General features: G+C 43.3%; 3 protein-coding genes across 5 annotated transcripts; 2 read left to right on the forward strand and 1 right to left on the reverse strand.

The window, feature by feature from the left end:
* Window positions 1-8,128: 8,128 nt before the first annotated feature.
* On the forward strand, window positions 8,129-19,298 carry DMC1 (DNA meiotic recombinase 1). 2 transcript variants are annotated; one of them, XM_026072565.1, is made up of 13 exons: window positions 8,129-8,212; window positions 8,830-8,874; window positions 11,854-12,000; window positions 12,303-12,385; window positions 12,937-12,989; window positions 13,896-13,937; window positions 15,171-15,243; window positions 15,951-16,042; window positions 16,922-16,995; window positions 17,094-17,208; window positions 17,720-17,780; window positions 18,358-18,474; window positions 19,176-19,298. In XM_026072565.1, exons 1-13 carry the CDS (start codon window positions 8,153-8,155, stop codon window positions 19,243-19,245), a joined length of 1,032 nt encoding a protein of 343 aa, XP_025928350.1. In that variant the 5' UTR covers window positions 8,129-8,152; the 3' UTR covers window positions 19,246-19,298. The 2 variants fall into 2 exon arrangements, with proteins under 2 accessions (XP_025928350.1, XP_025928349.1); XM_026072564.1 differs by lacking the exons at window positions 15,171-15,243; window positions 15,951-16,042 and having other exon boundaries at window positions 8,156-8,212; window positions 19,176-19,245.
* A 3,146-nt stretch (window positions 19,299-22,444) lies between these two features.
* Window positions 22,445-43,530, forward strand: DDX17 (DEAD-box helicase 17). The gene is made up of 13 exons (XM_026072460.1): window positions 22,445-22,917; window positions 27,164-27,314; window positions 29,525-29,624; window positions 29,786-29,919; window positions 30,723-30,788; window positions 31,084-31,225; window positions 33,343-33,503; window positions 33,591-33,763; window positions 34,078-34,188; window positions 34,685-34,746; window positions 35,138-35,197; window positions 39,394-39,633; window positions 40,342-43,530. The coding sequence occupies exons 1-13, from the start codon at window positions 22,874-22,876 to the stop codon at window positions 40,863-40,865; spliced, it is 1,968 nt and encodes a 655-aa protein (XP_025928245.1). The 5' UTR covers window positions 22,445-22,873; the 3' UTR covers window positions 40,866-43,530.
* On the reverse strand, window positions 42,806-53,209 carry KDELR3 (KDEL endoplasmic reticulum protein retention receptor 3). 2 transcript variants are annotated; one of them, XM_026072462.1, is made up of 5 exons: window positions 51,075-53,209; window positions 49,000-49,100; window positions 48,150-48,308; window positions 47,613-47,865; window positions 42,806-44,363 (listed from the first exon to the last, which is right to left on the reverse strand). In XM_026072462.1, exons 1-5 carry the CDS (start codon window positions 51,163-51,165, stop codon window positions 44,323-44,325), a joined length of 645 nt encoding a protein of 214 aa, XP_025928247.1. In that variant the 5' UTR covers window positions 51,166-53,209; the 3' UTR covers window positions 42,806-44,322. The 2 variants fall into 2 exon arrangements, with proteins under 2 accessions (XP_025928247.1, XP_025928246.1); XM_026072461.1 differs by lacking the exon at window positions 51,075-53,209 and having other exon boundaries at window positions 49,000-49,292.
* Window positions 53,210-70,354: the final 17,145 nt, after the last annotated feature.

The following is a 70,354-nucleotide window of genomic DNA, read 5'->3' on the forward strand; positions in this document are numbered from 1 at the left end:
GGCTGCAAGCAACGAAGAATTATTATCTTAAAAATGAAAAAAGTTACTTTTTGAAATGCTACAGATAGAAAAATTTTAAATGTATTAGCATAGATCAGAAATGTGCTGAGTGATAGATTTTAAAGGACTGAATTTTAGCTACAGCCAGCATATATGCTTAATCCATGTCTATCTGTCCTTGTACTGGTCTTCCTTTGAGCTGAGACGGTCCTTGTGCTTGTTCTAATTTGTCAGCTACCAGTGAAATCAAGAAGTGGGTATGTCAGCCTCTAGTTAGTGAAACATGTTGTTATGCTCAAAATTCTATTTATGAGCAAAGAGGAAGCACACCCTATATGTAAGTAAAGCCAATAACTTACTGTTAGTGTACTGTAATTGAAATCTTAAGAGTCTCATCATTATTAATCCAGATCTGTCACAGAAGTATAATAATGCAGTTAGAGTACTTCTATAAAATTGTTAACACACATTCTTCTAAGTTTCTACCCCTTTTTGTGGTGTTATGCTCCCCCTTTCACTGCTGCTCTTGGTCCTGAGGTCAGTGGTTTCATTCTGGTGATGGCGTTGGGGGGATGTTGCAGAGGGTTGTCAAGCATCTGGAGTCCTTTGCTGTGAAGCATATGATGTTCATGTTTATGGTTTCTTCTTCCTTACTCTAGGATCTGTTTGGGGTCTTTCTCATATGTTTGCAAACATACATTTAAACTTTTCTTCATTGGTCTGCAGCTCCACATTACATCCAAATTGACTATATATGGTGCCTTTTATGCATGGTAGATACTATTTCTTTGTTCTCTTTGTTACCCCTAAAACAAGTTTTGTTCAGCTTCATTTCTTTGACCATTAGTGAGCTGTTTATAGCCGCGGGGGTCTCCAGTGCCAAGTCTATGTCCCGTTTGTTATCATCACATAGCGTATTCCTGTACACCGTATTCTGTGTGTTCACTTCTCAAGGCCTCTGCTATCATGCCAGGCCTGTAATGCTCTTGTATTGCATCATTGTGTTATTGTGTTATTTGCCCTTTTAAAACTAGAAGTTAGCTCAAAGTATATTGCATATTTTTATTTAAAAAAATGTATTATGTAGTGAATGATGGAAAACAAGGGTAATGGCAAGGATGCACTGAAATTGTCTGGTTCTTTCTCAAAGATCTCTGGTAAAAGAAAATCTAGTCTCCCCAGGCAAACAAACATCTGTCAGGTTAGTTGATTCTGCTTTGAACTAGATAATCTCTTGATGTCCCTGGCAGCCCTATTGTTCTCTATTATTAGTTTGTTTTTCTTATCTTAAAAAAATGCATTGTGCATTCTGAAAAGGGAAAGCCTTTCTTATCTCCTTTGTCTGTTTGATGGTCTCTGCATATGATATATTGATGCATATTTCCAGAAAGGCTGCAACTGGGTTTAGGTTTTGCAAAGCTTAAAAGCTGCCTTATTTATTCCAGTCTGCATTTTTATATTTTTTATCATGTCATCATTTATTATATATGAAGAATTACTTATTTCACAATAATCTATTAAAATGATCACAAAGCAAATGAAGTTCATGATGAATGGACTGCTATTTCTTACTGAATTTGCATAGGTTACATATTACAGATTATTTTCTTTTTTGACTGAGAAAACCATGCCTGAATTCTCTAGTTTTTTTAGGAGGGGGAAAGGGGGCTGGTGGGAGGGAGGGATATATAGTTACTAAGTTCTCTTTTGCGTCTTCTCCAGTCACATCCAGCTTGTCATGGTCCTGACTTCACCTGGCGTCTCTTTAATATCAATGAACACAGCCCTCTAATTCATCATTTTCTTCAGAGATGCAATGCTGAACCACGGTCTGGAGAGGACATCTTGATACACAGAAGGGAGACCTCTAATCCTATAACATATCCTTAATGATTAAATCAAGATAAACTAGCGTTGGCAAAATCTTTCCAGTCAATTTTTATTTATTTATTTTTAATGCAGGATTACTTGCAACAGCATACTATTGAATATTTTGTCCAGGCCTTGCCTAAAGATCTGCAAACTTGGACAGGGACTTCACACAGTCCCACAGTGTGATCCCTCTTCCTTCCATGTAGCTCCAATTTAACAATGTAGCCCTCCTGTTACTCCAGTCTGGACTACGAAGCTTGGCTGATTTTACTTTGTTATTCCCATCCTGGGACCCATCGTACATGTACAGCTTTTGCAGTTCATTTTAGTTCTGACCAAAGAGAAGGAAAACATGGGCAAGATTTTCCTTTATGTAAAACTTACAGCGTCTACCCCAACATATGCAGACCTGATCYGAGAGGGTTTTAGGCATATTCACATAATGGATGCTGCATTCAAAGAAGTATACCAGAGACACTGCAGAGAAATTAGGAATTTCGACCAGAGGCAGCAGAAAGAGAAGCAAGAATTCCTTAGGTACAAAAAGACTGTATGGTCTCATCCTACTGTGTTCTGATAATGTGAATTCAATTCTGCTATCCTTTTTCTTTTGCTGGAGGTATAACCTGTTAGCTAACAACAATATTTAGAAGAGCTTTCAGACATGGAGAAAGAGGAGATGTGATGTATGCAGTTAGTTAGACACAGTATAAATTCCTTGGGGTATATTAAAGCAATATGGCCTTTCCCTGAGACTGACTTAGATGGCATCTGCCTAGTACTCCCTCAAGGAAATGTTTTCAGCAGATTTTGTTTTGGAAGTGGTTAATTCTGATGAAGTCATTGCAGGAGTAGCTAAAGTGAGACATTAAATACAAGGCTATCAAGATTTGAAGATCTAGGTAATTTGGGGGATACATTAGCTAACATAACTTCCAAAGCGGTGCAGGACTCTTATTCTATATATTACTTTGATTGCTTTAGGAGATATAAAAAAAGTTTTGTCCTTGTTAATATTTGGATTGCCTTCAAACTATTTAATATTCCTTCTTTCTCTCTTCCCTTCTTTCTCTTCCCACCATGTGTTTTCAACTTTACAGAAAAAAAAAGCAATTACTGCAAGAGAACAGAGAACTGAAGAATCTGAAACAATTGCTGCATCTTCACCCAAAAGTATTCTGCAATTCTGAGAAGATTTCAGGTGTGTCAGAAAAATATTTTTGTCTGGAACCAACTTTAGGTGAAATGTTATCCTACAGAAACCTGAAGGCATAGTACCTCCAAAATAGTTCAGACATAAATGTCCACTCATATCCCAGGCTGAATCTTCATGGGATATACTCCGATAGCCAACCATCAGATTTTTCTGTCCTGATTAGGAATAGGCAAAGTGCCAGCATGAAAGTTCGGAGAAGAAATCAGTTTATATATTTGATTCTAGTCCCTTTGATCCACATAAACCTGAATTCCCCCCCCMCACACACACACAAATCATGATTTCCCTACTGTAAGAATGGATTAAAATGGCTTGTGAGGATGAAAATATCAATATTTTTATAGTAAGGGTTTGCATTGGGTCTTACCTGAATTGAGGTAGTCTCAAATGAAAGGAAATGCAGCTCACAATGATGTATCTCATTGCCAACACCTCCACCGGCAGCTGGAAGTGCACTGAACAGCAGCAGAACCTTTGAGAGGGAAGGAGTAAATCAGGGATGCCTTGACACTTTTAGCTATTGTGTAATATGAGGTAGTATATGGACTTACTACATAATGTCTGTTGGAAGCTTAATGATTAGTTAATGATCACACAACATTTTGAACACGCAGAATGTAACTTACTGTCCAAAGTAGCACTCTGAGGTATGATATTATTTTCAAATTCTATGCATTCATTAATTCTCTAAGAACTATTTTATGAACTAGAAGAATGGATGGAGGATTGTTTACATGGTTATTAGCTGTTGCAGAACAGTAAAGCTATACCAGAAGGCTTAGACTCTGCATATGCACTCTGTTCTGGAATAAAAGCATACTTTGTGAAGGAACTCATATTTAGTCTAAGTGAGTGTCTACCTAAGTGCTGTTCTGTAATAGCTCTTGCAGAACAATGTAGTTTTCAAAAGCTCTGCCAGCCAGTTCCTCCATATAGACAAAGACACCCAACAGTAGTATTTAGGTACTTGCATAAATAGCTTTATTGTGTGCTGATTATGCTTAGGGGTTGTAGGGTTTTTGTTTGTTTGTTTCCTGATTTGGCAAGTACTAAAGATACCTACATATATTCTTAATTCCCAAGAGCAGAACATGGGGGATTTTTCAAAAGTACCTTGAAACACATTGATATTTTGCTCCAATCACTTCTGTCATTTGAAAGTCTACCATAAACAAGGCCCACAACACTGGCATACAGCCAGTTCTTGTGATCATAAGAATACATTAACATWTTGTTTCCATACAATTATGTATCAGCTGTGCTACCAAAGGTGAACTAAAACAGATAAATTTCTTTTCAAATATTACATCCAAGAGGATGAGACTACAGAGCTGTAGAAGTTTTTATATTCTAAAATGCACCTTTTACATCCTTTTAAAATGTCAGATTAAGTTATGTGAATGACTCAGTCTGATTTTTTTTCTCCTGTGACTTTAGGCAAGTCACTTTTCTCCTAGCTTTCAGAAATGGATGTTATCTGACAGTTTTTCGACCGTCCAATCTGAAAATATCTTGTTCCTTGTTTAGAAAGATGTGTATATATTACCCTAGAAAAAATAAGTGAACTGTGTTAAACTGAATGCTTGCAACCCAAAGCCACTCCARATTTTTAATTAATTCTTCACCAACTGTAAAATAAGAGTAATGCAACATACCTTGCAGATGGTAAATATAATAGTTGATAAATTTTAGAAGATAAAATGATTAAAGAGAAAGATCAACCATAGTTCAGCATTAAACATAGATATCAGGGAATATATGGATTTATGTCAGTCACTATAGATGCAGCCCTTGGGTTCCAGTGAAGTTGCCAGTGCAGACCTTTGCCATGACAAATCTTGCAGTGCCATCTTTTTGTGTCTTATGTCCCCCAAAAGAAATGCCAGTTTTATTCCTGAGCAGCGTTATCATACACTGTCAGTGCAACCTTTGTTGAAAGTAACCCATGTTTTTTGTCTTTACCAGAGTGGGAGGAAGGAAAGATCACAAATAAGAGCGGATGTGGACGGAAGGGAAGGAGAGCACAAGAGCCCTAATTCAGGATGGACAGCAGGGCCCGTCTTACCGCTGAAGTGGAAAACGCGCTGCCTTGGCTTGGCATCACCTACTCAAGGCGCTGCGAGGGGCGAAAGAGCCCTCAGGCCCCTGCCCCTGGGCCGTGTGTGTGAGCGAATAAAGTGCCATAGCGCGAACCTGCACCGCCTGGGCACTGCCAGAGCCCTCCTTCTCCCCTCCCTGCGGCGGGGCGGGCAGAGCCGCGACGGCGGGTCCCGGTACCCCGCCCCGCGGGGTAAGAATGGAGCAGTCCGCCCGCCCCGCCAGCAGGAGCCGYTGGGGAAAAGGGCGGGGGGGGAAGAGGGGTGCGCGCGCAGCCGCTGCGGCCCCGGCGGGCCCGTTAAGCGCCTGCCCCGCGGCGCTCTGGCGGGCGTGGGCGTTCCAGCGCGCGCCGTCAGTTAACGGCCCGCTCGTTTTGGCGGGAGCGCCCTCCCCCCTCGCCCCGCCCCTCGCCCCGCCCCTCGCTCCGCCGGAAAAAGCGCCTGGTTTGTTCCCGAAGGAGGAGGCGGAGAGGCTCTGGCAGCCTGAACTGGTTTAGGGAGTTCAGATCCCTACACGCCGGGGTACTGTAATCACTCACTGCCCTGCTCTGCCAGAGGTGCCCGTGCATGAACAATGCTTTAATTCACGTAATTTTGACGAGGAATTTTGGTGCTCCACAGGGCAGCGAGATTCTGTGGTGTCTGACCCTTTTCGGAACATAAATTTACATCCCCTGAAAAGGCACCTGGCAAGGAAAAGCCATATAGGGTGTTGATATATGATTAATCATTTATTTTCCTCCAAATCAATACATGTGAAATTCCAACACAGCACACCTCAGGGAAGGTCAAGAGGAGGAGAGAACAGATCACTCTTCTAACTATAGCACAAGGGACTCAAACTCACCTCCAGTGAAGCTGGCAGCAAAGTTTCTGTCAGTTCAAAAGCAGTTTATTAACTCCAAGACTGTGTTTGGGCCAAGTCCCTGTCATATCAACAGCGGTGTATCTGTCTAAAGGAGTGCAGCAAGCAGGTCTTGCTCATGCATCCCAATGAATAGCTCCTGGGGCGGTAACAGCAGGGTCAGGGCAACTGAGGTGATGGAGATGTATTTGTGTTTCTTCATAAAGAAACTCACTTCTTATGTACTTGCTCTGTTGTCTCAGACTTTCATCTTCTTACCTGGCTCATTGCAGTCAGTGATGCTTGGAGTCATCTAGATCTTCAGTGCGCTGAGGCACTAGTAACAGGAAGACTCTCCATAAAACAGAAGAATTTTGTTCATCTCTAAAGCTTTTAGCAGGGTGTGGTATAATTTCTCCTTTTTCCCTCCTAGCCAGTGGGAAGGCACAGGTCTGGGTCTGTCTAGTTTTTCTGCTGTGAGATGCCAATTGCCTAAGGATGGGGAGCGGGAGAATAGTCCCGTGACCTGTTTAGCTGTGCTTGGAGTGCTGGATTATGTGCCATTCGGGAGGGTTTTTAAATGGAGAAGGGAATTGTAATATAATTGTAATGCCTTTTGTATTACTTGTTTTTCTTCCTTGAGTATCTGAAGCTAAGGGGTTGTTAAAATCACATCAGTGAGTATTATTATATTCATTAACATTTTAAAGCAATTATTTTTCCCACTGATACAAGGCATGATATGAAGGCTTGATTTCTCATTTCCTAATTGTCAGGGTTCTGAAAAAGAAAAAAATACAACCTGACACTATCAGAAAAAAAGTGATTTTATAGGAATATTTTCATGAAGTACTAAAAGGAGGGACTCCATTGGATTTTCACTGCAGAAACCAAATAAGCTTATTTTAAAATTATAGCATTCTCTCTGTTTTCCCCTCTTCTGTATACACAACATTCTTACAAGCAAGTTATGCTAGCCTTAAGTATCCATTTGAAAGCCAAGCAAAGCTATTCGCAAATATTTATTCTAAATTACCCATGTCCTCTGTTAGACATAGCCCATCTTGTAGTTTCAAAATAAACCAGTCTTATATACTTTTCATGGATTTTTATTAACAAGGATGAGCAAGCAAACATATACATAAATCTAGGTCAGCTAATTTACAAAACTTCTGGTGAGCCATAGCTAGAAGAGTGAAGGCAAGCTCACAATTAAGACTGAAGCAACCAGTCTACAAAATCAAAACTAATACAACAGGTGATAAAATCCTATTTATAAGGAACTACTTAGTGTTCATTTTTCTTGCTTTTGTAAAATCTAAGGAGGTTATAATTTGCTTTTTATTTGGCCATGCCAGCAGTAAGTACCTATTCTGGTTCTAGGCCTTGCTTATAGACAGTGACACAAAGAGGGCAGTGAAGCTGTATTGGCATACTGTCATGGCAAGTTAACCATGAAAAAACAAGAAATAAGCTCCCTGTATATGTATTTTTGCATAATTAAATCCCCRGATTTTTATTACCCTTCATTTATTCTTTTCATTATTACAGGCATTACTTGCATATCTTCAGCATCTATTAAGTRTTGTGAACTCCAGCAAAGAACTTGAAAACAAATACAGCTTTATAGTCTGCTCTCAAGATATATGACAAAGGAGTTGTCTTCTCAAGAGCACTGTTTTGTGGGCTTTGTGTCCCAGAGAGAGAGGGAAGCTGAGATGTTGTAACTGACTTTTGTTATAAAAACACAGTCTGCCTTTAACTTTCTTACCAGAATAAATGCCCCTAATGATAAATCCTTTAAAGTGTTCCTACCTTCAGACTCATACTTGGATGCAAGATTCTCACAATGGAATGAGATCTCTTTTCCTAATACCTGTTAAACTCTTTCTAGCCAAATTGGTTGACCTGAGAGTAACATAATGGATTTTCTCCTTTCATTCTGGTAGGTCAGATAATGAAGAGCTGGAAATAGAATCTGAGTTTAAATCTGTATGTGATGGCATACAGAGAAGGTTGAAAGACTTTTCTAAAAGTACATTCATTTAGTCATGTATTGCCACCCCAACACTATCTTTGTTTGCATTTCTCAGTACTGATCAATACTTTATTGCCTGCTCTTTCATGATGAAGGCCTTGGAGGATCAAGTAGTCCAAGAAGAACCAGGATACCAAGATGATGAGGTATATTTATGGTTCACTGAAAAATATGTGCAGCAAATGTTATCCAAAGATATTTTTATCATGTTATGAAATCACAGAGAGGCAGGAGGTCCCCAAAGACTGTCAGGGAGTTCAATGCATTTAAAATTTTGTTATGGTCCAATACAAAGAAAATCTCATGCTCCTGTTCCCTATACGGTCTTGCTCTTCAAGTTTAAGTACTTTTCATTAACCTCTCAAAAACTATGTACAGCTTTTCCTGGATTATTATTACTGCTTTATACTCTACACCTTTATATTAAATGCAAGGAGACTATCGGTTAATTTTATGCTTCCTGGAAAGGCTGAGAAACTGTGGAGGAAAGAATCAAGAAGATACTCATAACACAGATTTTATTAGCATAGTAGAGGATTGCTTGGTGGTGAAGATGCATTTTATGAAGAAGGTGATAGGAAATGTGTAGGCTTTCTTGGCTCACGGTGGCTTTGCTTATTTTAGTAGTTCAATAGACTATGTACTATTAGGGAAAAAATCATTTCAAGGCTTAAGAATTTAAAATGGACACGTAATGAAATAGAGGAAGTTATAAGAAAAAGCAAAATCTGTTTTTTCTGTTCTTTTTTTTTTTTTTTTTTAGGAATCCTTTTTTCAGGATATTGATTTGCTACAAAAGCATGGAATTGTAAGTATAAGCAATGCCTTTTCCACACAGAATTGTCCATGCAAGGCTACTTTAAGGTTATTTCTAAAAACATACATTGATACAAATAATTGAAATTCCTCCTTGTAATAAATTCTAAATAAGCATCATTTGAGGACAGACTTTGTCTTTGATGAAAGGACAGGTTTCAGAAAATCTTATTCCCATCAAATTCCTAAATAAAGTGGCAAGATATTAAAAGTATTTAGCACCCAACACTTCTTGAAAAACCAACCAGATGCCAATTTATCTGAAAATTGTATGATAGATTACTTCCTGCTCCTGCCAATCTTTGTAATTACTCCCGCATTTTTGATGCCCATGAAATTATACTGTGACAATTGTTGCTATACTATTTTCAGAATGCTGGTGAAGAAGAGGGTAGAGTGGGAGTGAAGAAAGTATTAGTAGCTGGAGAAATAGGTAGTTAGTTTTCTTCTTCATTAGATACAGTTTCCTATAATTTTTATCATCATCATCATCATTATTATCATATAAACATCACCTGTTGATTGGTATTATTATTACTATATACTTATTCAGGAGACTGGCTCAACCCTATTATGCTCAGTGTTATATAAACACAGAATAAAAAAGTTGGCTTTGCCCCAAATAATTTAAAATTTAACTCTTCGATAAATGACTACAGATGGATACACACAGAGAGGACACAGACACAATGAGACAGCATTAGTCAGCATGATAGTTACTGGACTCAGCATGTCAGCAGTCTAATTGTTGTCAACTATTTATTGGCAATTCATTGATGGTGAGTTTTAAAGAAAGCTGTGAAGAAGGATAATGAGGTAGGGAGCTCCAACCATGGGACAATATAGTAAAACTACACAAATTCTTGTTTAAAAATTTAACAAGTAGACCAAAGAGGCTGATCTCAGGAGCTGAAAGGTGGTAGCACAAGCCTGTCAGTACTGAATAAGACATGTACAGATGTACATGTCTTATTATGTACGGATTGACACTAAGGCATGAAAGATTTTGAAAATAAAGACAGACTTGGGCTGTTCTTCATATTGCAGGTTTTGGAGACTGATCTGGTTTAAGACTTTCCTGCTGCTTTTCCTTATTTTCTTCCTTCCAATTGGTCATTCCCACACCCCATTGGAAGTTGTTCTCAGCTGTGCCCATGAAACTGTGTGTGACTATATGATGACCCATAGCTATTAAATTAACATGCTTAAAGAAATTTTTTTTTGTGGTTTTAGATTTTTTTTTTCTGGGAGTAGAGAGAGAACTATTTGATAGATCTGACACTGTGGCCACAAACAGAGCCAGATTAGCAAAACCAAGGCTATGATCTGATGTCCAGAAGTGTTTGGTAGGAATTAAGTTGCTATAACATCACAGCCTTTGCTCAGTGTTCCCACCCCTACGGCATGCTCTCTCTTCTTCCATCACATCTGCTTTTGTGGCCACCCTGCAAAGTGGATTAGTGAATCAACTCATCCARAAAGTATCACAACAAAAAATATTTTATGTATTTTTGTTTTAAAATTCTGGATCTGCTCACTTCAGAAGCATACAGCTGGGACAGAGTTGAGACATAATAAAGTAGAGGATCAGGACAAGCAGCAGGTGAAAGGGGGGGATGTATGTCAGTATTTTCAGTGCTACTGCTGAACACTTGATAGTATCAAACTACAGTCTAAGTAGTAGTAAATCCTAGCATCTTCGTAGGTAAATTAGCTGTTGGTGAAAGCTGTACRTGTGGGAGAGAGCAAGAACTTCTCTAACCATGTCTACCACTCAGGGAATTGTAATGTGGAACAGCCTTTAGTTTGGTGTGATCAGAAAGACAAAGCCAGTGAAGAAACACAAAAGCTGGGTAATGCTTCTAAAGTTGTGGTATAGAAAAATGATCTTTACAGCAGTAGTCTGTTGTCTTAATGGAAAAACACATTATGAACAACAAGCTCAATGCTTTTTATACTACTGGTTATTATATCCTTTTGGATAGAAGTTATTTTTATTCATGACTGATTTTGCCTCACCCATCCTTATTCATATAATAATCAAAAAATATATCACAAGATGAGAAATAAGCTTCCCAGTGAACATGATTAATTTATCCCATAGTCCCCTTCCATTCTTATGTCCTGTGTACCCCCACACTCTAGATAAATAGATGATACACCAAGTTCATATTTTTTTTTTTAAGAAAGAACTTGGCTGGAGATGGTAAGTTGAAGTATTATCCCAAAAGTTGTGCATGGTATATTTTCTTGTGAGTAATCTGTTGTTTTGCCCTTAAGTTTCCAGTGATGTAAGAATCATAAAAAAGGAAGGTTCTCAGCAAAATGTGTCACTRTGGCTCTGACTAAAGTCATGATGTACCCAATACATTAAAAATTCCGGTAAATTTGTTCCATCTCAAAGTGTACATTGGATCTGGCAGGTTATATGTATTTTAAATTGGACTTACTGTGAACATTCAGAAACAACACAGTGGTTAGAGTCAGCTTCGAATGATCAGCTGCCAACAATTTGTGAGAGTCAGCTTCCAGCTATCCCTGATCAGATTATCTGGTTTACAGATTATCTGTGCTATGGTACCAAGGACAGCTTGAGTTTGATAGGGTTTATTAGGTCAGGCTCCACACTTTGAAATAATCCATATTACTTCTTTACTACCAGCTTGGATCTAAAAAGATGCACAGAACAGAGACAAGTAAGCACAACTGGACCCAAGATGCCTTTCTCACAAAAGCATCAGGATGTCTCTATATCATAATCCCCCATACCAATGTTACTCAAATTCTTCTTTTATTTGGGTGTTACTGTCTCCTATTACACTACATCACAAAGAGTTTAATGTAAATCTGTTTCTTTCTTGGTGAAAATACACATGCATATGAATGTGTAATATAATGTGTTTCAAAAACTGACTTTGCTTCCTCAATGTTAACTTTCTTGAGTACTCATAGAAGGGGACTTTCTTCACAGAATGTAGCTGATATTAAAAAATTGAAGTCAGTAGGGATCTGCACTATCAAAGGAATCCAGATGACGACAAGACGGGCACTGTGCAATGTGAAAGGGCTTTCAGAAGCCAAAGTGGACAAGATTAAAGAAGCAGCAAACAAGCTTATTGTAAGCAAATCACTTTCCTGATAGTTTAAATGTTGGCTGCCCTCTCCAAAATGCTATCTAACATTTCTCTTAAAAGCATTTTTCTCCACATCATCAAGATAATTCTGAAAATGATTCTGCTTGTTACTACTTGTTACTATATTTTATACTCTACAACAACTGGACAAATATTGTGATGCTTTTCATATCCAACCTGCGTAAATGAGACTAGGGTGGAGAGAGGATACTTAGGTGGGATATCACGCTACCTTCAGGTTAAAGCTAAACAAAATAAACCTTTTGTGTTCTCTTTGGTTTTCTAGGAACCAGGCTTCCTGACTGCTTTTGAGTACAGTGAAAAACGGAAGATGGTATTTCATATTACTACTGGCAGCCAGGAATTTGAGTAAGTTTAGCTCTACTTAAATCATACCTTAATCCAAATTATTGTTGCTAATGAGACACAAAAGGGCAAATATTCAGCTARGACATGTAGGTTATAAAACCTTGTATTTGGGGCTAGTGCTGGCTCAAAGTTGCCTGCATGAGTAAGCAACAAAACTGAGTTTCTGAGGACTTTATACAGTGATTGTAAATAAATAAAGTTTGCATCTAAATATCCTGACTGTGTCATCATTTTTTCACCTAGTGGAAACAATCTCTAGGACTGAGGTCAAAATGGTAACTCAAAAGCTCTCCTGAGATAATTTTATGGAACATTATCTTTCCAAAGATATTTTCTACCTTCTTTCTTTCCAGTAATAATTTCTATAGCTTTTCTCTTGAACGCAGACCCAAAAGGTGAGACAGAGTTAATTCTTTGTATAGCAGTGATTATTTAGTGTCCTGTACTTAATGCATCAAGTGAGGGACTTTAGGACAGAAATAACTTCTTTTTTACTTTCCTCTTGTGATTTTGTGAGTTTAAGTATATGATAATTCTCTCCCTTTCTCCAGTAAACTGCTGGGTGGTGGGATTGAAAGCATGGCAATCACTGAGGCCTTTGGAGGTAAGAAGAAACTCATTTAATGAGTTTTATCGAGCAGATAAAGAACTGCAACATAGTTTAGATTTTAAATCAAGCTGGATTTCTACTATCAAACTTATCACACTGTAGTCATAACAGATAAGTACCTGCATGAGTGCAAGAAGAACGAATTGACTTTTAGTGTTTTCTCTTTTTTTTTCTTGATTTGTTTGCAGATTGTTTGAGCTGAGTAATCGTTAGACCTGGGGCCATGCTGATTCAGTACATCATACCATTATTAATACTTTTATTAACAGTATTGTATACAAAGGATTTCCCTGATACATTATCTGTTCCTTCCCAGTAGGGAAACTGCCACAAAAGATATTCTGTTTATGCACACTTTAGGATGCATTGAATTTCATATAATCTTAAGAAGTCACACCTAATCTATAATTATAGTGAATTTGATCAGTTGGTGGTTAATATTTCARCAACAGTAATAATAGTTTGTGAAACACAGTAATCTTTGCTTTTGAAGAGATGTACTAGAGACTCAAATGATTTGATAAAATGAGATTAATCATCATAAACTTCTTGATCATTTTACTAAAAATGAAACTGAGTCTGGTCAGTGGAATTAACCATTCCCCTTTTCCCCCTCCCCCATTAACAACTTTACCATGGATGCCTTGTGGTATTTAACTTCCACATAGGAAATTAGAAATGAATTTAGCAGTCAAGCATGATATATTTCAAATTAAAGCATTTCAGATTTTGCTTTTCATGGAAGACATTTCTACTGTACATAATATGACCTATTAAATGGGGTTAAAGATACAAAAGACAGAGATGCAGATGAATTTTGTAACAAAGAATGTTTTCTTATTGCAATAATGCATGAATTTGACAAACTCAGAAAAAATGACTTTTTTCTTTATTTAATAGAGTTCAGGACAGGAAAAACTCAGCTATCTCACACCCTTTGTGGTAGGTGTATTATCTCAACACTGAGAATTTCTCTCTGAGCCCATCTTTTGCAACAATATCAGGATTTGACGCAGATAGCGACAAGTCAGAATCCTTTATCCCTAGAAATACATTCAAAAAGACCTTGCTGACTCCTCTCTCCATTAATTGTGTTTGAGTACAGAACTCATATAAATGGTTTCCTTTGAGTACTGCCCACATCAATGCAAGTTTTGCCATAAGGAGAGAGAAGGCAACAGACTGCCTTACAGAAACCAGTGAAACACTATCTAAAAAAACAGAGCAAAATGTTCTGGGTAGACAGGGACATTGCTTAAAAAGAGCAAAAGCAAGGTTCTTTCTCAGCAACTATTTTAATTTCCTGGTTTCAACAGGCTTTGCTGGATATGACATTCTGAAAGGGCATAGCATACTACTAGCCAACATTAACTGCATAAACGAAGACTTTGGCAGTTATCATGTTTGGGCAGTGCCAAGCAAAGCAGGACTCCGATGCTTCAGTGCTATCTCGCTACATATAAATAATAGTAAATAATAACTAATGTAACTACTAACTACTAACGCTGTTGAAATATAGTTACTAGACACTGGATAGACAAACATTCACTTAAATAAACCATATATTATAATGGGTATTATGGATCCTTCTGGAAAAATGGGGCTTCTTCCATTTAGTCCAATCTAATGGCCAAATTAGTCAGCAGAGTTGTATCCTTTTGCATGAATGATTTCAACTGAATGGATTAAGTATTTTAATTTATTCACTACTAAGACTATAAAACCACAGTCACTAACTATTCATATACCAGCAAAGATTAATATCCAAAGAATGATTTGATCATACAAATTAGAGCTGCAAAAAACTATTAAATCAATACCATTAATTTTGGGCAGAAGATTAAGAGGATGTTTTGTGTATAAGCAATTCTTAATAATATCCTGAAGTATTTTCAATGTAAAATACACAGATTTAGTGATGGCACTGAGTAAAACACAATTTTGACACCATTGATTAAATCTCATCTGATCTCCAATAAAGAAAAAGTGGGTCAAATTTATCCTCAAGCTGGCAGTAAAACTTGATTTACTCTTGATTTCCACGCTGAGTACAAACTAGTGGTTCTTTGTATTCTTGTTATGGATAAGCAGTCACTGTGTTTTATTAAAAATAATAATAGAGCAAGAAAACATTTTTCCCACTTTTTCATTTTGATCTTCTATGATTCACTCTAGTGACAGCTCAGCTTCCAGGACCAGATGGCTACACAGGTGGGAAGATTATCTTCATTGATACTGAAAACACTTTGTATCTTTGAGACTGTTGAAAGCTGCAGGTATGATGGACTGGAAAGATGGTTCATTTTTTATAAGTATAACCAAATAGGAGGTTCTAGATAGCTCCATACATGTGAAGTATTATGGAATAGTGTCTAATGTACTATATCACAAAACAGGGAAAGTCATTAAGTTTACTCTTATCATAAATGACCAACATTGAAAGACTGGACAGCACAGTGTGTAGTGGTCAGAAGGCAGTGGTTTTTATCTCTGTCATTTCATGCAGTCTAACCTGGATTAGTTTGGGTTAGGTACAGATTTTATTTTAACTTTTTCTGGAGATCTAATATACCTTCTTTGTGACAGATTGTGATAGAAGCTTTTCTATTTACTTCAAAAGCAATTCATCTAAGCACTAAATGCTATTTTTAACACTTTATATCTGTGGTAGACTGCATATAAATAGTTTTTGCTCACTGCTAAGTTCCTAGAGCACAAAAATCCATATGTCAGAAAAGCCTCCCAAACCCAAAATAATTATCATCATGAGCCCTAAACTATCTTTAGGGTATGTGGGACAATGTGAAGAGAAAAGTCAAAGTCTCCTCTAAGATCAAAATAAATATTCTTTTTGTTTGTTTGTTTTTGTTCCATAGTTCTATTTTGGAATGGGGTTTTATTATTTTCAGACTATGGTTCGTACAAAGCGAAATCCTTAACGATTACTAATGTCAGCCGACCGGACCGTCTTCGTGACATTGCTGATCGCTTCAATGTTGACCATGATGCAGTACTTGACAATGTGCTGTATGCACGTGCATATACCAGTAAGACCATCATTGCAACTGGCAGAATATCCATGTTTTTTCTCTAAGACTCCTATTTTAATGGTTCTCTGTTTATTAACTGAAATTTCTCACTGAAAATCTTAAAGAACGTTTTGTTGCTGACAAAAGGAGTTATAACCTTCCTTCCATTTGCTCTTTCTGCTGTTGCACTGTAGCACACTTGCTCAGCGTAAGTATTCCAGCTCAGCTGCACTGCATAAACAATAAAGTTTTGCAGTTTGCAGCAACATTAAGTGAGTTCTGCCAGGTATGTGATAGGTGTCAGAGTACCACCTTAGTATCTGTTGCTCCTTGGAAGTAACAGAACATCAATTATGTAATCATGAGTGCCTGAATATAAGCTAATTCTATAAATGCTGTTGAGAAATTCTCTATGATTTTCTGAACAAAACTTTATAGAGAAGACTTCATGCACTTCGTGACAAGACATTGCATTAAAACTTCAAGGAAACTTAATGGGGCTTTTACTTTCTGAATACAACATGAACATGAATACTGTGAGTAATACAGTGTTCTCTGTTACTTAATTTGACATTGAATTCAAATGTTTATATTGATTTTCAGTTTTCAACACACAACAAAAAGTTGTCTTGATGCATAGTTTGTGAGACTTTTCATGGAGAAGTTTTGCTAGTTGGGTAAAGGATAACTGGAACATGCAGAAGCATAGGCAGCATTGGGTATCATAGAAGTAGCTCATTAGTCAGACATTGGTTTTAAAACTGCTAGCAGTGAAACAATAAATAGTGTAGGCATTTAAAGTGGAATTTTAAAATACAGAGTGGAAATCTGGCTTTTGTTGCTTCACAGCTTTTTTTTTTTATTCTAATTTCATTTGACAACCGTACTTCCCACCAGGTGAACATCAGATGGAGTTGCTTGACTATGTAGCAGCCAAGTTCCATGAGGAAGCTGGTATCTTCAAGCTATTGGTACAAGACTTCGATACTTTTCTTTTGTTTCTTACTGCTTTCAGAATAGGTTTTCCTATTTTCTTCCACTATATTTATCTAGCATAATTACAATGCAGATCATAGACTCCATTATGGCACTCTTCCGTGTGGATTTCAGTGGTCGTGGAGAGTTGGCTGAACGGCAACAGAAACTTGCTCAGATGCTGTCAAGGCTCCAGAAAATATCAGAAGGTAGGGGAAATGTTGCTAAATATGGAAAACATGAACAGGAGTTACTGAAACAATAGTTGTTGATAGCCCAGCATAACAACCTAGTAGCCACGGTGTATTATCAACCAGGCATTGACCTAGGAATCTTTCCACACTTTACACTTCAAYTGGTTACCAAAAAGAAATAAAAAAGATCAAACTGATGAAAAAACATATTATTTCAAGGTGACAGGCTAAGGATTCTTGAAAATTATTCAATATTTARAGTCTTCCTAGAAATACTTTTAAGAGAATTCCCAAATGAGAGGACAGGTTGGCGAAGTCTCAGAAGTACCACAGCTGAAGTCAAACAGGAGCAAAGTTAGGCCCTCCCTTAATTAACTCCTGCGATCAGAGACAAAAAATATTTGCTTCTGTTTCATTTGAAGTTTGAAGTGCTTCAGCAGCAACCTTGCTTTTACCATGCATGTGAAAATATGTTTGAATTACAATTTGATATATTCTTCTTTCCTGACATTGTTTTCTATTGCAGAATACAATGTGGCTGTGTTTGTGACCAATCAGATGACTGCTGATCCAGGAGCAACTATGACGTAAGATACTTTTTTTCTCACCTTCTTTTTAAATTTCTTCTCTTTTGTTTTACATATTTAACAGAGATGAGAAATGAGATTGAATGGAGCGAGAGGCACAGATATAAAGGTACACTCCTCATTTTTAAACCGTTTCAGACTAGAATGTCATTGGTCCTTCTGGTATGGTGAAACATTCATAAATGACACTTGTGAGTTTCTCTCAGTTTTCTTACTGAGTTTTTTTAATGTTCAGCAGCTGTTTGGCATGATGACCTCTTTCATTGTGATTTGAACTAAGAAAGCAAACCATAAAAAATATTGGAAAAAAAAMCAACCAGATTTTCTTTTGGAGCAGCTTAAAAACAAAGTTTAAGGATTTTATTTCTTAAGCCTCTTGAACTTTATGAGAGCAAAATAATGCTAGCATTGAGCATTTGAACATCCTATCTTGACACAGGTGTGTAAAAGTCCTCTTTTGATTCATTTACCTATTTATTATTCATTACTGAGTCCAGTATGCCTGTCTGAGAGTTAATCACAGTGTTAATGTATGGAATTTGCACAGTGAATCATCAATATTTTCTTGCTAATTTAGCTTTCAGGCAGACCCGAAAAAGCCCATTGGGGGCCACATCCTTGCACATGCTTCAACTACCAGGATTAGTTTGAGGAAAGGGAGAGGGGAGCTGCGTATTGCAAAGATTTATGACAGGTAAATCACCTTTTCTTTACAGGAAGGAAGCTGTGTTATGAGCAAGGTCAAGGTGATGAAGTTCATGGTACTGAAACTTAATAACTTGACGATTGATTCATGGTTTCAAATTACCTATGTTTCTGTATGGTATGTGAAATGTGAAAAGACAAACCAATTAACAGACTTAAAGTTCTGTATCAACTTTATCAAATATATTAAATTATATAATCTTTCATCATAAATCCTACTAGATGCTCATCTCCTAAAGAAGATCATCAAATAGTTTGGTAAAATTGGGGTCCCTTGGCAGGAAAGATCCAGAGCTGTTTAATTATGAAGTTTGGCTGATGAGTATCAGTTTACCTAGTAGGCTGTGGCAGACACAAGTCATTACAAATTGTATTAGTGGAATTAGTGTATTTATAGAGAGACCCAGTGTTCCTGATCAGGAACTAAGAAATGGAAGTGAAGGTTTACACAGACAGAATCTTTGCTTCTCCTGTACCTCCTCCTTTCCCCTCCCTGTAGTTCTTATCTTCAAAGAGGTAGATTTCACATTTTCTGATCTTGATAATCTTGATCACTTTTTACAATTTGCACACAGCCATAAGGCGTTGAAGTATTCCATGTTGCTTCTTATACTTACATCATTTTGGGAATTATGCCACAACTGCATTTAACATGGGAGAAAAACAGTTTAATGTTTCTTCTCTCTGCAGCCCTGAGATGCCTGAAAATGAAGCTACATTTGCAATAACTGCTGGCGGGATTGGGGATGCCAAAGAATAGGCAGAAAACTGATGCAAATGTACAGCTGCAAACAACTTAGGCAGCTGGGATGGAGACGTGTGCAAGGTCACTGAATCCCTGACTTCATTTTTATCTTTTGGGGATCATTCAAGATATTTTTGGAGGACATTGGAATGAGCTCTGTACAGTTCAGTTTTATTGATCTTGATAGAATTTGGTTCATCTTAGGGTCTTTGCTTTTCAGTTGAACTTTCAGCAGACAAAGATTTAAAAAATAAACTTGTGAATTGTTCAAATAATCCTTTCCCTATATTTTGTGAAAATTAAAGCTGTCTTTTCACATCAGCTTAATGTACTCTTTTTCAGTTTCTTTGAAAGTCTATGAAGTAGAATTGAATAGTGTGAAATGGTACAGAATTGGAATAAACATAGTTTTAAGTGACCAATAAATAGATGGAAAAGGCAGTGGTAGAGCAAGAGCCCAAGAACTTGATGAAACCTCATGAACAGTAGAGGAACAGCAGCTGCTTGAAAATACATTTTTAGGCATTTTTGTCTTGACTAGATTATTTTTGTCTTTTTATTTAGCACTTATACTTTTGGAGGGAATGTTTTAAAATTGTTTTTATTTCTTAAAGCTAAAAATAAAAATAATAAGTTAGAATGGCACTCTGCTTATGTTTGGGTGCTTTGAATCGGACTCCTCTCTCAATAATTTCCATGAATATTCATGAGAAAAATAAACAGGATGCAACCCAGTATTTTAAATCCTGTAGTCTGGTTCCCTACGAAAACAAGCATTGTGTGATTGCCTTGCTAGTCTCCTTCTAATGTCAATAAGAATAGTAAAGATGACTTTTTGTTAATGAAAAAGCAGAAGGAAACAGAAGCAGTGGCTGGATAGAGGAGAGAGACTGACACTAGTACTTTCACTGAGGGAAAGACACTTTGCACTTAGCTTGCTGTCTGTTCTGAGAGACCATGTCCTCTAAGGGAAGGTTTCACTTTTTCCTCCTGTCTAAAAATGCTGAAGAGAATGGCTATAACTTTGATGTCTGGTCAGAGAACTTGTCTTTGCTCATAAAAGTGCATTTTTAATTTAGATGATCTAATTCATTTAAGATAATTTCTGGTCACCACTGTGTTTTTACTTCATATTCTTTAAGAAAAGTCTGACACTGTAGCCAGGATTTAACTTCAGCAAGTTTACCTTGTGATAAAGGTAAAGAGTTTGTCTTCACTGAGTGTTTTCTTAGCATATCTTATATTTGATAATTTTTCTGAGGTAAAACACCATTTTTCACAGTGGAGAGAAGTCTAGAGAGACAAAGGCAATAGTAGGGAGGTCGGTTGATCAGAGAGAGCCAGTAATGGATCAATAGTTTTCATTTAATGTAGCATCTAATTCTCTCCATACCAGTCTTTCCCACACTGGGCAGTCATTTGTAATCTGCCAAGTAACAGAGTGTAAGCATGAGCTTATAGTGTTACTTGATTCACTGCCACCCACTTAGGGGGCAAAAGTTTCTTCGATGCATTAAGCACCAAGTTTGCTTTTTGCCTTCTCACATGTGCCATACTATAATGCAAGAAGAATTAATTAAAGTGGTAAACAATTTATATCTGGCTCCAGGCAAAGTTATTTGTTAACCTCAAGGGTCTGAAAGTAAAGGAGACTTGCTTGCTCTTCTACCACCGTAACTGATTTTTGATTGTCTGATAACCTGGCAAGCACTGCTGATGGTGCGGCTTTGGTGTGGGGAGACCTCCATTTGGCTGGTGCACGCAGATCACCCACCCGATAAACCTCATGTACCAGGACAGGTGGGCTGGCTGCTTGCCCAGAGGCACTAGAAAGGTGAGCACAAGCCCCTTTCCTTTCAAAAGGCCATTTCATTGCTGCCATCATAAGCTCTCTCTCTTGCCCAATTCAGTGCAAGATTGACAGTTTTCTAATAGACAGTTTATGGCCCATGCCATGTAGATGCCTCCTGGCTTATTTTATTGTTTAGTTGAGAGTCTCTGGTGGTTTTTTTGGAGTCAAACGCTAACCGGCGCATACACGCAGTGCCAGTGCTATGCCCTCCGTCCTCTCCTTGGTGTGCAGGACTGGCCTTGCGTGTGGCTCCCCCGGGAAGCTCCTTCTGCAGTAAGGAACCGCTTTGCAGAAGATCATAGAGAATTTACAAACAGACACCAACATAGTTTGTAAAGATGACGTGATAGGGATAGTAAAATCGGAATGCTACAGTAGATTTGTCGCTGTAATTTGTATTTATACATATTCAAGCATTTGTTAAATAACAGACATGCCTTTATCGTTCCTTCGGTTTGTCTGTTTGAAGACAGTCAACAAAGCCAAATTAGTTTCATCTACGTGCCTTTAAGTAACGATTTATCTCAACGAAATTGCACGTATTTAGCCAATTAGGCTGAAAAGGCAGCAGAAGACCTTACAACATCAACTTTATTAAGATTTACATTTTGTAAGTACATTTGTAAGCTTTTAAACATTCAGTGTGTCACCACATGGACTAACGCTACAGTCAGCAAAAGTGTGAATTCTTTAGCAGTTTACTTTCTGAAGAGGTTGCTATGAGGCTCTTGCAGTTATGGAGGTGGGTTACCAGGGCCGAGTATTAGCCATTTTTTGGATGCATTACACCATTTTCTTCCAGCCTCCTGGAAATAAGGAGAAAGCAAACATCATGGCTGCTGTCACGGGTTCAGTGCTGTGCACTGCGCCAAGATCCCCTCTAGTCATCTACAAGGAAAAAAGAGTCAAGAGGAAACCAAAAATAACCGGTCCTGCGCACTCCTGGTGAAGCCACCGCGGAGGCCGGGGGCACCCACGCTTCCGTTATTGTTTCCTCAGCCCCGATACCACCTTCCACAGGAACAGCGGCCGCGTAGGCAAAAGGCCATATTCTCCAAGCCCAACTACGCTGCAAAGTTAACGTAATCCGCCAACCCTTCCTGCAAAACCTACGGAAGAATTTTACGCAAAACGGGCGGGCTCTTCCTTCCCTACGCCAGCCCGCGTTACGCAACTTGCGTACGCGGTGCACTTACGTAACGTACGGCTTGGCCTCGGCTTCCCCTACCGTCCAGAAGGGGTTACAAGACTGACTCCTTGCGTAGCAGACTTTGAGGAATAGGGAGAGTGCTACTCTCCTCCCTCCCCTTCTCACTCAGGGGCCTCGCTCAAGTACTGAACACTACGTAACTTTCGTAATCTGCCTGCTGTGCGGAACAGAGTTTCGCGAAGTGCACTTAGGGCGTAGTTGGCTTCCGAGAATAGGCGCAGGTATTTTTCGAGGGCCGGAATTTGCGCAGCGCCGGGCCGCCCGTAACGTAAGTGAAGCGGGTTGGGGAGGCGGCAGCCATTTTGTGCCGGGAGCCCGGAGGAAGAGGACGCTGGTGTCTCCACACTTCACGGGCCCTGGAGCCTACCGAGAACCCCGCCGTCCCGTCCGCCGACGCTCAGCGGGTCTCTGACCCACTGACCACTTCTTCTCCTTTTGTAGCCCTCCCAAGAAGCGAGGTGGCGCAAAGCGACTCCGCCGAGACACAGCCGCCCCTGGCTGGCCCCTCTCCCCGTACCCCTAGTCCCTCACCATCCCCACGGCCAGCATTCCGCTGCCTTTCCCCCACCCCCCCGGGTGCCATGAGAGGCTTCGGAGACCGGGGCCGCGACCGAGACCGCGGCGGGTAAGGGGGGGGGGGGAAGGGGGGAAGGCTGGGCCTGGGGGAGGGGGCGCGGCACGGTGGGGGGGGAGGTGGAAGGAGTCCCTCTCCCCTGGCTTTGGAGCCTGGCGAGGGGAGAGGCGGGTGGGACGGAGGGCAGGAGGGAGTCGTGGGGCAGTGAGAGGGGTGGTCGCGGCTGCGGTATTGGCAAGATCCCCCCCCCCCCCGCAAATCTTTGTGTTTCAGGATGGGGTGGGGGTTGGAGACGTTATTCTTACCAGGGTTCTGGCAGCAAGGGGTGGTGGTTATTGTTGTTTTAATTTTGTTTTTCCTTTCTTTGCGTGTAACCATGTGCTTTGCTTCCAATTTTAAGGCCCTCCCTTCTCACCCTCCCCATATATATATATTTTTTCTGCCACCCTTGTTTTCCTTCACCGTACTCCCCCCTGCAAACCATGAAGGTCTTGATGGTCCTGGAAAGGGTGGTTGGATATTCTGCCCTTCTGATTGTCATTGCTTCTTCTGGACTTTTCAGAAAGATGGCAGTTGGTGAAAGATCTCTCTCAGTAGCACTCCCAGGCTTATCATGAGAGAAAATGGAATTGAAAACTGCTACCATGCAGGGGAGTTGCATTCTCAGGAGTCTGATCTCAGTAAACATGGCCCTGGACTGCACTTGAAGAGCATGACCAAGCTTACTTAGATAGCAGTCACACAGGAGTTGTCTGTGTGGCACTGTGGCGGTCTGGTGTCTGATACTCTTGATACTATTATCTCAAGAAAGTTTGGTTTAGAAAAGGTTTGTGTAGGTTTGATTTTTCTCTGAGGATGGTAGTAATAAATATAATGTGCTGTGGCTATGGTTTAGGGTAGGCATAACATACATAGGCTGGCATAATAGTATATRAATGGCTTGAGACTTAGTTTTTTGGGTTTTTTCTTAAGGGTTTAGAAAATAATAAGACTTCTATCCCAAGCCTTTTAAAAGAGAAGATTAAGAACTAAATTTAGGAGAGATTGGCCCTTTCTGTCCTTCAAATCACGGAGTTAGGCCTCTGTTCTCAAGGATAAGGATAAATATATGTAGGTTTTGTTATTAATCAAGATCTAGTCTGCCATATTAAGGATGAGTTTTTTGGGTTGTTTTTCCTCCCTCCCACTGGGAGATCAGGAATATTTTGTTTATATGTTGAATTGTAATTTAATATTTAGGTTTCTCTGTGGAGAGAGATAGTTGTGTTCTTGCTTTATCTTTACACCCACCATTTCATATTCTGAAATTAAAAGATTGTTTTAGTTTTTTTACGGAGAGGAGTACTGGTGTTTTTCCACTACGAGCTTTCCAGCTTAGTTTAACACAAGGACATTGGAGTAAACACTTTGGCGAGTCTGAGATAGTTCAGACCCCAGCTGTTTTTGGAGTTTAGTGACTGAATTTGAGTATGCAGATTTATATACAGTTACTTAAAGGAACACAGTTGAAAACACTGTCACAATACTTAAATATGCCTTAAAATTTGTGTAGTCTGGTTTTGTGTAAAGAATTTGATTGTAGGCAGATATTTCTCTTTTAAAACAGAGGTATTGCATAAGTAAAAGCAGTGCTTATGTACTTATTTGTAAAGATTTTGGACAATTTGCACGAAAAATCTTATTCTTGTGCTATTATAATGGAAGTTTTAATGTGTCGGGGTTCACTTTGTTGTACCCATCTATTTAAGGTCTGAAAATATTTGTAATGACTAATAATCATCCTATATCATAAATACCTCTCTTAAATTTTGGGTGACCCAGCCTGCTAGTCAAGTACCATTTAGAAGTTCACCACCTTCTCAGTGCTGGTTCCTTTGTAAGCCAACCAAATACAGACTTTCTGTTTTCTTTCTGTCGTGACCAAGTTCTAGATGACCCTTTGGAAAGTTATACTGTTGGGCTTTAGAATTGAATACATTGATTTAGTTCTGTCCCAGAAACAATAGCATGATAGTATCAGAGGAGATTGTTTTGGATCAGTCTAAATTTCCACTTAATTGAAATGAGAAGTCTTGATAAATCAATGAAATATCCTTAGATTTAAATCAGTTTAGCTGGAATTGGAATATGATTATTACTTGTAATGAGAAAGTAAAGTGTCAGTTACTTCCAGGTTAGTAGGTAAATTTTATCAGAGGCTGTGTTTCAGGAATGCTGTAGGGCTCACTTCTTTCAGGTCAACATACAGCCATACTGTGTAGAAGAATGGAGAACTGAAACTGAGATCTTTGTGCAAAATACATTGTATTCTTCTGGATATCCAGGGAGCAAATATTTGTAATACCCAGCTGTTTTATTGTCCAGTCTTGCAGTCAATTCTATGTAAACTTATTCACGTTTTGACTCTCCAGTTGACTTCAGTGAGCCTATTCATTTTGTTAGAGTTACTTAGATGCGTAAATAGTTGGCATTTTCTGCCTCAGATTAGCACAAACAGTAGCAGATACCTTCAGTAAAGATGAATGTTTCTGTAACTGATAGTCTGTTAATCTGACTCTTTTACTTTGTCCCAAAAGAATAATTAAACCTTAAATTAATTTTTGAAGTTGTGTTTTACAGTCTTGTCATATGACAAAAATTATTGATTATGCAGACTGTTTTGGGGATCTGATGAGAAGATAAGCCATATTTATAAAAGAGAGAAGAGACTGCTGAAGCAGTAGCAACAAAGCAAACAATTTGAAACTTACTTAGTAGGTTTTAAGGTAAATTGTCTACCATACTTAGCTTTTCCAACAATGTAAATCCCTTCTTCCAGTTCATGTATTAGATCTGGGTTCTGCTTTTTTGGTGTCTTGGTTTCTATCATTTGTAGTTTCCATTGAGAAGTCATATTAAAGGGTAAATGTAGTTAATGTCTGAGCAGATATTCTTTTGATAATTAAGTTAATTCACAAATTTATTTCAAATCTACTTTCATTTTTACCAACCCCCCTTCCCCCCACTTATCATTGTAAGAAGATTGCTTTGTTTCATTAACAGCTTTTATTTATGAGCAGACTGCCCGGTTTAGGTGTGAACACTGTGGATTTGCTTTATAAATTTTTTTTTTCAACAAAGCACCTCTCTCAAATTCAGATTTTGCACAAAGAAAATCTCTCAAATTCAGATTTTGCAAAAAAGAAAAAGAAAAGTAGCTTTACTAACCAGACTTTAAATTAGGACAAAGTTTGACCTGACAGCATTTGGAAAAGTAGCTTCTACTGTGTTTATGTCATGCTGATGAAAGAATTATAACTTTTTGTGGAATTCTAAAAATATATTATGTAAGCATTTTATATTTACAATAATTAATCACTTTATGCTACTCAGTTTTCAGTTACTCTTAAATATTGTCAGAAGCTTGCCTTTTCTCTGATGCATCAATGAGTCATTATAGTTCTTAAGTGTATTAAAAAAATTGGGTGAATAAAACTTATGTGAGAGAGAAAGAACAGTAACTTCTGAGTGGTACTATCAGCTATGAAATTTTTAGTAGAATAAACATTAGGTTCTTACTGTCCTGAATGTTCAACAAAAGCGTTTGAGTGAGGATATGATTTTTCCAAGATACTTTTTTTTCTGGTAGACTCTGCTTTAAAAAGAAGAACTTGTTTTTGTTTTGTTTTTTGGGGTTTAGTGTTGTGTGGGTTTTTTTTTTTTCTTTAGTTCCAGAATTACAGATCTTGGCTTGGCTTGTTTACTTTATACCCTGTTCTCTTCATACTTTCAGTTTTCTATTTGGGACATACTGCTTGATAAGAAAGGGGGAAAGAAGTAGAGGGGAGAATTTTGGGAGTTAATTTTGTGTAAAACTAACAATGAGAGATGGAGTCTTTATTAGAAGATTCCATCCCTTTCATCTAACAGTGTTTTAAGTGCACTGTCAGTTTCAAGAAAAGAAAAGTACTGTAGCCCTTCCACAGCTTTGTYCCCAGAGAAGGAACCTTGAGGTGGAAACCACGACACATGAGCTTTAAGGCAGTGACTTAAAAATGGCTGTACTGGAAGTAAATTTTAGAAAGATGGTTTTGGGGTTTTAGAATGAAGTTAGAGCAAGTTTATGTTATTTCAAGAGGTTGTGTGCCACCATAGGGATTTCTTTTGGGGGAAGTGGGTTTTGCTAGGATATTCTGCTAATGTGTTCAACGGGTTAACTTGAATATTAACAGTGGAGAATGCTTAATAAAGCTGCAAATTCCAGAGTAATTAAATACTTCTGTAATGTTTTGCTCAAAACTAACATTGATCCTTTCAGATTTGGAGCAAGTCGTGGAGGTCCTCTTCCTCCAAAGAAATTTGGTAATCCGGGGGAACGTCTGCGTAAGAAGAAGTGGGACTTAAATGAGCTGCCCAAGTTTGAGAAGAATTTTTATGTGGAGCATCCAGAAGTGGCCAGGCTTACTCCAGTAAGTTTTCAGATTCTGTCTTTTTCATTTTGCATACAACAGAAAACTTCACAGTAAAAAAAATTGTCCTAGAAAATTTTGGGCTGCGTATAATAGAACTGTCTCTTCACTAAGCCTGCTTAGTATTATATATATCTGCAGGGTACCAGTTCTAGTTGCTTTCAGTATTTAAAATTAGCAAAAATGATGCTTATTTCTCATCCGTTTTTCATACAAGACATTTTACATCTGGTCATTTGCAATTCATCATCTTGCTTTCCTGATCAAATTATGTGAGATTAAACTGTGAATTGTCATATTTCATCGGTGTAGATACAAATTAGAGGACTTCAGAGTTGCAATAAAGGGGAGACCCTGAAGGAAACTAAAACAATGAATACATTGAAATAGCATTAAGTTTTTGGTAAACAGATAGTGGCATGAATACATGAGAAATGTTAGGAAGTAATATAGTATTGTAATAATAATTCAGGTTGAAAGGGGTCTCTGAAGGTCTCTAGTCTAACCCTGTGCTGAGAGCAGGGCTAACTTCAAAGCTAGAGCAGGTTGCTTAGGGCCTTGTCCATTTGAGTTTGAATCATCTCCGAGCATGGAGAGTTGTCTCTGGTTGGCTGTCTAAGGGCTTAATGTTACTCATGGTGAGATTTTTTTTTTTTTTTCTTCCCTAATAACTAATTGGAAATTCAAGATGCTGATTCCATCTTCTCTGTAACAACCCATGAAGTAGTCGAAGATAGCAGTTAGATCTCTCTGCTAATCCTCTCTTCCTCCGACTGAACAAACCCATTTCTCAGCCTTCCATCATACAGACTGTACTCCAGCCTTTAGCTTCTCCCGTAACTGGACATGCCTTGTTGGTCAATGCCTTTCTTATACTAGGGGCTCAAAACTGAACACAGTTACAGAATCCAAAACTGGACTCTATATTTATTCTGTAGTTACAGTAGTCTTCCCCTCTCCCACCCCACTTCAGTCTGGAATCTTTTTTTTTTTTCCTCTTTAGTTCTTTTTTATATTTATAAACTAAGAGATACCATTTTTAACACAAAGCAACTAAAAAAACCCCTCTGTTGTTATCCAATTACATGCATCTAAAACTATCGTGTAAAATTCATGAGATATTTATGCAGCATAAAAGAGTTGAAGGAGACATTCTTTTTTTTTTAAAGAGACAAGAACCTTCGCTACTGAACTAGAGTTAGCTTTAGGTGCTGTAGTTGTCTTTGATTGCCTTAGTCAACTGGAATGTTTTTAGCATTTTCTCAAAACGTGTTTTCTTTTTTTACATTTTCATTCAAATGCAAGAGATTATCCAAAGCAATAAACTTAGCATTTGTGAGAAAGTGCTTGTTTAGTATTGATGGAAATCTTTCGTGTGGTGGGTTTTTTTTGTTGTTTGTTTGTTTTTAATAAGCATTAGAGTAAGGTCATGAATTGCAGAATCGTGTTGCAAAGTACTGTTGGACACAAGTAAAACTTTAGGATTAGGAAAAGTTTTAGGAAAAGACATAAATTTATCTTTTTCTAGGTTATCTTGTGTGGATACTCATTTCAGAAATGTTTTAAGACATTCCATTATTAAAAAAAAATGGTGGGACCTCAGTATATCATTATGACATTGCTCAGCAGTCTTCCATGCAGCAAAGAAATTTTCCAAAGCAACAGTTCTAAGTTGCAGGTTCTACAGCAAAAACTCTGTTTTTAGCCACCACTGGACTGTGTTAATGGAAGGAGAGGGAACGTCCTGCCTTTTGCTTGCTTCTGCTTAGTTGTAGTATACTGGGGCCTATTTAATTTATTTAGCTGTTAGCACTGTCACATAAAGCATGTCTCTCTCTCTGTTCCTCTATATCTATTCAGTTTTGAATGTGTTAATAATTTCTGTCCTCTGAAAGAAGGGTAAAAGTCTTAAATGTATTATATTAATACACTTTTGATGAAAGTCAGATGGCTGAAAGAGGAGAGAGATCCTATTAGTCCTTCTAGACTACAGAGAGAGCTCATACCTCTGAATGTTGGAGAGGCTACATGATAGCTGAATCTCCAGATAAAATCCTTAGGAAAGCACTCTTTTTTTTAGCTCTCCTTTTCAATTCAGATCTCTGAAACTAAGCTGTTAGCTAAAGGTGTGAAATGTGTTGATAGAAGCGTATGCTTTAGGTTGCTGTTGACCACTTGTCATTTGTCTTTGTATTTTTTCACATGAACAGTATGAAGTTGAAGAATTGAGAAGAAAGAAGGAGATAACAATTCGAGGAATGGAGGGCTGCCCCAAGCCTGTGTTTGCATTCCACCAGTGTAGCTTTCCGCGTAAGTATTTTGCCATTCTTGGTAGGCTTTGTTCTTCAAGAACTGAGGCTAATTCAGTAGCAATGACTGTTCAGGCCTGTTCATTTTCTAAAAAGGTCTTTTGAAGCTGCAGGTAGCCTCAAAGACCATTTAAGAAAATTCTTCTTTTCTTAAAATCTTAGAGTATGTGATGGATGCCTTGATGGATCAGAACTTCACAGAACCCACTCCAATTCAGTGCCAAGGCTTTCCTCTGGCTCTCAGTGGTCGTGATATGGTGGGCATTGCTCAGACTGGCTCTGGGAAGACTCTAGCAGTATGTATTCCTCTTTGTTTTATTATGTTTTGTTTCCAGTTGCTTTGCAGAAATTACTTCTTGGTTTCTTGTTAGTAGGTTTTGGGCTTGTTGCTACTGCAAGAATAAAGTGATATGATTACATGCTTTTTTAAAAGCTTTTCTTATTGCGTCATGGATGAGACTTAAGTCTCACCTCAACAAGCCTGCCTCATTGACAGGCATGTATTTTGCATAACTTGGTTTTTTGGTGCTTAGTCACTTCTCTTTATTTGGTCTTTGCTTATATTATGGTTTAAAAATAGTGTGTGTTTTTAGCATGTTTATTTTATTAACTTGCACAGTTAAAGTAAAAGATATTTGAGTCTTGCAATTCAGGGCGTACATTAATTATCTGCAGTGGTCAAGAGGGAATTCTCTCCTCTATGAAAAGCTAAGTAGAATTGAGCAAAATTGACTATAGCCAATTTAGGCTCCAAATCTAAATGGGCCTTCCTTGCAGAGATGCTATACAGCTATATTTTCTACTTGCATCAGAAGGAGATTTGGTTGCTCAGCAGCTCTGAAAACCATCTTCTCTTTTGTTGGATAAATGCGAATATTCAGTTTTGTAAGGTCCTGATTTTGTATAGCTGAGGTTTCTTGCTGTCTCTGAAATGTCAGATACTGACTTTCAAAGGGATGTTAGGCTAAATGGGTGCTTACTGTGATCCAGTTATCATGGTAAGTGATTGCTGACATTGAATATTGAAGCCTTGTCTCTTGGCTTAAAATGGAAGTGTGGGGTTTTTTTCTTTTTTTTCTTCTTTTTTTTTTTTTAATAGTACTTGCTGCCTGCAATTGTTCACATCAACCACCAGCCATATTTGGAGAGAGGGGATGGCCCAATTGTAAGTGCGTTTCCATTGTCTTCCTTCTTGTGTGCATGACATGGCATTATTAATGAAATGTGTCCTTTATTTAGTTGGTGTATCAGGATAGTAAGTAGAGAACTGTTACTGTGACAGTGTGAACACCTCACTTACTAGTTGAAATTCTGTGCAATTGTTGACATAGTCTCAAGATACTTAAGTGTTTTGGCTAATAGAGAGTAGATGGTCCAACTTTGCTTATGGTATCTGCGCAGAGCCCTTAAGTTAGGGATGTGTATTCAACTTGGCTCTCCTGAATGGATTCCTTTTGCAGTGCCTGGTTCTAGCCCCTACTAGAGAGTTGGCCCAGCAAGTGCAACAGGTGGCTGACGATTATGGCAAATGTTCAAGACTGAAGAGTACCTGCATATATGGAGGAGCACCCAAAGGTCCCCAGATCAGAGATCTAGAAAGAGGTAATTTAATGTAGATTTTAAAACTGGGATTTACAGTTTCTAGAGGAAGTAGTTTTGTAAGATCTCTGTAAAAGAAAAGCATTTTCTTAAAGTCTGTTTGGAGAGGTGTGGGAGGATAAGTGGCTAGCTCCTTAAAAATGGTAGTGTGCTTGTGGTTACTTACTTTGTATAAGAACTTATTCAGTTATTCCTTTCCCTTTTCTCTTTGAATTTTCCATTTGTGAAGATCATCAAGACTTAGAAAAGGGGGAAAGGAGATTTGTCAGAAACAGAACAGATTATTTGGAGGAAATGCAGCAGCAGCCAGTTTTAGGAATGATTTTTCTCAGGCCAGATTGCAAATTTTCTGCCCCAGTTGTTGAAATAAAACTTTAATTTCTGAATTTATAGAAACTTTTTCAGAGAGTCATATTTTCTTTCTGTGACTTTGTTGCTCTTAAGGGCTAAGTTCTCTTTCTGTTTCATATACCCCAAAATGTCTTGTAATTGCCTTTCCTTAAATAGTAGGGGTCTAGAGTTAGGAACTATAAGGAACCATAGTTCTACAGGAACCACTGTAATGCAGTAGTGCTCTAGAGTGACCCCACCTTCATATCTAGGGTTAGTTATATGCAACTTCAAACACCAGAATTTGGTGATATTTTTTCTTATCTTCAGTAGGCTAAAAATGTAATAGTATTATGTGGAAAGATAGAAGACCTTGTTATCAAGGTATGCCTATATATACAGATCTGTGTAAGAAATCAACATTTTTACTTGCCACTGCAGTTCGAAGAGTCATTGTTAAAAACTTCAATAATGGGATAAAGGCATACATGATAGAAGACTGTGGGATAGCTCTGTTCAAGAAAATGGTACTGTATTCCAGTAGAAAAGCAGCATCTTCTTCAATGGGGAAGTCAAAGATTACATGAAGAGGCGTGTGGAAGATCAACAAGGGTTTTTTGCACACCCTTCCAGAGCACTTTAAAATAGACATTCTCCCATTTATGAAGAAAAGCCTTTGGTTGAAGGATGTGTGCAGAATGCATGCTTTCAGTCCTTTCAAGTGTTACTGTCTTTAGTTGCTTAATATTTCCTACTGCAAAGATTGTTGAATAAGCAGAGTCCAGGGAAGATTTTATATATATTTTTTTGGGGGGGGGGGGGGGGAGGGGGTCAGTTGTGATCTTCTCAGGAATTTTAGTGAGTTTACTTTGGAGGAATACATCATTGACAGTAGAGATTGCAATTTCTTCAGTCTCTCTGGCAGACCAGTGGCTCCATTAGAAATCCAATTCTTGTGTTAGCCTTATAGAAACTAAAAGTAAGCCCAGCTTCATCAGCTTTGAGGAATCTAACCTGACGCAGACAAAAGGATCTGGGCTGCCGCAAAATACTCTGCATCTGGAAGTAAGAAGAAAGCTGTTGAGGTTTTGTCGTCTTCCCCCCCCGCCACTGCTTCTTTAAAGTTACTGTGGGCATTTCTGTGACTCTGTAAGGTCTTAGTGCAAATCAGTCCTCACTTTTAAGAAATGTATAAATTGCCATACCTGATACTAGCTTTTGCATATCTGAATTCTGTTTTTACAGTAGGACAGGATGGATGTCTCTCATAATTAGTGCATAATTATTCAGTATTAAAGCACACACTTTGGCAATCTTTTAAAAAAGTGGAAATGAAAGTAACATGACCTGTACAGCAAGAGGAGCACTTCATGTTTGCTGAGCATGCAGAGTTTAGCTGGAGTTCGTTCTTATTTTTCTAGAGAGCTCACTAGACTTTATAGTCCTGGATGAAGGTGGGTCAGGCTTGAGTGACACCATAGTTTACTTYTGATTCTGGACAACTCTTTCTCACTGGTGTTCTCTGTCAGTAAGCTTTCAGCTCCTATACTACATTCATTATTCTGTTGGCACTGTAACAGTAATTTTGGAATGGAAAACAAAATGAATTATTAAAAGAAACTAGGGCTCCTGCTGAAGTAATGATTCAGGCTTGGGTATGGATGAGGGAGGTAATTTTTATTTATTTATTTTTAAACAGTTTAGCTCTGGAAGGTGATTCATTCTGACTAAAAATATCAAATGACATTCAAATGAAGAGCCTTACTCTTTTTCCTCATTTTTTGTTGAAGGTGTGGAGATCTGCATTGCTACACCAGGTCGTTTGATCGACTTCCTTGAAGCGGGAAAGACCAACCTTCGTCGGTGTACGTATCTTGTTCTGGATGAAGCAGACAGGATGTTGGATATGGGATTTGAACCTCAAATTCGTAAAATTGTTGACCAGATAAGGGTGCGTGAACCTTGTAAAAGCACAGCCTCCTACAGATTCCTATTCAGAGTCCGCTACCTTAAATAAAACTTTTTCACTTTTTCTTAGCCTGACAGACAGACTCTGATGTGGAGTGCTACCTGGCCAAAAGAAGTGCGCCAGCTTGCCGAGGACTTCCTACAGGACTATGTTCAGATCAATGTGGGAAACTTGGAGCTGAGTGCCAACCACAATATTCTGCAGATAGTGGATGTATGCATGGAAAGCGAGAAAGACCATAAGTATGCTAATTTTCCTTCATTTTTTTTGCTTCTACTTAAAAATATTCATTGCCCATTAAGCAAAATATGAATTCTGATTAGTGAAGTTACTTGCAGTATTATTTAACCTTTGAATATTACCAAACAATTAAGCCCTGTAATCACTTAATCGATTACATATATTCTAACCATAATATTGTACAACAGACTTAAATTCTGTACAAATGATACTGGCTTTATTTATGTGGATACTTACTGTATATGTTCTCAATGCAAATTGAGACAGTACTCCTTGTATATGTGGATATACATCTTAGTCTTCATGTCTGTTTTAGACTGATACAGCTGATGGAAGAAATCATGGCAGAGAAGGAAAACAAGACTATCATCTTTGTGGAGACAAAGAGGCGATGTGATGATCTCACTCGAAGGATGCGCAGAGATGGGTGAATAGCTCCTCTTCCCTTTCCCCCATTTGTTTCTAGTGAGAAACAGAAATGGTAATAAAAAGCACTAAGGTTAAATGTTCCTGATGCTATTGCTGGGAACAACTTGTCCATTCTTTTCTTTGGCTGAATTCAATTTTAGTTTCCTGAAGGGTCCAGTGCATCAAAGCATTAGTGCAAGACAGTATATGTGTAAGCAGTGATGCTTTCAGTTTGTCAGAATATACAGAATGGCTAAAATGCAGAAGAGATAAGGACTGTATGAAAAAAGTGGGTGTGATTTAGCTTAGACACTTGTTACATAGCTAGGGGTTTTAACACATACAGAAATGAAAAGCATAAATTTTAGCGAAATGCGCGAGGAAGAGGGCAGGGAATAAAAATATTTTTTAAAGTATTTATTTTTTGCCTTTTTACAGAAATGCCAATAAAACTTTTTTGTTGCCTTTAATGTATGTACTTTCTGTCTATACTAATGTGCATTTCTGTTTGGCAGTTGGCCAGCTATGTGTATCCATGGAGACAAGAGTCAGCCAGAAAGAGATTGGGTGCTTAACGGTGAGTCCGGTAATGGGGGGAGAATAACTCAGGCTACTGTACAGAGTTTACTGTGATGGGCTTTTCTTCAGTCTTTTTTTTTGTCTCTCTACCCAATACTTTATAAAAGTTACATACATTTCAAAAGAACTTCTTTTGCCTTTGTACTGTTAATTTCAGTATTTGTATCTGACTTTTTCTGACAAAAATGCAATGGGAAACTCTTTTAAGAACTGCTTAACCCAGAGAAACAGATTTTGAAAAATAGTTGACAGTTTATATGCTGACTTGCTGGCAGTTCTGAAATTGACCCATCTTATCTAGATTCTGGAAAATGAGCATTTAGCGTAAATCAAGTTTGGATAACTGTCTTTTAAAAAAGTCTTGCTTCATAGTGTGCTTTGTCTTACAGAATTTCGTTCTGGAAAGGCTCCCATCCTCATTGCTACCGACGTTGCATCTCGTGGGCTAGGTTTGTACCCATAGACCACTGTTGCCTACTGCTGCATATTTTTCTTCTTTGGACTGAAATATGTTTTTAAAAAAAAAAAAAAAAATCAAAGCGTGATTTTCCCCCACATGTGAAATACGTTTTTTAACATTAATCTTTTTTTTTTCTTTCATATTCAAAGTCTCTTCCTGCTCCTAATGAACAGGCTTTGGTCTGCAGCAAGGCCTAGGCATGACTAATCGATCGCCAAGAGGGAGAAGAGACGTCCAATTATGCAACCCAATCCTTCCACCACACTCACTTCTTCCCCAAATCCGGCTTTTGTTGCTGGATGATAGGGATGGATTGCTCTCAGTTCAGAGGGTGTCAGATAAAGTTGAAATAAGAAGTTGTGATAGAGCAGTTCAACAGCAAATAGTTAATTATTTTCCCTGTATGCTGCATCACAGATCTGTACATACAAACCCCAGTGTGCACAYGTTTACCCAGCAGATGTATTCACATCTGAGAAAGCACTGCTCCAGATCTTTGGTCTTGACATGTAGCCTTCCCTCCTCTGTGTTCCTTCTAGGCAGGACCACTGAGATTATATAAGGCCTTTAATATAGTACTACCCAAATGTGTAACTGAATCAAAATTGCACAGTTCTGTTTTGGTGGATGAAAATGATCTGTCTGGATGCATCAGTTGTGCCCGCTTCTTTTAATAAGCATATTTGTATTGTGAAACACTGTATGCTAAGCACAGTCCTTATACATCTGCCCACTGTAGAAGAGAAAGATGACTTATAAAGTGCTCTGAGTTTAATAATGAGCATTGAATATACCATGCTACCTGAGTTTGGAGAAGCTACTACTTGGGGCTTGATGTGTCATTATGGTAAATTTTAGAAAAAACTTTTGCAAGTCATTGCAAATAAGCTCAGGAAAATCTCTAGTTTATTAAAATTTTCGGTTACATGAGCTCTGTTTTTACATATGCTTGAAAGGGTGGCTGCACTGTGCATCGTATGATCACTTAAATACAGGCAGACCATTATTAGACTTGGCAGCCTTTGTTCACACAACCTTCACCCCTCCTTCCCCTCCCCCCTCCAAAAATGTCCAACACTTCCTCAGAGAGGTGATTATATGGACTTCAGTCTCTGCCCTCTAGGGTCATGTCTGGACCTGTGCAGTTAGAACTTGGGCCTGTTGGGAGAAGGGACTGAGGCCTGAAACCAGTTTGTATGAAAGAGAGCTGCTTCTGTAGCAGCATTTTTTAAACAGGCTTGCTATGTGCTGGTAGCTTCTTTGTGCATCTTGCCTAGACATTTAAAACAGTTTCACCCCCTCCAAAAACACTCCCCCAAAACTACTCAATTGGATAACACTCCAGAAAACAGTCTCCCACTTCCCATTCTCCACTTCACCTGAGCCGTGGGGGAAAGGTACCAGAGTCTGTTTCTTGTTACTGAACAACATCTCTGCTTGTTTTGGGGCCCTGAGTTTGCTGCTTCTTAAAATAAGTCACTTAACTGGCAAACTTCTGGACGACTTCCTCCAAGATCCTGGAAAGTGAAGGCTTCTACCTAAATAACATAAAACAGGGGCGCGCGCCTTTTGGCTGAGTCACCAGGGCTTTCCCTCTTCCTAATGGAACATTGGTTTCAAAAAAGCTTCTTCCAGGTAAGTTCTGAGTCCCATAATGACTTCTTTGTGATAATTCCCTGGAGTGAGGTCCTGTCTCTGCACTGATTTTTTTTTTTTTTAATTATTTATTTTTTGTTCACTCTATTAAACTAAAAGCACTGAATTTCTTTTGTTTTGTTTTCTTTAACAGAAGCTTTGATATCAGCTGCAGATCATTCTCAGTGCAGGGATGGGGGCACATCTACACTGGTGGTCGAAGCAGCTCTCTAGACTAGCGTGTTTGCTAGTTTATATCCCTCCTGATTAATAATCAGAGGCTGTCTGTACTATAGGGTGTTCTGATGGTCTGCCAAAGGGCATGTTTCCCAGGTAGCTGTCAAAAATGTTTTACAGTTTCAATTCTTGATCCTGCTACATTATCTTCTAAAAGCGCAGGAAGACTGTGACTGTGCACAAACACCTTGGAGCATGCTAGACTGGAGAAGCCAAATCTTGTACTTGCACTGGTCTTTCTTCAGCCAGCTACGTGCTCTACCAGGACCACTTCCCAGTCTGGAAAACACCCTTCCATTTTCCTTTTCCTGCCTTTGCATTCTCCCCGCTCCTTCCCAATCAAGTCAGTACTGTCTACATTGGTAGCTGCAATTCCTTGTGCTTTCTGCCAGGAAAGCACGTCTTTGTATCCTCAATTGTAATTCAACTTGCTTTGCTACTGATGGATGTGCAAAATGGGACTGTCTAAGGATCATGTAGCCTGCTGCTTGTCAGACTAGTTACACCCTGGCTGTGAAGATGCAATCTGTCATATGTACCCCTCTCTTTATTTCACTTTCCCCTTTTTAAAAAAAACCTGTTGTACCAAGGACCCTAGCTGGAGACTCGCGCAGCCCCCTGTGAAACCTGCCTTCTCACTCCCTTTTTTTGGTGTGATTCAGGACTTTGGAGTCAGCAAAGACTGAGGAGCCCCCCCCTTTGCTGTAATAAGAAACAGACATAAAGTCCCCCTCTTGCCACTATAACCCTCTTGTTTTTATTTTTCCTACATCCCCTTTGAAATTGATGCAGTCTGGGCAATAGATGCAGCTGACCCTTTGGATGTAATTTTTGTATTTTCATTTTTTTTGACAATTGCCCCAAAGAACCCCAAATAGGGGACAAAAAGCATTGGAGGACCTGAAACTTTTACCTGAACCCAGGTTCTCCGGCGCTTCACAACCAAATGGGGCTACAGAGAAGCGTCTAAGCCAGTTCACAGAGCGAGCGTGTGTGGGGACTTCTCGCTGCCACGGACCCTTGATGCATGCTCCCCGCGCTCCAGTGGTCCCGTGTCAGAGGGCGGAGTTTTCGAAAGGAGGCCGCCAAAAATAAAAGGCAAAGAGACGGGATCGGCTGCAGCGGTTTCCCACAGGAGGAGGGAGTGTGCATCGGTCTGGTAACAAACAGAGAATGTTTCTCTCTTTAAAAAAAAAAAAAAAAAAAAATCACAAAAATCTGTGTTTTATCTTGGATATTTTCAGAATATTCTTTTTAAAATGCAGATTTTTTTTTCGTGAGCTGTTAGGGCACTTACTGTAATACCATGCTTTTTTTAAACATGGCATATTATAGCAAATAGGTGCTTTTGATACTTTAGATGCTTTCACTGAAGTGTTACACTAACATTTACTTTGTTTCAGTCCCATAAGTTTATGAAGTCTGACTTTCAAGGCATGTGGTTCTGATCTGTTCTAAATTTTAATATTGTTTTACACACTGAGCAATTTTAAGCGTTTAATTTCCTACTTCTGTCTGACATTGGAAGTAGAGAATTGTTGATAGAATTTAGGATTGTCCAAAGTACAAAAGTTTCCCAGAACTGGACTGGACAGCATGGTGAAATGTTAGTGCAATGCATTCTTGTGATAACTAGGAAGCCAAGTTAAAGATACTCTAGCTCTGATCTGAAGAATTTTTAATAAGTTGGCTGAATAATACTACTGTAATTGAAATGTCGTAAACTTCAGGCTAGGAAAATAGTTGAGTTTTATTAGGACTATAAAAGAAAAGTAAAAATTTAAAAGGCTTGCATTTTATTTCATGTTATGAAGTGGAAGGTAAGTGATCTCATTACTGTTATTATTTGCTAGACTTCTCCCAACAGAGTAAAAGCTCTTACTATGGCAGTTCTACCCTTCTTTCACCCCAGTTTGCTGTGTCCGATGGTGGCATTTTCACTTTTGAGATTGTATTTTGAGAAAGTACTAAATTCAATTAGCTAATTCATAAACATCAATGTCTTTAACAGATGAAGATGGAGAAATGCATTCCGGGGAGGATGAAATTGAATGCAGGGAAAAACTGCTTTAAAATTGCCACTAGTTTTCAGGACGCTGATCTTTGTTCCTGATGATCTTAAATTTCAGTCTTCTACTCTTTTGGGATGAGTCTGTCTTGTATTTATTCCATGCAATTACTAACTTTGTTTTTTTTTCTTATTACTGTCACCTGCATTCGTGCTCCCCACCTTTCGTTGGCACGTCCTCTCTTCTTCTCCCCTTTCCTCAACCCCACCCCTTCACTGTGCTTCGCACCTGGGCACCTCACAAGATGTGGAAGATGTTAAATTTGTGATAAACTACGACTATCCGAACAGCTCTGAAGATTATGTGCACCGTATTGGCCGTACCGCACGTAGTACCAACAAGGGTACTGCCTACACATTCTTCACACCAGGAAACCTGAAACAGGCCAGGGAGCTTATCAAAGTGTTGGAAGAAGCCAATCAAGCCATCAATCCGAAACTGATGCAACTTGTGGACCACAGAGGAGGTGGAGGTGGTGGTGGAGGTAAAGGCACATGGGAAAAGGGCTACACAGGGAATAGGTTTCCTATTTTGAGGGAGGGAGGATTAGAAGGGGATAAGGAAGTGATCTCAATATGCACAAGTCTAAGGTAACAAACAGTAGATTAGTAATAAAGCTTTTTGTACCTGAGGTCTCAAAACCTTACATAAATGTAGTATTTCTGTCCAACTGAGAGGTAGATCACTGTTTTATTTTAGATATAAAATTTTTTTCTTCTGATCAGCTCCTCATGGAGCTGCTTTTGCTCGAGTTATTAATTGCTTGCAGCTCCTGCCTGAACACAGGCAAGAGGATGTGTGTGCATGCATGAGCAAAATTGAAGTCCGTGAGGTGATACACTGACTTGAATTTTAGGGGTTGAGACTTTTTCTTCCTACTTCCCTGATGGAATAATAAGCTTTGATATACTTTCAAGTTAGTAGTGGCTTTTTTCTGTGTTTTTTGTTGTTGTTGTTGTTGCTGAGTGTTTGCATTAAGAATATTCTTTGAACTTGGTATCTACACCTTGAATAAAATGAAGAGATGTATGCCCAGCTGTGCAGGGAATTTATAGCCAGTCAAAAGAATTTGCTCCTTGTGGGCAAAATTATAGATGCAGTGAATAGAAGAGTGAGAGAGGTTAGCACAATTATGAGAGCTTGTTGTTTGAGACTTGTTCATGGTAGTAAATCTTGATGTATCCATCGCCAGGAGGTCGTTCTCGTTACCGTACAAGCAGTTCAGTAAACAACCCTAACCTGATGTACCAGGAAGAGTGTGACAGGAGGCTCCGGGGAGTGAAGGAAGGCCGGAGAGACTCAGGTGGCTTCAGAGACCGTGAGCGTGGTGACAGTTATGCCAACGGAGCCAACAAGACCTATGGCAGTGCCTATGGGAGCCCAAATTCTGCTTTTGGGGCAGCACAGAGCCAGTATGGCTACACTCAAGGGAGCTATGGAGCAGCTGCCTATGGCACGAGTGGCTATGGCACTGCAGAGTACAGTGCTAGTGGCTATGGTGCCAGCACCACAGCTGCCACCGCTGGGAGAACCTCACAGAGCACTACCCAACAGCAGTATGCAGGGATGGTGGGGCGCTCAGGCCAGCAGCCACAGCCTCTCATGTCACAACAGTTTCCTCAGCCTCCTGCCACTAATGTGATGGGCTATATGGGACAGACTGCCACCTACCAGTATCCACCCCCACCCCCGCCCCCTCCCCCCTCACGCAAATGAGACCACTCACCTGCTGGTGTCCAGTGTAGACCTCTTGCATTTAAAGGAACCTTTTCTTTCTCTTCTTTCCCATTGTGATGTCTCATGCAGGTTAGATTTAGAATTCACCATTCAAATCCCTTAAGCCCATCAAAAATGGCCCCCAGTCCACATTACTGACCCTGTCTTTCTTTTTCTTTTTTCTTTTCTTTTCTTTCTTTTCTTTTTTTTTAAAGAGATATATATATAGTTGACTGGAAAATTTATTATTTTTTGTCTTGCATGTTGAGGAAATTGGAAATTTTATTTTCTCTAAAAGAAATGGGTATAAGGCAGATAGGTCCCAGCTCGATCATCTTGGTGTCTAAGGTTTGTGTGAAAACTTGCTTTTGAGGGGAGGAAGTTTCTGTTCTGTAATATGTTAACTTAATTTCAGGAAGTATCAAGAGAGGTGGGAAACTTTGGGGAGCCAAAAAGCACTTCATTTAACATGATAAATGCAAGGGAGCAATGCTCATTTTTCCTAATCTTAATTTTTTTTTAATAGCTCACTATTGTTGCTTGTAATCTACCATAAGTGACTTTCTACAGGAAAAGTCTGCTCATTTGTCTCAGCTTGGCAGCGTTCTGAGTAATGCCCCACTTATATTCTGGTTGGCATTTTCTGCAGCTCTGGAAGCAGCAGCCCTTCTTCTGAAATGACCTTAAAGGTACCTGTAGCAGCCTGCAGTAGGAAAGATGGGATTAAAATYCCAGTGTCAGAGACCAAACCTGACTTGGATTTGATATCTGAAAATCAGATAAAGTCACTGTAGGAACTACTGCTGTAATGTTTAGCCAGATAAGTTTTTTCCCCTGTGATTGTTAAATTGCAGCATCACAAGTACATGGAGTCTGGTTACACTTTCTGCTCTCAGATTCCTATTGTTGGGGTTATTGAGATGATTCTCATTCGAGATCCCAGAAACTAACCAGAACTGAGATGATGATCAGCATATTGCTTGTCTGTCCTTCATGAATGTAGCAACTTTGCCACGGGGAATGTTCTGAATGCTGCTATGCTGAAAAAAATGTGACAGAGTTTTCCACACTTAAGAGGTTTGAATAGGGTGGGCTTGGTGGGGGGGGGGGAGGTCAAGGGGAGGAATGGAAGAGGAGGAGATTTGCCTGGAATCCCCTCTTCATGAGGTAAGGAGTGAGCTGGTTAGTGCATCTTAATTCTGAAGCTTTCTTTCTTTTGTACCTTGATCTGACTACTGCTTTTCCTGGTTTTTGAATGCATTTCCCCATTCCATTGGTCCCTTTGAGCTCAGCTCTTGCAGGTAGGTAGCATTTTAGAAAATGTTAGAAAAGAGTGAAATTTTAGTAAATACATAAATAAAATTTGTTTATTTTACAGGCTAAGGTGGGTGTGAAGGGTTTTCCCCTTTAGTAAAGCATGTTGTCGACTTGTGGTTGCTTAATAGCAGATGGTTCAGAGACAGTAGATGGTAATAGGAGTTGGCTGTTTTTGATCTAATAATGTGGCAAAAGAATGGATACATCTCCTGGTTTGGGAGGCAATAATCCTTGCATTATGAGAGTGCAGATTTTTTTCTGTTGGTGTTCTTGCATATGGATGAACAAGGCAGCCCACTCCTTTTGTAGCAGAGTGGAGCTTCTTATAGCCCGGGAAAAGAGCTTGCTTATGCAGAGGGTTTTTTGTTTTTAATTTCTTGCCAGAGTATAATTTGGGGGGATGAATGCGTTGTTTGTATGATACACAGGTAGGTTATTGACAGCATCAGAGGGAAAAGGGAGAGATCTTCCAGAACCTTTGCTTCCCTCATCCCATCTTCAAATTCTTGGGCTTGGGCAGGAAGTTTCTTTGCTTGTGTTAAGTGAAAGCCAGAAACACTTCTTTTATCCAGGCACTGACTGATGTGTCTTTGGCCTCCCTCACAAGCAATTGTGGAGCTATCTTTTTATTTTATTTTATTTTTATTTTATTTTATTTTATTTGTGAATTCAATGCAGAAATGTGTGTGAGGAATGTAGGAGTGGGACATCTTGCTGAATGGCTTTAGAAAGGGTCTCTGGACCACCAAAGCTGCCTTATAGTCTGCTACAGCTTTCACTTCTTTTTGGGGGGACTTGCGCACRTGTAAACATATATGCCAAGTCTTGCAGTGCTTTATTGTAACTTGAGGTCAGCTGAAGCCCAGGGTCTCATGTTCAGTTCAGAGTGTTAACTGGATTGAAGGCATCAATGCACCATGGCATGTGCTGCCCCGTCCCACCTGGTGCTCGCTGCTCTGTTCCATATACCAGCTGAAGGGCCCTTGTGGATAAAGCATTAGCGTCTAGATTTGTTTGCATTGTTTTCAATATGTAAAAGTTTGTGGGAGTGTCAAGTTGGGTGTCTCCTCCCCTCCCACTTCCTGAAGCAACTTATTGTTTGGACTTCTCTGAACAATGGAAAGGTTAGTGGCTTTGTGTGGGATCAGCATTTTGTTTCACACATTTGCTGGTCTCTGAACACATTCCTGTTGTATTAATGAAGACTTGAATTGAGCGATTGATAGATCTGTGGTGTTCAGACACAGGATACTAAGAGCTATGTTACTATTCTTAGTTTGTAAATTGTCCTTTTGATACCATCTTGTTTTCTTTTGTAGGTATAAATAAAAACACTGTTGTCAATAAATTGTGAACTTGGTCTTTATTTTCGGCGCGTAAAACAGTCTTTACCCCCATTTTTCCCAGTTCTTATAAAAATCAAGTTGAAGGAGAAGGAAACATCTATTGGCAATGTACTGAATTTTAATTAAAAATGTTCCCTGTCTGTAGAACATTAGGAATTGTCACTGAAAGAAAATAAGTGATGAGATGTTTGAGTATCTGTAGAATTGGAAGATTCTTGTCATTTGAAGGGAATGTGTTTTTCCTGAATGTTACGGGACCTGAATAGAATGGGGATAAAGCAGAGTTAAGTTGCAGGTGGATACTAGTTCATAGACAAGTACAGTAATAGTTTGTAGTGTCTGCCACCTCATATGTGGTCACATGTGAAGTGGGTCAGTGGCCTTTGTGTATTACCAGATTTGATAATACCATATCCTCTTTACCACTGGCTGTTTAAGACTGAAGGGCTAAATGGGTAGTGACAACTTCCTTTTTATTCCTTGTGGTGCCCCAGGGCCAAGGTAGAGGCATGTTTTGGAGGTGGATGCTGTGGAGAGAGGGAGGAGAGAATAGTTTGCGCTACTGCAGTATTGACCAGCACCATTTACTAGAAGAAAAGGAGCGGGGGAGGAAAAAACACTGAGGCAAAGTCCCATACAGGTCAAAAGCATACCAGCTTTCCAAGCCTCAGTGTCTTCCTGGCATGGAACTGAAACTCAGCTGAGTCATTTGTTTGGTCAACAAGGGGCAGGAAAGGAAAGCTGCGATCTCAGAGCTTCATCCTCAGGAGTTTCTTGTATTTATGGAAACATCTTCAAACAGGCATTGGAAGACTTAGCTTTTTTCCTTTTAGGACTGTGCAGAGAAAAAAGAGAACATAATGAAGGAACTTTGGGGAATTAAACTGTTTAATTGTTTCAGCAAATATTTTTTTGAGATGGCTAACTTAAGAGTGCTAGATGGTGGATTGTTAGGCTTGCAAAGGACAGTGAAATTACAGGTACCAAATGGGACATTCTCAAGCAATTCTCTATGTGATATTAGTTCCTTATTTATTGAAATAGGTATAAAATCATGTTGTCTTCAGGTAAAAAAGTTGCTTGTCCTCAGTTACTACTGTATGCTAACAGCTCCAGAAAATCCTGCTGCTTTGTTCAGTGTGGAAGCAGTATATAGAAGAATTTAGTGAGAATGGTAAAATTTAAGAGCCCTGAGAAGGGAAATATTTATATTTGATCCCTGATAGGAGATCAATACTTGCTTCTAAGGGTGGGACACTCCAAAATTTACTTAGAATTCTCCTTTATGCTAAAGGAGAAAGTAACCTGAAGTACTTAATATTTCCTCTTCCGTAGTTGCTCTTGCTCATGCATGGCCTTAATTACCCCAGTTTTTGCTTGATGATGTGATATGAGGTCTGCTGCTGCACCCTTGGCAGTGGGAGAGCAACCTGAGCTCTTTTTGTATAGAAAGTGAATGTTACACAAACAAATGGCCTATGGCCACACTGAGCATGCACAATCTCATCTAATCTTGGAAAGCAAGCAGGGTTGGCCTGGTTTGTATGTGGGTGGGAGATTGCCTGGGCAGGTGGTGATCAGCAGCACAAAGTCCAGCTGGAGGCCAGTCACTAGCGGTGTCCCTCAGGGGTCAGTACTGGGGCCAACAGTGTTTAACATCTTCATTAATGACCTGGACAGTGGGACAGAGTGCGCCCTCAGCAAAGTTACCGTACAAAACAGGGAGGAGTGGTTGATAACACTGGATAATTGTGCTGCCATTCAGAGGGACCTTGACAGGCTGGAGAAATGGGCAGAGAGGAACCACATGAACTTTAGCAAAAGGAAACGCCAAGTCCTGTACCTGGGGAGGAATAACCCCAGGCACCAGTACAAGCTGGGGGCCAACTGGCTGCAGAGCAGCTTGGCAGAGAAGGACCTGAGGGCCCTGAGGGGAAGTTGAACAGGAGCCAGAAAAGTGCCTTTGCAGCAGAGGAGAGCAATAGCCTCCTGCACTGCCTTAGGGGAAGAGAGTTGGCAGCAGGTTGAGGGAGATGATCCTTCCCCTCAGACTTGGTGAGGCCACATCTGGAGTGCTGTGTCCAGTTCTGAGCTCTGAGACATGAATGTACTGGAGTAAGTCCAGTGAAGGGCCACAAAGATGAATAAAGGCTTGGAGCATCTGTTGTACAGGGAGACACTGAGAAAGCTGGGACTACTGAGCCTGGAGAGAGAAGGCTCCAGGGGATCATATCAATGTATATAAATACCTGATGGGGGAAGTACAGGAGACAAATCAAGGCTCCTCTCAGTGGCACCCAGTGACAAGACGAGGCAATGGGTGCAGATTGAAATAAAGAAAATACCATTTAAACACAAAACTCTTTTACTGGGAGGGTGGTCAAACACTGGAACAGGTTGCCCAGTCTCTGTCCTTAGAAATACTCAAAACCTGACTGGACACGGCCCTGAGCAGGAGAGTTGGACTAGACAGTCTTCAGAGGTACCTTCCAACCTCAACAATTCTGTGAAATACAAACTTTTGGGGCTGAAAACTTCCATGGGATATCTTTTAGGCCCTTGTTGTGTTAAACTGAAAGCAGCTCAGCTAGTTTTGAAAACAAGGTTAAGAGAAGCTGTATTATATAGAAATCCCTTTACAATGCTTTGGTATAGGTCTGAGGTCTTATTAAATAGATTTATTTACATAACACATCTTTGCTCTTCTTATGAGAATCACTGGTATTTTGTCTGAGCTCTTCTATGTAAACAATGTTATCAAAAAGCTGAAATTTTTGCAAGAGTGGAAGATAGATGCAACCTGCTAAAATATTGCTGGCTTTCATAAACTACTGCAAAACATTTGCATATCTTCAATCCCCCTTTTTTCCTATGATTCAGAACATTTATGGAAAAGAAAAAAATGTAATTCTCTTCCTGCTGTGATGTCCCAGGGACAAATGTTTTTTCTTCTGCCTCCTGTATCATCTAAATTTTGTGGTCTTACTACTAGTGATGCAAGACTGAAAGCCAGCAGGTGTTTTCCCTTTTGTTCCATTCTCCACAGTTGCAAGGGGTGTGGAATTTTAACAAAATATAGAAGGGCACAGGACACATTAACTGAGTGAAGCTGAAATAGGAGTTAGTAAATAAAGGAATTGATGTGGAGCAGCATAATGGCAGTTTTACAAAGTAATTTTCTGGCTACAGATGTGTTTTCGTGACAGAAGGAAGACTTAATCCATAAAGGCCAGCCACCTGCTCAGTGCTCCTGTCATCTTTCTATTAGCAGGTGTATTGTATGAAGCTGCTAAAGATCCATCTATCTAAACATCTAACACACACTATCACTACTGGTTTTGGCAGGCTAGTTCAGGAACGTGAAGGAGAAAGAAAGTGTTCACTCAGCTAGATTTCATCAAATTCCATTCTACTAAACATAAAAGCATTTTAAAGCATACTTTAGCCTAAACAAACCATAGTATGTTCTATATAATTTTATGCCCTTGGTGAGCTTGTTAGGTCTGTGAGCACTGGTRCCTAAGCCATTTACCAAAACACAGCACTGAAGAGGAAGGGGCATCTTATTTTGGAAAACAGAAAGAAGTGTCTTGTACATGTAAATGCCTTCTGTCTTCCTACAGAATCAATTTTTGAGAATGTTACACCTTTTCCACCAAAAGAAAAAATAGTCTTAATAAAATCTCCATATGTCTGTAGTTGCTTACTCAGGTATGTTGTCTGCCTCCCACTATTTTCTTCTTCCCTCTAAGGTTTTTTGCATGATTCATAAACTTTCAAATGTAGTTGGAAATGAATATACCTAAATCATTAACTTCCTGGGGTGGAGTTAAACCAGACTTATTTCTGATTAAATTTCTACTTTGTTTCACATGCATGTCTAGAGYCTTGTGACCAGAGATACCATTTGCATTCATCAGACGTGTTTTCTAAAATGGATTTTAGGTGGATAATACACATCACAAATATAGTACAGGATCAGTAAAGTCATCTAAGGATTGACCAATGGCAAGCTGCTGCTCCACCATACATTGCAAGAATGCTGAATGCATGTTGTGGACTTTAAACCGACTCCTTTACCTACCTTTGGTAACGTAGAGATAGAAGAAATCACAGTAGAAGATGGTTTGTACCACCCCAGAAACTACTGCAATCTGGTCATAGAATTTCTCTGTGTGGTAGCGCCATATCCAGTTGGCAATGTAGAGAGCACGGTAGAGGCCCAGGAAGAAAAGGTAGTGTGTTGTGATGGTCTCTGCTTCCCCTGTCTTACTGATCATGAAGAGCTGAGGAAGGATAGCCACTGACTCCAGGTAGATGGAGAAGGTCCACAGTATCTGTGAGATGAAAAATGAGACAGTGGAGAATCTCAATGCTGGTTGATTTGCAGTAGGGCCCAAAGATTTAATTTAGCAATCAGAGCACTGATATGCAAAGCAGGACAAGTAGTGCTTTTGGAGTTGTGGAAAATGAACCTGCTTTGTTGGGACTGAGAGAAGACAATGCTGAGCCACTCTCTACATAGTATGCTCTTCAAGGACTGCTAACCTTGCCTTTTCTACATGGTTTTACTGTATAATATCAGACTGCCGTTTACCCTCCCCTTTCATGTTTTCCTTACCTCCAAGGGTGTAAAGCTGTGATTCTCCAGAAACGACAAGCCTGTGACAGGGACCAAGAGGAATTCAAGGCGAAAGGAGTCATTCTCACTGTCGAATGTTTTCCAGAATTTCACATAGATCATGTACACAGTGATGTAGGCACATATCAAGAAAATGACCTGGGAGAGGGAAAGAAGATGGCAAGATCTTAGCTTTGATCACATCCATGCTTAAAGAGAGGCTTGACTTAGAATAGCTTTGCCAAAGTCAAAATCTGTTAACCTGGTTCTGGTGGGCCTGTGCTGGGGTGAGACAGGAGTGAACTCTTGCTCTACGCTGACTTGCAGAAGGCCCAGGATTGCTTTCCCTCCCTGCTACTGCTAGAGATATGCCAGTGATCAAGTTAACTAAAGATTGCCATTCTGTCCACCATGAGGATCACACTTGTTTGAGCTCTTTAAGGCACTATGTGAAGAGGTTGGCTTGGTGGCAGCCAACTGTTAATGCTTCTGCTGTGGAAGGACACACAAGCTTGATTCTTGATCTTGCTCCTGGTCTTGGTGGTACTAACAGTGTGGTGGGGTCAGCTTGCTCATTTACCACAGAGAAGGGATTTTCTGCTGTCTGGGCTTCTTGTCAATGGAGGGATGGTGACCCCAAAGGAAGAGTCTTTCTCTGACCTGCCTGTGTACAGCCTGCTGTGGCTTCAGTGGCTTCATGAGAAGCATGAGAGATAGGTGAGGAAGATGCAATTGCTCTTTCCTCCCCCTGGTTGAAAAAGTGACTTAGTGGATGTTTACCCTCACCTTCCCTGAGGAACCATGATGAGCTGATGTGGCTGCTTGCACTAGAACTTCTCCCTCTCCTTACCTTCATCATGGTGTTATAGAGAGATATGAAGGTTGTGAACAGGTCCAGATAGCGGGTTGTGAAGACAAGGGCAAAAAGAATCTGACTTTTCCCAGAGATACCTGCAGCACAGGGAGAAGAAAGTAAGGTAAGGTAGATGAGAGGAAAAATCTTTAGGATGGCAGGTTTTCCCTTACATCTTCTTTRAAAACTGTGGTATACATGCATATTTCTTTGTGTGAAAGGGAACATTTCTAAGTTTTTGTGCAAGATGGACTCTTTCAGGCATTTTTTTTTGAGGGGAGAATTGATATTTCCAGGGGTGGGTGATCAGGGTAGGGGTTCCTTTTTACTGCTGGAGGTGTTTGGTAAATCACAGTACACTCAGGAACTCATTGGATGTGGATAGTAAGTGCCTATTGCGCTGGTGTTGGGCCTGGCTGAAGCTGTGCCCTACTGACCCTCATGACCAATGTTCACCTGAGCCAAATCTGTCTTTGTAACTGGCCATCTGGGCCAGGACAGGTAATTGCGTAAGTATTCACTTGTTGGGGCTAGATGAAAGTCAAGTGGGTGCCAGAGTGCACAAGCCAGGTTAACTGGGGATGTTGCTGCAATGGGGTTATCATGCACATTAGTGACTTTAATAAGGGAATACTGATGACATCAAGAATAGCTCAAGCGGGAGCCCTGGTAACTCTAGACCTACCTCTGGACCAGGCCAGAGTCTCCTTAAGTGGTAGGGCAAACTCCTTCTGATGGCCCTGGGCCCTGCTTTGAACTGTTGGGAATGACTCTTGGTTGGCAGATTCACTTCTTTGGCCAATTCAACCCTTACTGTCATTTAAATGCCTTTCTTTTCCCTTCCTTGCCCCCTTCGCACGCCTGCCTACCTTGTCGTGGGTTTATGTGATGTGGCATCTGCCACATTAGGCAAAAGCTGAGGGATCAGGGAGCAGCCCACGGATGCTGATGGTGCTTAGTCACCACTGGCTAGGCATCCAGCATGAGGAGCAGTGTGGAGAGGGTGGAGAAATGCAGTAAAATCATATAGTTTTTCTACCTGTGATAACTGCTGTGGCACAGCAACCCAGCCCTGAGACCCCTTAGGAGAGGAATTTGTGAACTCTGAACAAAATACTCCTTTGGGAAGCAACTGCTCCAATTTCCTCACACAGGCCCGCTCAGCAGGGCCTGGGGGAGGCTCTGGTACCTGCCTGCAGGCTTGCAGGGCATCCTGCCTAAAGCAGCACCCACATGAGCTGGGAGATCTTGTCCAGTTCATCTCCTGTCTCACTGAGTAATGCCAGACACATGGTTTCAACCAGGGGTGATTGGCCAAGGCTCTGTGAAGATAAGCCTTCCCCCTCCTCAGSTGCTGATCTGGGGACTGTGCAGTCTTTTGGATGTCAGAGTGGAAAGTGCAGAGCATTACTACGTATCTGCTGCTTCATGTGGCCAGCTGGCAGCCTAGGAGTACGCGGGCTGGCTGTGCACAAAGCTGTCCTTGAGGAGTTTTGCTGCCCTTAGCAAAGGTGCCTCCGTTGCTTTCTCTCTGTGTTTCTTTTGCCAGGGATTGTTGGTTTTGGTGCAGCCACAACTTCTTGTGCTTGTTTCCACCTCCCTCCAGCCGTATTACCCACCCCTTCGTTTCATCACCCCAAGGCAAACACCTGCACCGAGGCCGTGTGCTTTGCCACATCACATCCTTCCAACATATCCATCTCCCTCCTGGTGGGGGAAATCACCCTGGGCTGGGATGGATTTGCTGGTAACTTCTACAAAGGCCCCCAAACTTGTCAAAAAATTAAGATGTATCAGCAAGGAATAGGAGAAAGATGGACAAGAAGCAGAGCRGGATCTAGGAGCAAAAGCAAGGAGAAGGAAGCTTAATTCTCTCCGAGAACCCAGGCCGGGAGGGATGACAGCTTGCACAGGCTATTGCTAGCCTGAGCAGCCCTGATTTCACCTCCCCCTGCCCATACATCTCCATGGCTTTTTCCCTTGGACCTTGCACACAGTCACCTTCCAAGAAGGGGCCCCTCCTTCCCCAGCGTGCAAAGAAAGGGATGTGAGAGCAGGTGGAGAAAACTCACCGGCACAGGACTTAGACTTCTGGATCTTAAGCAGCAGGATGATAATAGCCAGCAAGTGGGAGACATCTCCCAGGATCCGAAAGACGTTCATTGCTACGCGGGCTCCTCAGAGGCAAAGCAAGCAGGGTGTTTGCACGGGTGGACAGGGCTAGGACAGCCTTTACGGCTTCCCCAAAAGGTTGTTACTTGGTAAAACTCAGCAGTAAATTTTTTTGCCCTAGCCTTGATCAAGTAGATGTTCTCTTCCAACTGAACTTTCTTTTTATCTGCGTATGGAGTCGTCTCTTCTGGTGGAGGAGAATTCRGACTCCCTCTATTAAAAAACACCCGTTCTTCCTGCACAACTTTCCCTTCCAGGGTGAACAGCCTCCCTTGCTTAAATTTACCTCAAGGTAGATTTTCTCTCCACCAGAACCAATTTGTCCCCAGGGGTTTTCTCTCCCTGCGGCACCAGCTCTCCCCCCTCTAGGCTAATCTCCCAAGCAAAGTTGGGTTTTGTCCCTAGGAAGGACCCAGGCTAAGTCTGCTCAGCAATCCCAAAGCCAGCACCGGGTGACGTGGCTCCTGGCTGTCTGGGGAGGAGAGAAAGGAGGAGGAGGCGGGAATAACTGCGCTATTTTTTCTTTTTCTTTTTTTTTTCTCTTCCTCTTTTTTCCCCTACTTGTCTCAAATTACACACGGAAGTGTCCTTAAAGGGGAAAAGGCAAACGGAAATGATTATCCATCATCTAGGGTCGGGGGAGGGGGGGAACAGTCCTCCGGGTGTCAGGTTTTCAGGGGATGGTGATGGTCCCTTTTGACACATTAATCCCTGTTTTGCTCTGAGCTGGGCAGCCTTGTGCCCTGCAGCCTGCTCCCTAGAGCTGTGCACAGTCCTGTGTTAACTCCAGCACTTTCTGGGCAGTGATTCTCCAGCCTAACAGAAATTGCTATTAGGAAAAATTTCCTGGCATTCACCCAGAGCTCTCCTCCGCTCCTCTCCATCTAGTAGATCAAAGGAAGGGGGTGGGAAGAGATTCGATTTGAATGTCTTTGGCTTGCGTGACTTTATATTGTGACCGTGGCTCCAGCCCCCTTGGGTCTGTCTGGACTCGGCAGAGAGTTGCCCCCTCTCCCTCCTCGAGTGCCAAAACACTGCAGCCTTCCCCTGCTCTGCACTGTCCTCTCTGCTGTGCTGGGGACCTTCATCTTCCTGAATATTTTAGGGCACTTCCTGGCTTCTTCGCTCATCTTCCTGGGGGCTGGGGGTGCCTACCACCGAATATTGATATATGCTGCTCTGGACCTTAGCCATTTCCCTTAGTGACCATACTTGGGGGCTGGACACAGAACTAAGTAGCCCTCAGTCTGGGCAGTTATGTCTCCTCAGCAAGTGTCCCTGCTGAGGACAAATGACGCTGCACTTGGCCTTTGAGTGTCCTCATCCTGAGTGGTGCGCCTGGTTCTGGTTGTTCCTCCAAAAGAAATGTGGATTTGTGGTGAAGCAGCTGGAAAAGAGCCTGGGGACTGCCTCAGCCATGGACAGCCAAGCTCCGGAGAGAGGGAGGAGGGAACATGGCTTGTGTGTTGCTCCCGGATATGAGCTGGAAACCAAGAGCATCCAAGAGCCCAGCCTCAGAGGAAAAGAGGTTCTCCCAAAGGCTGGTTTTAAATAAACTTCACTGAAAATATTAATCATAGATTCCTGCAAGTGGATTGAAAAACACATAAAGCACATATTGTGTGAAAGAAATACATATGTACTATCATTTTTATAAATTTAACCAAAAGGAAAGGATATTAGTAGTGACTTTGTTACAGAGTTTTCATATATTCAGAAACAGTCATGGGCGACTGATCTATTTGAGATAAATCTTGTTCTTGCATCAGAGGTTAAGCTGTGAAGAACGAAGGATCTCACCGTACCAGCTGAGGGACACATCAAGATGGGTTCAGCAATAGGAGAACACTACGGGGCCCTTTTTATTATCTAATTGCTACTGTAAAGCTCCTTTAATACAACCATGACAAATAAATGGTTTAATTTGTCACCTTGTCCCCAAGCAAATCGTATCTGGCCATTAGTCTAATTTTGCTCCACCGTGGTTACGTGACCCACGCTGCTCTTGTCCAGCGGCCAGTTTTGGCTGCTGACCACTCTGTCCCCAGGCTTTGCCTGCAGCAATTTCCTTCGATTCTTCTTCCTTTGGCATGTCTTTATGGGCTCAGTCTGGAGTAAAATCCTTAATGATTAAAGTGTAAAAATATTATTCCCAGTGCTTATGAAGAGGACTAACAAGTTTATTAACGTTACCAGATTCCTTTCTGAATACATTTGCATACATTTCCTCCTTGCCCATTAGGCTGGCTGCCGTGTTTTCCCTCTTTGCCTCTACAACACCTGGTGTACTGGGCTTTTTCAGCCCGGGTTTCCTGGTTTGACTAGAAAACACTTGCTTAGCCTAGCGAAACAGAGAAAGGGCCCCTGCCTGCAGTCTGCAAGTACGTCCAGGCAGCAAATAGCCRAGCGGGAGAAGAGTTTAGACTAAAGGACAATATCGGAAAGGAACAACTGGGTCTGAGGTGGTGGTGATTCAGGCTGAAACCAGGTTTTCAGCCACCGGAGCAGAGCCATCCTGGATTTCAGCAGGAATTTGCCAGGTAAAGGCTCTCGCTGCCTTTGGAGGGAGTTGGTTGGGAAAAGCGCTGTGTGGTGCAGGTGGGGCCTTAGCACAGTGGCACTGGCAGCCCCGCACAGCAGCAATCCATTGCAGGGACTCTGGGTGAGATCTGCCTTACGGCAACAGGGTAGCTGTAATCTTACATGATCTCTACACTGAGGACAGCAGATGGTGGTTGTAAATATACTAATGGTGGGTACTGGCAACGGAGTGGGAATTGCTCCGTGGGACTTGCTCCGTTTCCTTGGGGTACCCTTTCCAGCCTCATCCTGAGCCCCTTCTTGCTGGGTCTTCCTCTGCAAACTCTTCTCRCTGGTTTTAGGAACCCTTTTGTCGCCCTGGTGCTCTTCACATCTTCACCCACAGTCTTCATCAGTGAAGAGGTAAGACTCTTGCTGGTGGCAAAGGTTTATCCTCTTTACCTTATGCCTTCACAGGACCTAGGCAGAGCAGCTCAGCCCCCAGCCCTGCCTTTATTTCCTGCCATGGCCCCAGGTACCACCAGCTGAGGTGACATTCACAGGGTTTTCATGCAAGCAGCTCGGGCAAGTGTCCCGAGGGCTCACCAGAGCCAGAGCAAGCAAAGAGAAAATGCAGAGAAGGGGGATGGCAGTGCCCCCAGCCCTAGCTGCAATATGGTGGTGGGGTTGGGGTCTCCCTGCAGGACATCCCCATGTGCCGCGTGAGCCCCTGCCATCACGTGGGCCGCAGAGGGGGTTGTGTGTGAAGGCCACTGGGAGGGCGAGAGGCATCGGGCCACCGAGTGCTTTAAAGAAGAAAAACTGGCACACGAAGTGGGAACAAGTAAAAATAAACCTTCCCTCCTCCCCACCTCCTTCCCTGCCACAACATAAAGCGCCTCGCACCGGGTGTCTCCCTGCCTCCCGAAATAATGCCGGGGCGCTGCCACTGCTGTGCTCGGTGATGCTCTCTCCATGCCTTCTGTTTCCATGGTGACTGCAAGGAATGTCGCCAGGGTGACAGGGAGGAGAGGGAGCTGGGATTTGGCATTAAAAACTGGAATTTGGAGTTTTGTTTTTTAATTCTATTTTCGTTTTTCCCTCTCTCCATTTGCTGGTTTGGGAGACTCACTCTCCTGGAGAGCCCCTGGGCAAGGGAGCAGCAACTTCTTCCAGGGCCGCTTTCCCTCCCAGGCCCTTCCCTGATCCCAGCTGTTTGGCCAGGAGAAGGAGGGGAAAAGGGGAGTTATCCTGCTTGCTAAAGCATATGTTTTCTGCCACCAGCAAGGTTTTTGCCCCAGGGCGGCTGCTTGACCAGGAGTCCCCCTCCATTCCCACACAGGGTGCCATGTCTCAGGGTGCCTCCAGGCCACGCAGGACCATAAGCAGCCTCTGGGGGTTCATCCCAGATGATTCATCCCGCTGCCAGAAATGCCGAGAAGAGGAAAGCAATTTGGCACAGCAGGCTGGGCTGGGGTGCGTGGTGGGTTGCAAGCCTTGTGGGCTGCTTGCGTCTCTCATGGGGCTAACGCTGGCAGGCTCAGAGCAGCGTGGTGCCCACTGGCTGGCTCTGCCAGGGCGGCCCCGAAGCACTGGCAGGGGAAGGCTGCACTTGGCACCTGGGGCAAAAACGGGATGTTGAGGAGGGGGTGGCAGACGGGACATGGCACATGCTGAGGGGGCCAGACTTGCTTCGTCCGGCTTAAATGCTCAAAGCCGGACATGCCCGGGACAGAGAGCGCTCGTGGGCTGGTGGTGACTTTGGCTAGGGTTGTGGCAAAGCAGGACTGCAGGTGCCCGAGCAGCGACTGCTCACACCATGGTTGCGCTTGGCCTCATCCCAGGCGGGAGAGGGGTCGGGAGCTCACTCGCCTTGCCAGGAGCTCCTGTGTCCCCCCTCCATCCCTCCACCTCCCCCATCCCCACAGCAGCGTCGGGAAAGGTTGGCGGAGTGGGGCTATTTTTGGGATCGTCTCCCTGGCAACGGCTGCCACCACCGTCTGTGGTGGCTTTTCCATAGGTGCTAAAATATTCCACGCTGCTTATTAAAGCTGGTGCCGGTGGAGACGGGCGGGGGTGGGGAGTGTGAGCCACCCCGCTGCCAGGGCCAGCAGGCCCCGTGGCGGCCAGGGGCATGGTTGGCCTGGGGGCACATGCAGGGACGGAGTGGCCAGCGCAGGGAGACTTCCTGGAGATGACATCCCCCAGGTCCTGTCTGGCAGCACCTGCCCTGCCATGGCTTGTCTGCTGTGCCGGGCCCGCTGGGAAGGGCACCGTGCAGTGCTGGAGGCACAGCTAGCGAGCTTCTGGTCGGAAAGATGAAGAGAAACGTGGGTGCTGTGTGCCTTGTTCCCGCTTCAAGTGTCCTTCTCAGCCCGACTGGCTGCAAAGAGGTTTCAGGGTGATCAGGAGCACTGAGTGATAAGAAGAGAAAGAGATCAACAGTGAAAAACAAAAATGAAGGTTAAGCAGCTGCTTGGATGCSCAAGTGCCTCATGGTTTCACCTTTTGCCGAGATGGGTAGGAGCCTCTCGGTGGCACCGGCAGAGAGGGAGCAACTTACCCAAGGTCACACAAGGGGGCTTTAGCGTAGCCAATGAAGGAGCTGGGGCTCCCTTTCTTGCTTTCGACGTAGGCTTCAGCATGAGGCAAGAGCGAGCAGGGTTCTTGCTGATAAAGTCACTGGGAAGGAAACCATACCCCGGTTCCTCACGTGTCCTCCTGCCTGAGGGGTCCCAGAGCACTTCTGACACTGCCCTGAAATTTCACTCCCACTGGGGTAAAAGAGGGTTCAGAAGTATTTTCAACCCATATCATGAGGAGGGGAAAACGACTGCTGAGATGCCAGGGGCAGGTCTTATTTGAAAGAAAGTCCCACCCCCATGTGGACAAGATGTCCTTAGTGTCACCCCAGAGACTGACCCCAAAGAGCCTGTGGGAGAGCACTGCCCCCACTGAAGCCCCAGCGCTGCAGCACCTCTGCTTGGCAGGACTTCTCCCGCTCGGGTGCTTTGCGAGCGGCACTTTGTGGAGCAGCTGCGGGTGGGCTGGGGCGAGCTGGCTGCTTGCAGGATGCTGGCTGCTCTCCCCATTTGCAGCTGCTAATCCGCACTGAGAGAAGCTAAAAATACACTGTTCTCCTGATGTTACTTTTCCAGGTAAGTGCAGGCTGCGCTTGCTGCAGTGATGCTTGGCAAGGCATGCGGGGGATCGGTGTGGGGGACGGTGGTCCCCGCGGYGTGTTGTGTGAGGGTGCATCCCACATGCTGGGAGGTCGCAGGATGATTTTGGGAGGGGAGGAGGGTGTGATCTCTGCAGGACAGGGACCCAGGGAACAATCGAACAATGTTTTTCAATCTATTTTGATCCCTCTAGATTTTCAGCAAGCTGAGGCCTCCTGACAACAGCTTGGCTCTCCACAGGCTGTGGAGACGCAGCCAGTGGATCCCCACATGCCAGCAGATCCCCCGTGGCTCTCCAGGTTGGATCAATGAGAACTTTGTTTTGATGGCTCCAGAATTTGGCTTGTGCTGGTGTCTTAACGCTGGGTATGGTAAATGAGACATCAAGATGGAAAACACGTCCAGCCACCGCTGTTGGCCTGGCATGTGGTTGTGCCCAGGAAGGCCGTGTGTGTAGATGGTGGCTGTGATGTCACAGCCCACTTACAGCATCCGGCTTCCCTCCAAAATGAAAGGGACAACTTCACTACTTGGCACTGGCGTAAGGAAGCCCACTGTGTCTCCCTCTCCCTCCCACCTTTGACTCGAAGAAGAGATAAAAGCCCCAGAGATGTTGCAGGGAGTGGAGCCCTAGGGGGAAGTTTCCAGGAAAAAAATTGCAGTGGCACCATCATGTGGCTTCCCTGAAGGCTCTGAATGAGCTCCACAGTGATACCACAGCACCCACAGCTGATGCTGGGTGAAGAAAGTGGCTTGGATGTATGCAGCAGGCCTTGCAAGCCTATCGCCTCCCAATACGCAAGAGCAGATGGTTTGGGGATGCCAGGCTGCGTGTCTGGCTTGTCTCTGGGGCTATGGCGTCTCTGCAACGGGGGCCTTGTAGCAGTTCTCCACTGAGCTGCAACATAAAGTACACTGGGCGGGCAGGAACTGAGCCCACCTCTGACTGGTCCCTTTGTCCCTATGTTTCCATCCCAAGTGTTGTTTGTCCTGGACAGCACAGACAGCGTCATTGCCAAGTGGAAAGGTTTGGCCGTAGGCTCCGGGAGGTGGGAGCCTCTTGTGCCTCAAGGGCCCAGGAAACCCGTGGTGATGTCCCACGACCTCCAGCAAACGCTCTGCAAGAGCTGGAGAATTAAATGAAGAATTTGGTCCTTTCTCAGAGTGAGGTCTGAGTTCCGCACTCTGGAGCCAGATGGAAAAAATCCTGCCCATGGCTATTTAAGCCTCTTGCAATAGACTGGCGGCCAGTTCCTGCCTCCCCAGGGGCTCCCTGCAGGCCTGCTGCTTCCCCCTGCTTTTGGTTGCACTCTCCTCTCCCCCATTGCAGCTCTGCAGCGTGTATCCATGGCTCTGAGATCACACGCGAGGATGGGCTAAAGTAGCAGAAAGCTGTTGGATCCTACCACAGAGTTACTGACTTCTTAGCTACAGACTGCATAGCAATCAGAGAGGGGGAGAGAGAGCCAGAGGAATTAGCGGGAGGAAAAAGAGAGGAAGAGTGGAGGGGAGAATGGTAGAGATGGCACAGAAATTTGTGAAATAGAGAAGGGGGATAGAGCAGGCAAGGATAAATAAAGAAAGGGAAGGAGAGAAACAGGCAGAAGGGAGAGACCAGAACTCATCACCAAGCTGCAGCCACAAATCAGAGCTCCGTGGGATGGAAACTCCTGAGAGCAAAAAATGCTGAAGAGAGGCAGAGGCAGAGGAAGAGGAAGGAGAAGAGCACTGGCATGAACAGGGGAGAGTTAGGAGAAGAGCAAGTCACGGGGAGGAAGTAGCTACTTGAAAGAAAAGAGGCGAGAGAGGACTGAAGAGAGTCCTCCCAGATTCCTTCAGCCCAGGCGAGCTGAGGCATTTCATGGTGAGATGGAGAAATCGCCTGCTTTTCCCTTCCTCTGATGTTGGCTCTCCACAGCTCAAGCAAGGAGCAGCTATCGGCAGGAGCTGGGTAAGAGATGGTGCTGGTTAGCACTACTCCTCTTCATGGCATGATAATGGGAAGGTTTTTCCTCTGAAAATAATGCATTGTTTCATCCGCGCTAGCTCTGAGGAACAGCTATAAATATAACTTAGTGAGATATGCGTGGCTTCATGTGAGTGTGCTAGTGAATAACAAAGTTGACTGTGTGTATTGCATATGTAAATATAGAAAATGAAGCGTATGAGTGCAAAAGGGCAGAAACACACACCTGTTTGTAACCTCCCTAACTTTCCTCCTTTCACCTCCATGCATGGACTTTGGTTACTTTGCAGGTAACTTTTTCATTTTTTCAGCTCCCAATATTTTTTTAGCTCCATCTCTCCCAGGGCCGAGTCTTGTTCGCCTTTCATTTCTTCTGGCTGCCACCATCCACTCCTAATGTGCAACGGTCCAAGCTATTTCCCTAAGACAACCTGGAGAAGATCGGACCTGGAAACCCTGTGTCTGTCCTCAGCAATCTCAGGCATGATGGGGATTGATGCAAATGCATGGCCTCTCCCTYTGTCTGGGGAGCTGCTTGGGCTCCCGAACCCATCCCTGGCTCCTTTGCATTCAAGCTCTTCTAGTCTCTGCTGGGCTGGTCTTGACAGTGGTGGTCTGACATCCCCCAGCTCTTCCAGATACTGCTTTTCAGAAACTGTGAGCAAAATGYTGGAGAAACTCTGCCCTTGCTCCCCACTGGCATCCTTGTCGGAGCGGGGCTCGTCAGGAGAGTTTGCACAGTGCAGGCAGGTCATCCCAGCAGTCCCTAGTGCCGGCATCAGTCCTGATGCCCTTTCCTCTAGGCAAATAGCAGGGAGTAACAAAACTCCCTCTGCCAAAGGCCTGGAGTCTCCCATTGCCAGCACGTAGCCCCAGCTTTATCCTGGCAAAGCTAATGGTGGCTCTGGGGCCTCTCCTTTCTCCCTCTCCCCCTCCAAAAAGGGACACTGTCCCAGGAGGAAGGAAGCAGGACAGGGACGTGTTGGGTGCTGTGGGACAGGTGATGTGGCGTGGATAGGGTCGGAGGCACAGGTTGCTCTGTGCATCTTGATTTGTGGATCTGTGACCCCCAAAAAGCTTCCCTCTCTCTTGGGCAGAAAAAAAAAAGAAGATAGTGGATGGCAGCCTATGGTGTTTACTGAAACGAGTGTCCCGCATGGTTACAGGCATAGGGAGACTCAGTGCTGTCTGCTAACTAAGGCCAGAGATGGGGCTGGGAATACACTGCAATTCACCTGGATGTGCTCCGAGCTGGCTTCAAAGGGCAGCCTGTGGCAGCACACACGGGGGCTGTGCGGCGATGTGGACAAGGTGTGAGGATGGCCCTCCAAGCCCAGGGCAGGTGTGCAGCTCCCGGCCCCCCTAAGTTTTGCAGTAGCATCCACAGGAGGTAGAGGGGCCATGTGTGCTCATGGGATGGGGACAATGATGACCTGGAGCCAAGGAGGGGACAGGGAGATGTGCGGGGGAGCATGTCTCGCCAAAGACGCTGGGACATGCCCCCTCCTCATCAGCCATCGGAAGTGGCGCCTACAGGAGCCTGAGTCACCCGAGCACGTGGCCACCCTTGTTTGTAGTTGCTGACAATAATAATAAGTATAGGAGGAATACGTACTTTATAAGGGAAACATGAGCCCGGTAGGGACAGGGGGTGGTGAGGAAGGGAAGAGACAGAGAGGACAGCAATGCAAAAACTGAGCTGGAGAGGGTTGATCTGGAGAGAAGAAGTGGAGCTCTCTTTCCTTTCCCCTCAGATGCCAAAGTCTGCTGCACTGGTTCGGGGACTGGCAGAGTCCCTGCTCTTGTGGCCTCCCAGTGTGGCTGGCAAGGAAAGCTGAGAGAAACCCCCACCAGTCCTGCAAGGCGAGGTGGTGGCCAGGGGAGTGAGGAAGTTGTTTGGCAGGAAATGTCCCCACTGGCCGCTCTGGCCATTTTCCCACTCTGAGCTCTGCTGGGGACATCCTTCTGGAGTGCAGTGCCTTGGCTGTGCTCACTCTAGGAGCCCCCCCCCCCCCTTTGCACTTGCCTGCTCTTGCTGATACCCTCCCTGCAGACCCGCTTCACTCAGGTTCGTGCCATGAGGCCATTTTTGGTGACCCACAATGAGTCCCTCCTCTGAGGCTCCTCTTGGAGGAATTATTCAGTGCCGCCTGCCCATTAACCCTGCTGGGCTGAGCTGCCAGTTCAGCTCGTCCACTGGCCTCCACCCATGGAACAGCTGTGTTCCTGGGATGGCATCGCCCTTGGGAGGGTGCCGGGGAGGGAGCGAAGGACGCAGTAACGGATACCTGGTCTGGTGCCCTCTGCTCGCTGACATCAATGCTGATGCACAGCGGGGCAGTTAATAGCAATCTGCCTTCAGCAAGTTTCAACTTTTCTGTGTTGTTACGTTAGTCCATTGGGTTGGTTTAATCCAACAGAGTGGCCAGGAATCAATAGATGGATGCTTGTGTCTTAGTGATCGATCCCTTATTCATAAATATGCAGCTTCCCAGCCTCCTACTAGCACTCATTTTTCTGTGAATGGTAAAAAATTGACTGAAGCTGCCTTAGCATTCCTTGCAGCACTGCAAAATCACTTAGGTCTAAATTAACGTTCTCCGAAGGCACTGCTTGTGCACACTTTAAAGAGCTGGAGGGTTCTCAAACAGAGCACGCAGAGGCAAAGACTCTGATTTCCCCGCCAAAACAAGGTAGCTTTACCAGGGATGGTCAAGCTTGAAGCCTCTTTTGAAGACAGATGGTGATTCCTCTGTCAGGCAGTGGCTTTGTATAGGCAGGAGTTGTCTTTGAAACTACCAAGCTGCAATGCAGCTGGTACCCAGGGTCAGCCACGGGGCCTGCGCCAGGGACACTGCTGAAACACTGTGGTCTGAGCGCGATGGTTTCTCGGGGCCTTTCAGTCTGCATGGGAAATGCTGCCACAGTTGGTAAGGGTCTCAAGCTGGCTGCAGCGAGATGAGATTTTATCYCATGAATCCCATGCTTGCTTAGATCTCTCCCTGGAATGGGTTGGGGCAGGATAATTCAGTTTTCATGACAAATTTTGAGGTTCCAGGTTCTGTCTCATCCGGGTAGGGATGAAACAAGACCTTAGGAATATCTGTACAAATGAAACCATGCTGAAACGACTGGTTTCAGTTTGAATCATTCAGGTTTTTGAGTTGGTTCTCTCCCTCGGACGTCTCAAACGTTGTCCAGCAGATAAGACAGTGTTGTGGCCTGTTGAGTGATGGGGAAAGACTTCAGGTGGATCAGGTAATGTAGCAGGGAAAGGCTGTGGTGTGAGGCTGCAGTGAGAGACCCACGACTCATCTGTGCCCAGCGCCTTGGATCACAGAGCTGGAGAGCAGCCAGGGCATCACTCTGCAGAAACGCTCAATGTTTGGTCCTGGCTAAAGATGAGATAGGAGCCAACTCTGTAAATGCCAGCCACAGCATGGGAGGTTTGATAGGCCTTTGCTGTTGCTGACCACAAGTGACCAGAGACAGGCATACCTCAGGGGCTGTCTTCTCAGGAACTTTGTCATAGTCGATTTGTCTCTAGGAATGGGTTTAGCACGGACCTATCCAGGAATTTTGGGGAGAAGCTGCCACCTGGGATGGGAAGCTTCTTGGACTGGCACCAGCCTAGTTTGTAGTCAGGACCTTAGCCTTGAAGATCCCAATCCAAACTGTCCGAAAAATCTTACGCCCAGTCCTTCTTCACAATAGCAAATAATGAACAGACAGTACCACGATTGCGGTCAGCAGGAGAAGGGAGAGAAAGGCAGAGGGGCAAGTTATCCTATGGATTTCCAGTCCCCCACACCTCTGACCTGGGAAATCCTGCTGCCGGTGCTGCCCAAGTACAAGCCAGACCCCTCCGCCGTCACGAAGGGCCTGCCCCTCACAGTCTGGCCTGCTGTTTTATTTCTATGGCAACATTTCTCCTGAAACATTTCAGAGAGAGCCTGGTGCGGTGTGAAAATGAAGGAGGCAGCATCCCCCCACTCTGTCCCCTGCGAAAGGAGTGGAGGGAAGACCCTGCCGCCTCGCCTTGCTCCCTCCATGGTGACCAGTGGCAGCGGCAGCATGATGGGCAGCTGACCCCCTAATACGCAATTCACTTAATGGAGCCATGACATCCCCAGCCCTGCTGGGAGGGTCGCCGGGGGCTCAGAGCAGAGCTGCGGCCAGCCAGGTGTCCTGGTGTGCTTTCTCTGCTCCTTTGCCCCCAAGCAACGTGAGCACAGCCCTCCCCTCTGCCTCTCTGCTGCCTTTTTTTTGCTCTTTTCCCTGACTTCATCTTTGTTTTCCCCTTTCTCTCCTCTGCTGCCCTCCTGCTCTGGGCCATGGCAGATGTCTGCAGCCTGCTTCTACACACACACAGAGGGGTCAGCGATGGGGCCACTCAGGATTTGTCTGGTTTTGGTCTCTTCTGTAACAACATGAGTGGTCATTTTTGAAATGAGAACTGGTGACAAGTGGTTGTTGCAGTTTGGTTACGTCACAGGTGTGAGGCTGACTGCACCATCATAGACAAGTTCTCTGTATCTTCCCCCATTCCCACAACAAGAGGCATTATCTCTTCCTTTCCCTGATCCATGCCCTTTCTCCAATTTGCTATGTAACTGCAGTGTGAGTATGGGGACTGGAAAGCAGACAGGAGCTGGCTAATACCATTTAGGACAGACAGGTGCTCAGATCCCTGGAGAATCTCGACGATGCTACGAAGATGCAGTGTCTGCAACAGGACTAGACTCGGTGGCCCCAAAAGTCCTCTCCTGTCTGTCCCCGTTGTTCCCATGACCAAAAAGCAGCCTCACGTCTGGGTTGAGGCGACCCAGCATGCAGCTCACTGCCAGACGCTGCCATCAGCGCTGAAGTTACGGGTAGCACAGGGTAACAGTGAGCGATACTTTTGGCAAAAGCAGGTAGGCAGGCAGCAAGTCAGTGGAAAACAGGAACACAGTCCAGAGTAGCAGCGCGATCATAATCACCCATAACAACGGAGAGAAATTGCAGGTGTAGAAGGAGGCTGTGTGTAAACACTGCTGCTGCGTGCCGTTTTGCACAGTCCTTCCCCTCCCGTGTTAACACGGCTGTGCCCAAGCCCGCCTGAACTCGCTGACAGGAAACGGCCTCGGCGCTGCTGCCTCCCTGGCATGCCAGCTCCCTGGGCCTGAGCAGGGCCTGAGCAGGGCTGCGTCCCATCCCAGGCGCAGCTGCGTCTCTGCAGTGCCACGTTGGGGAGCAGAGGGAAAAGGGGGGGGGTGTGTGGATGTGGTAATGGCCTGCCATAGCACATGTATCAGGTGGGGCTTAGCCTGGGGTGCGCCTGCGCTGCCCTCAAAAGACTTGGCATCGTTCAGGAGTGTTTGTTTAACTGGACTGAACAAGCTGTGATCATCAGGTGTTTGCCTGTTTCAAAATACTCAAGCCCCTTTCGAAAGAGTGCAGTTTTGCAGCTTACCTGGGACCCTGCTTAAGCTGTTTTCRGATGCCTAGTGAAAATGAATGGAAGCAACTTTCCCATTACTTGAAGAACAGGAAGAGGTTAGGATCATGTCAGGAGACCAGCAGCTCTGTTGGGGTCTGCGTTAGAGTAGTTACACTGCATTGTGGGGCTTTGGGGGCCACATCTTTTTTTTTCTTATCGCCAATCCATTACCACTGAGCGGCCAGACCCAGCTTTGAGTTCAATCCCCTTGTGCAGTGTCTGAGTGCTGAGCAAAGATTGCATCCTCTCCTAGATGGTGGCTTGGCACAGAGAGGGTGTCGCTGTGGGGATTGCTCATTCAGCACCTTTGTTGCTGCTGTTGTTGTTATTATTATTATTATTATTATTATTATTATCATTCATAACCTATTTTTAGGACTCCTCTTTGCCAGGCACTTTGCATAGGCACAGGGAGAAAATCCCTGCCCTGTCAGGGTTGCAATCAAAGTGGACAGACAGATGACGTTAGCCCCCCATTAACCCCCCCTTTTCCTGTATACGAATAACGAACCTCATCCTGGACTAGCTGAAAGCCACCAAGCATCCCCGTGCAGATTGCCCTCATGGCCAGGCCAACACGGGCTTCAGGATGGGCTCTGCACCAGGGAGGAGCGACAGGCCGCCATGGCCCAGGAATGCTGCTGGCAGCACCTGCGCGTGGGCAAGGGGCTGCACCGAATCCCGCAGTGATGCGAACAGACAGCGATTCCCCAGAGCCGAGGAAATGGGGACTGACCCTGGTCTCTGCATGCCTTGACCACATGGTGTCTGTGTCCCTGTGAGACCCACAGTTCATTTCTGAGGGTACCCCCAGACTCCCTCCAGAGCCAGCAGGCTGCAAGCAAAGCTGGAGCACGGGGTGCCAGGCCAGACGCCGTCTCCACAGTGTAAGGTGCGTCTGATGCTGGGCACAACTACGCTGGTGTTTCTGAGCTCMCCGGGGACACGGACGTGCAGGAACAGACATCTACCGTCCTGCACCTTGGCTTGGGGAGGCAAGGGGTGCGAGGGCAGGTCTCCGATGGCAGGGGGGTTAACCTCCTTCCCTTTTTGTGAGGCTCCTGGAAGGCAGGATGCTAAATAAAAGGAGTTGCTGAGCTTTCATCGACTTTTAGACGCCCTGCCCATGTTGTGCAGTCTCTTCTGTGGTTATAAAGAGAGCAAGTGAAGGGAACTATATATAGGTGTAAATGCAGATCTTACTTGAAAAGATTTAGTGCCTGTGACTGGCACCTCTTATCTGAGCCAGGAGCGTATGGTAATAGTGTGGTTCACTGTTGTGATTGTATGATGAGTTTTGTGTTATTATTTGGAGCATTTCTAATAGCCCCAGCTCTTGGGGTGGGGCGACTGGGTAAGGTGCCATTTTCGCTTTCATAGTGGTGCTGAAAAGCTAGAGGATGCGATCTGAGAGCACTCCAGTTGTCCGGGAAGTGGAAACCTAGAGGATGCTACATATGTTCAGTTTTTAAGATCTTGGAATTTTCCCACCCATCCTCTAGGGTCCAGTTCATGATTTTGGCAGGATGGCTGATGCTGTGTATCTCAGCCCTAGTGCTTTCTTTGGGGAGGAATGGGACATGCTCTGGGTTCTGGCTGCTACAAAACCCCTGCTCCTTTTTGGCCAAGAACAATATCCAGAAAAGGCCTTTAATCCTTTAATTTCCCTGTGATGCCGGCAATTAAGATAATACCCATCTATCTCACTCCATGGAAACAAGCGGGGACTTCTCCTGTCTGTCACCCCAGCAGCATCCTCTTCTTCCCTGCTCCCATCCCTACTCTGCATCCCCCAAGCCCCGGCCTCTTGCCCTCCCCATTTCAGAGGCAGGCCGGCGYGTGACGGCCAGCGCCAGCCCTGTGGTGGGTCCCTGTGCTCTCGCCGGGACGCTGTGGCCCCTCTCGGAGAAATCGTTGCGTGGCCTGGGCAAGCAGAGTGGCCGTCGACATGGGCTCTGTGTCATGCAGGGAGGCGTAGGAGCCGAGGTGGGGATGCTGTAACCTTTCTGTGTCTCTCTTACTGACTTTGTCATCCTGGGGATCTTTGTGTATGTCCCATTTTTATCTGTGTTTTCTCCCTTTCTTTCTTTCTCTCATTCTCTCTCTCTTTCTTCTCTCCCCCTCCCGTCAGTATGTGGGCTGATCACTGCTCAAACTTTTAATTCAGATGGTAATTGGAATAATAATACGGGCAGAATCCTTCTGGCTCTGTTGCTGCAGCTGGCTTCAGGGAGCTATGAATAGCTCTGAGTCACACACTGAGATGGTTTAACTTCAAATCATTTTGTTTTGTTTTCATATTATCCATCCTCAGGCTCCAGGGCTTCGCAGGGAAAAAAAAAAAATCCCCCCTCTCACTCCACCCCAAAATACAAACTGGACCAAGGCACATTAATAAAATCCTTGTTTAGAGAACAGATCACCTAAAGAAACCGGTCAGCTAATCATGCCTTGCAGGGCAGATGGGGACTGTTGGCACTTACTTGATCTATTTATAATTATTGAACGAAAAGGCAGAAGTGTGTATATAAAAATGGTATAGAGTTGATTACAGCTTCCTCCCCTCACCTTCCATATGTCACTTTCCTTTTTATATGGTAAAACTCTCCTGCACAGTGACTGTGTCTTTGCGTGTGTTTGTACAGCACCTAGCACCAAGCCCTCCCGGGAGCTGTGACCATCGTGTGGTTTAACAATAACCGCAACARTGATGAGAATTTGGGCGCTGCCTCTTGCAACTAGATAGACCAAAGGCACCACAGCAGCAGATATCTCATTGCATCAAGCTTATACTGCCCCATAAGCTCCGACATTGACCCCAGAAATATCTGGAAAGAAAGGAGGAGCTCTCTAGAGGTCAGACCGTAAGGCTGGAATTAGAGAAGGTGGAGAGGAAAAGCAACTGCAAGATGAACGTAGTTGGGTCTGCAAGGCCCTGCCCCAAGACCAGAACAGTCCCCTCTTTGCTGYGGGTGTTTCCATCCAGACTCCCCAAGAAGTGGGCAGGCATCTGCTATGCTGCAACCATGCCTGCACTCTGCATATGGATCTGTTGATCCGGATCRCAAAACAAAGTGACACCCTCCATGTGACTGTGACACAGAGCTGCTGAGAGGAATAAAGGTATGAAGTGTGGCACGACCAGTTTGGTGGTGCAACGCAGTGGCCGCTGCGAGAGCTGTATTGACCACAGACAAAAAAGAAGCATTTGCCAGACAAGGCCAGATAAAGCAAAGAATAAAAGTGTAAAAATATCATGGGATTTTTCCATCATTGTTGTTCATGGTGTATGTCCTAGAACATCAGATATGGTTGTTATAAAAAGAGAACTGGGGGAGTGCTTCAGCGTGGACATTTCTGTTCTGTTTGATGAGAATGTTCCATTGCAAATTTAAGAAAAGATTGACAAATATGATCCGTTCTGGCAGGAGTTGGAGAAAACCTGGGACGTGTAAAGCGCTGTACCAATAGAGTGGGGTGTACAGGGATCTAGTGATGGAGGCATTGCATCAGCACCATGCGCACTGCCTTTATTATTAGCCCGCAGATCCTTTGGAAAGCGACAGTGAGAGGCACCACTGACACAATGGCGCCGAGGACATCCTGATTGCACTCATGTGCTCAGGGTCAGAGCAGTGCCCGGGCTGCTGGCGTGGGCTGGCGAGTTTGCTTGTGCAGCTAAAGCATGGCACACAGTGTCAATTGAGGAGTCAGGAATGACTGCAGTATGGCTGTGCTGTTACTGGCATTGCTAAATATAGGGCACTGGGGGGAGAAAATTGTTTGGGAAGGAGGGAAGGGCAGTCCAGGCTGCAGCGTTGGACACGACTGATTTGTTGGCCCTGCAGTCTTGTGTTATGAGGGTAGGATAGCTGTGGTCTGCTGGTGAGTGGCGGGGGTGTGGGGGGGGAGGGAGTGTGTCAGGCATAGCTGGGCACTAAATAGCTTGGGGGTAGAAGCGTGTGTTCATAGGGCCCTGAAGACCCACAGTTTATACCTGGTTGATGGCTTAAACACTGCAAGATAGAGAATATGATGCCCAAGCTGCAGCTGCACCCAGCTGCCTCCCAAAATGCTGGGGGGCTTCCTCGGGCAAAGTAACATGTGGGCATTCAGGTACACCGGGTATGGGGGGGGCAGAGGGATGGAGATGAATCTGTCAGGACTGCAGTCTCCTCCCTAGCATCTCCCAGGGTGCTCTCACCTGCTGTGCCCTGCACTGCATCTGCCAGTAGGTTTTGTCCCATGTGCAAAGAGTTGCCACCAAACCCCCAACTTCCCCCCCTCCAAGTGTGGGGAAGAGCCATCTCCAAGAAAGGACCTTTGGCATGATCCCATAAGATGGGGATTTTCACCACTGTCCTCAGCCAGCCTCTCCTCCCCCTGGTCCGTGCAGCAGGCTGGGCCCCAGGCAGCCACCAGCATCCCACGCTAGGAGTGGCTGAGCATATCTGCTGGTTAAGGACAACATTATCATCCCTCTTTTGCTGGAGAACTCTTTGGGCCTTTCCTATTCAGCCTGTTTGTGTTTCACATTTCAGTGGAGGAAGGTTACCTGCTTCTTACCCATTTGCTATTTGGCATGAGCAATGAGGAAGATGCCAGAGAGTGTGGGCCCAGTTTGTACGTGTAAGATTCAGGCCAGCAGACAGGCTCTTGGCTCCTGGCATGGTCACTGGCCCCTGACATGGCCACCGGTCTTGGAGAGTTGTGGACCCAGTGTTGCAGGCAGGGATCCCCAAGAAACCAACCCCTAAGGAGGAAGCGTGGCTACGTCACTGCCTGGAGTAGCTTCTCCGAGGGGCTAAAGCCTGCCAGCGGCAGCCCCAAGCCCCAGGGCTCCTCGCTTGTTTCTCTTTCCCATGGCGGTACCGAGCATTGTGGGGGTGTGTTGGGGTGGAAGTGGTAAGTGGGTTTATTTTAGTTTGTCTCCTGGCTTGTGTCGTTCCTAGTTTGCGGCGCCCAGTATTAGTAATGCTTCCCTATGCCAGCTGGCAGCACAGGATGAATCAGATCAGCTGCACCACAGCATGGACCCATCCGCGGCCAGCCTGCTCCAGGGTGATGCCTCTATCCAAGGCGCTGGTGCTTTCCCATTGCTCTGGCTCGCACTCCTGTGACTCCTGTCCAGTGGGAAACACTCCCCACCCCCTCTCACAGTAGGCAACAAGGGCAATGCCTTTAGACCAGATGTCCCAAAAAAACCATGTGACTGTGAGAACATGCCCACTGCAGGATGGTCTAGGAGAAGAGGACTGCAGCGTGCTTGTGCAGTGACAACAAGCCACGGACACTGCCTCTGGGGTGGATTTTACAGGGTTAAAGGTTTGCTTTGACAGATTTCTGAAAAAAGTAAAAAGATGTCTGTCTTAAAATCAGATTCACGTTCTCTCACTGCCCTTGATCCTCTCATAGCATCAGTCTCCACTCCTCTGACTGTGCTTTATTAAGCACATTCCTGCTTCACTAGCCTTGTCCCCTTCTCCTATGTCTGACCAGTGCTAGCCTTGGCATGAAAATGCCAGCAGCGTTCTCTTTCCGCCAAAGACCTCTCTCTCCCCTCATCCTCCCCCCAGACAACCTGCAGTCTGCCAGTAGCCTGCTGGACATGATCCCCCTCCTGCCTCATGTTGCCTGTCCAGGATCTGGCCCAGTCCCTTTATTCCGTGAATGTGCTAGGTTTCAGGTTGCTTTGCAAATTCCTTTCTGCTCACTGACAGTATGAGTGAACAAGTGCCGGCTCTGCAATCACAAGAATTTGGCTCATCTCAGTGTTAGAAAGTACTGTTTTAATTGATCAGTTTCTCTCTCCCCTAGTCATGACATCACAACATGCAATGAAGTCACATGATGACATCATAGATCTTGGAGGACTGTGGAGATGCCTGGTCCTCCCCTCCCTGCAACCTCCCCTYTCTCTCCCACACACCTGAACACACTGGTGATCTAAATGGAGGATTTCTGTGCCTGCCTGTTCCCCCATGAGTGTTGCTGAGGCTAAAGGAGCTGCTGCAGAGATTGGCACAACAG

The sequence above is a fragment of the Apteryx rowi genome, unplaced genomic scaffold (genome assembly GCF_003343035.1).
Source record: "Apteryx rowi isolate R43461 unplaced genomic scaffold, aptRow1 scaffold_343, whole genome shotgun sequence".
Lineage (NCBI taxonomy): Eukaryota > Metazoa > Chordata > Aves > Apterygiformes > Apterygidae > Apteryx > Apteryx rowi.

Excerpts from the sequence above, each read along its gene's own strand:
- DMC1 (XM_026072565.1), top strand. The coding sequence starts at position 8,153 with ATGATGAAGGCCTTGGAGGATCAAGTAGTCCAAGAAGAACCAGGATAC. Across the intron at positions 8,213-8,829 it reads CAGGATACCAAGATGATGAG|GAATCCTTTTTTCAGGATAT; the intron begins GTATATTTATGG and ends TTTTTTTTTTAG. Across the intron at positions 16,996-17,093 it reads CTGGTATCTTCAAGCTATTG|ATCATAGACTCCATTATGGC; the intron begins GTACAAGACTTC and ends ATTACAATGCAG.
- DDX17 (XM_026072460.1), top strand. The coding sequence starts at position 22,874 with ATGAGAGGCTTCGGAGACCGGGGCCGCGACCGAGACCGCGGCGG. Across the intron at positions 34,747-35,137 it reads AAGAGATTGGGTGCTTAACG|AATTTCGTTCTGGAAAGGCT; the intron begins GTGAGTCCGGTA and ends TTTGTCTTACAG. Across the intron at positions 35,198-39,393 it reads CGTTGCATCTCGTGGGCTAG|ATGTGGAAGATGTTAAATTT; the intron begins GTTTGTACCCAT and ends GCACCTCACAAG.